Below are 59,617 nucleotides of genomic sequence, written 5' to 3'. Positions count from 1 at the left end.
CACAAGACTTATTTGGTTAACCGTGCGGTACTCATTTTTCTAAACTATTTAGTTCGTCAATTAGGTAGTGAAAAAAATATTAGACACGTATTTTTTATTGTGTCATATAAGATAACAACACTTAGATAAAAGGAATCAAAGTTTAGGAGTACATATGTCATTTCTACGTATAAAATGTACCTAGAAGTGACGTCACGTGATATTTCAAATGGATATATCTTCGAAAGTATTTGTTTCCGTAAGAAAATACAAAATACCTATCTAATATTTTAAAATAATCTACAAGACGGACATTAAAATAAAAATGTGTCATCTATCCTATTAACAAGGACTAAGATGATCATTATTTTCTCAGGCAAACTGTGTAAGGACGATGTGTTTTGTAAACGTAGACTTATTCTTTTTGTGTATATTTATATAATAATGCGGACTCAAGCTGTATAGAGCCGTGGATTTCTCTTCAATACATGCATTCAATCGAACAGTGGCAGGATTCGGGTAGCCATACGTTGGAAAAGTATATTCTGGACTGAGCTTTTTCGCGGTGATGATTTTTCAAGCAGTAACACATACAAGTAAACGTAGCACAGTGATTCATCCAGAACATGCTAGCTAGACAAAATTATTTATTGATGTTTTTTGTCTTATACGGCTTTCATTTGACGTTTTATTGCATAATTCGTGCAAAACACCCAAATAAAAGGGGATAGGTAGGTAACTAGGGGTAGGGGGTAGGGGTACGATTTTTAAAAATTAAAGATTACCAAATAAAGTGTGTAATTAGGACACGTAAATATAAATTCAATAGTTTAAAAGGGGTAACAACATATATTATGCTTCAATTACTAATATCATAGCTACTAATTGCACAATGGGGCCTCATTAGGTACCTAAGTTGTATCAAATTGCCTTAAAGTACTTACATTCTTAAAATTGTAATTAGTTAATAATAATTAAAGTACATTTTACATTTCACAGTCCTTTTCCTTATTCTACAGCGCTATATTGTTCTGAAGAAGAATCTTCAATATTATAGACAGAACTTACGTTCAGACTAGACTACACTACTACTCATATTTACTTATATCTATACAAAATATGTCTATATATAATATTTAATTATATCCCTAATAATTATAATTAATTCTAAAACTTAAATATTAGAAAAACATTTAAACCTAAAAAATATCTGAAGCTAGTTCAGGATACCCAAGAAAACGACTAGAAGTATTTCCATCATTAGTATTCCCGAATCCAAGTTTTGGTTTATCGACTATTAAACCCATTTCCGACCTTAACCTATCTTGGATTGGAGCTGAACGCTGTTTCACATTTGCTTTGTCATTTTCATCTCAAAGGTTTCATTTTTTAACTTCAAGCTTATGTGAAGTAATCACTCAGGTTATCAAAGGTTTTAGTAGGACAACCCGGAGTGGATGTTGAGGGTTTGGAGTGGTGGGCAGTCACTTTACACTTGAAATCTTCTGCCAAATAAGTAGAATGGTTGAACAAGAAGCGTTCATGATTGCCTCCAGAACTTTTCCATTTTTCAGCAAATTTTGAAGAATTTCTGCTGATATGGTTCCTTAACTCTTTCATAGAATCATCGCTGATACTCTATGGTCCGTGTCTGTTCCTTATATATTGATATAATGCACTGGTACGATATTATTTTGGGTGTTTACACCATTCTTACAAAAACTCAATGTTTGAACTTGTTACTTCGATGTCTAGAAAATCCAATAAAAAACATAGTTGTAATTTTTTGTGAATTTTATGACTACTAAAAATCAAAAGCTAATAGATATAGCTATGATATATAAAAAAATCAACCCGGGGGAAAAAGGGGAGAGATAGTTTCTGGTCCATTAAACTTTAAAAACGACGAAAAAATATCAAAATTTTGCAACATTGCACGTTTTGTAAATAGCGGAGAAAAACTATAGGTACTTTAAGTATCAAAATAAAAAGTACATACCTTCAGCTACAAAATCCATCAAAGTTTTTTTTCACAAGTATAAAATTCACTAAGATATGATGTTTCTCGTTAGAAGCGAAATTGCCACTAGCTAACACTTTACTTACACCTTGTTTGTATAACAGCCCTTATTAGCTCAATAGTGATTGAAATGTGTGCAAAACAATTCTTAGATCTGGGATAGTGGGGATATTGGCTACGTATTTCAATAGTTAGTTCTTGGAAATTTGGAAGTGACTTTTGTCTAGCTAGCATGTTCAGGATGAATCACTGTGCGTAGGTGTAAATATTAGGGTTGAGATTTGTAAATAAGTTGAGTATTTTTTTTTTTTACATTTAATGGGTCGACGTTTGACCGCTATCTCACCTGATGGTAAGTGATGATGCGGCCTACGGTGGAGCACGTCTGCCCATAAGCAACCTATTCACTCGGGCCTTGACGACACCCAGGTTATATAAAATAATTAAATAATAATATTGTATTCGTATAAATTAATCGTGTTTCAACAACATTTACAGCTTTTTTTAATGGGGGACATTCATCCAATGGCTTCTCTCGCATTGGGTAAGGCGAGAGGGAATATCAGACTCTTACTGACTAAAAACTAACCCGTTCCTACTCCTCCTTTCTAAGTCGGAGCCCCGGTAAGTCCGCAGCTCCGGAAACATTTAGAGCTTACCTTGAGACATTAGTTTAGTATAAGATTTCGTTATATACAATTTAAAAAAAACCAACGACATTTTACATCTGTTACAATTATATATAAGTACATGGGTCTACTAACACTAACCCTATCGCTTTTCGATTCACAAGTCGATTGAATGTCAATTAAACCGTGAGAACGTTCCGTGTACTTGTGGTATACATAGCCACCCTCAGTCTGTACCGTCTCAAGTTCAAGAATAAGTACACTGCGAGACAACAATGAATATAAGCAGGTAGTGATTTTTTTAGCGCAAGGGCCTTTCAGACCATCTGCTCATAATACGCCGGATAGCAGATGTGAGACGGGTCTTTTGTGCGTAAGTGTACTGTTTTTTTTTTTTCTGTTATACACTGCTCTGGATGTCGCTCGATGTTTAAGATAAAAACGATGCTCTCAGATGTACGGAGTATGAAGAATCGATTTGTGAATATTGCAAATAGTATCCGGTTCTGGTTTCCTGTTACCTTTTCGAGATCTTCCGCGACTATTGTTCGGGGGACCAAATAAATTGCGGATGTAATTTTTGTTGTACAATACTTTCAATTCTAGCTTATTCTTCTAGGGTTGAGGAAGCTAAGGATACGCTTTCACAATTATTGTAAACATTAAAGAAAAAAAAGTCTTAACAAAAAACTGTTATCATTATGTACAACTGTGGTATACAGACCAAGGACATTTAAATCTTATAAATTTAAAAAGCACGTGTCATTATTTCTAAGTCCAGGATATGTACCTCACAAGAGAACCTATAGGCATATCAACACCTAGATAGACTTCACAGAAATATAGTTATTCCTTACACAAAAATTTACTGGAGAAATACCTATAGCTCTTCATACAGATTTATTTTAGCAGAAAAACAAAATGCTTTTTGTGTGTCTATCCCCGAGTTGTTTTCTTTCACTATTATAATCTTTTAGTTGTTCACACAATACATAGACAATGGTTCAAGATGCAAGATGTAATCGGCAAGCCTTTCCTGAGCGGTTTCTTTCATACAATTGTTCACTTTTTTCGCTGTACTTACTTATTTTTTCGATCGGAACACATATTGTTGTGATTTATTTCTTTGGTGTACTTAATTTCGTACAATAATAAAGTTCCATCAAGCGAATGATTGCTGTTTATGGTACGCATCGGTTTTAAAATGATGTTTCCTAGAAGGTTTTTAATCCGGAGATTATCCATCTATTGATAAAATTTGATTTAATAAAGTACGTCTCAAAATATATCCATCAAAATTCAAATTAGTTTACCCCATAAACCGCGAATTGATTCATATAAAATTCAAATCAGCCTGTTATGCTATAAAATCAGATCTTGGGTGTACTAGAGTCGAGGGCTGGTTCCTTGACGAAGGGTCGCGACCCTCGATCAAGCCTTGCAGCAGCTGGCCCCGGTCAACGAACCTTCACTAATGTGTTCGGACGGAAAAATGAGCAAATTACCTACCCACCTACGTGTGGCGAACGTTGACTTACTAGGAGGACAGCATTCGGAAGATATCGACGTCTTGTGTGGGCGAAAGGTGATAATGACGATTAATAACAAATACTAGTATCATACATAAAAATGAATCATCGAATTCGTCAAAGTATAGGTCAAATGTTATCACTTAACTACAATTTATTCAAAGTAGGTATATTTACTTACTAATTATTATTGGAACTAAAAGTAATATAGAAGTTAACAACAAAACGCAATTAAGTAGTTTTACTCGTAGTTAAATAACGGTATTTCATTTGGAAGGGTGCTCCAATTCCCAAGCGAGTCGAGTGTAGGGTTAGTCACCAACGGATCGTTCTTAACCAGTTCTTAATCCCCTGCAAACAAAACGGTAACCCTTCCGAAATCATACGGTCCTCACAACGGTTGAGTCGGCCAGCCAAATATACATAATAGTTGAAGGACATGATCGCCTAGTAACTGAGGTTCCCAATAGATAAAGGTGACTTGTGAAATCGCAGTGGCTAGCAACTTATCTGGAAACTGTGTCATTTAAGGCGTCGACCATATTTTCTTAATATTTTTATGCTAGTCACTGTCCTTTTAATGTCGCATTAGACTATATTTCTATTGAATACAAATGTACAACGTGTGCATGAGATTTTTTTTAATTTCGTACTTAGGCTATAAATAATATCGATTCTCTGTCCACGCACATTAATCGTATTTAGCCGAAGTTTTATTGAAATTCCCCCACGTCTGTAAAATAGAGAGCTTTTCCCACCGACTCGTGCGTCGCCCTAATTTCTCGAGCTCTATAAGATTTCGTTTTGCGAAATTTCTTTCACATTGCCTTCTGCCGACCCCCAGTTAAGTATTGTAAGTAGCAAGGACCCTTTTCTCAGGCCCTTGGCTCACATCTGTCGGTGCACCGGCCCTTCTTGCAATTGCATACAATGCAAGACGCTTTTATTTCGGTTATTTTATTCAACGGTCGAATTTGAAACGAGATTGAGACCGTTGATGCATTGATTTGAGTTAAGAAAATGTTCGTTATTGTTTAAAAGGTTGGAGAGAGGAGAAAAACCCTTAATAATTAAAATCTGGAAGTAGGTAGATATGTAGATATAAATAAACTTAAGTACTAGTACTAAGAGTTTAAGATGTACATAGGAAATAATGCACGATTTAGTCCGTACATACATACATATCTACATATTATCACAGAATAATAAGTAAATATTATTAAGAAAAATAGTAAGTATATTAAAGATGATGTCGTACCTAAGAGTTTCTAAGTAAAATATTCACAAGAATACTCAATATTCGTATCTAACAAGTTGATGAATTTTATTTAAAACATTCTACGATTGTCGTCATTATAAAGATAGTTGTAGTACTTTAGTGTTTCTTTTCTATATTTTTGCAGAATCAACACAAGTATGGGAACAATAGGGGAAAACATAGAGATGTCGTAACGATAACGACATAAGTTTTACGTCAAATAGATTTTTATGCGGCGCTTATCTTCATAACATAATACACTTGTACTCCCATGTGTCTAGTTTGTCATTCACCAGTAGTCGACAGTAGTCATCACATCTTTTCACTTGTTTCGTATTAAAAACAAACCTTTATTTCCTTATTTATAGTAATGACTTTAACCCATTGTATGTCGGAACGAAGATCTACGCGAGACACAGTATGTTTTCTATTGTCTCATGTCGACAGGCAAGAGTTTAAAGAATGGTCATTGAAACATTTTTTTAAGGGGGGCAAATCATCCAAAGTCTTCTCCCGCCTTGGGCGAGGCGAGTAGGAGTATCAGACTCATACTAACAAATAACCACCTGTTCCTACTCCTGCTTTTCAGGCTGAAGCCCTGGCAAAACCGCTAGGTAGTCCTCGAAACATAAGGGCGATATTTCATTGGTACCTACACTATAATCGCTGGACCAGTTGTGTGAGTACTTACATAGGTACTTATCTATGGTGTCTACCGACAACAAAGAGCCAACAAATACTTACAAGCGTTCGTTTACTCGCCGAAAACCACTTGGTTGTGCAACTCAGTTCAGACTTAAGATCTTGGATACAACTGTATTTTTGTAGATATGTTCTAATTTTTATTTTAAATACCACGATATTTATGTATTTGTCAGTGGTCTCCAGATAATGATAGTCAAAATATCTCGAAAAATACAAAAACAATAAGAAAATTCTTATCTATTAGGTAAGTACCACGATGTAAGAAACTATTATAATAATATAGACGAAAAATGCAACGTGAAAGTCACTTTGAATGATGAAGACACATTATTATAAGGGTGTTACAGAATGGATTTTTTTTCAAAATAGCTTGCCATATCATTACCTGATGAATTACACAATGAAATATCTTCGTTCTTATCTTCCTATACAAAGAAAAGGTGCGAAAATAATGTGTTTTTGTTACAAGCTAGGTAGTTTATTACCGACATTGTCGTTACCTCCTATTCATTCATGTTACCCTAGTTCCATTGAAATCTAAAGAATGATTTTTCTAAGAGAGAATAAAAAAATACACCATGTTTCTTGATTTTGGCATTAGTAAAAATGTTTTGATCTTGAATAATACCTAGTAAATAGTTATGAATGAAGCAGCTGTGTTTTTTGTTTTTTTAGTAGGTAAGCTATTAGGACACCAGAGAACTTTTATTTAGCCCCACTGATGTGTACTTTACTTTATAATTAAACTAAAACTATGATCAAAAATTAACATTGCTTTAATAAAATTAATGCACACTCACGTAGCATCACACTAAAAATTTTTAGGAAAATTTCTAGCCAAACTTACACTGACGTTTAAAAATAATAGGTAGTTAACAATAATAATAATTTTACCAACCCTGTACAACACGATGTAAGTAGGTACATGTTAAATAATATTCACGTAGGTCCAGCCAGGTGGTACTTGCCTAGTTGCCTACCTGAGTGTATTACCTGCATAGAAAAAGTGCAACAAACAGAGTACCCTTCTGTTAATATTTATTGTTTAACAAGTGTAAGATAACATTTTTTACAGTGCTCATAATATTTTTTTACCCTAAAAGTTGTTCTACAAGTACCTAGGTTTTGTTTATAAACAACACATAATGACGAAGTAAATAGGTAGCTACTTAGCCCAATATACCTATGTCTTATTGTGTTTTAAAATTATTTTAATGCATTATGTAGTCAATAATATTTAGATAATATCAATCATTAAAAATCAAAGATTTTTTTTTAGGGTAATTTGGTACTTAAAATTAAAAATACAATGTATGAGGTTCTTGCTTTTTAACTTTTGAATATTTGAAAACGATGTCGTGATGATACTTTTAGTTCATTGATTCATGATAGTAATGCCCTCTAGTTAGCTTAACCGCAGTTTTATTACAGTACAAGTTCACTTGAAACTTGTAAACAATCGTATCATTTTGGCTGAACTCGTAAAAGTAACAATCGTGGCAATTAGCGTGAGTAACGCCATCTAGCGGTATTTATATGAAACAAAATAAGATAGACTTCTTGATTTTAACTAAGCACGTTAAATTTATCAGAGTTGCAACACTGAACTATACATTTCTTACACGTTTTTATTACTGACAACATTTTAGGCAACGTCAGTTAGTTGTCAAAATGGCACGTCAGCAACAAGATGTTGATGAGCTTTTCGATGTTAAAAATGCATTTTACGTTGGAAATTACCAACAAGCAATAAACGAGGCGCAGAGTGTATCGGTAAGCTATACTTTATGAAACCAAACATTTCATAAATATCTCTATTTGGTGAGAATTTGATCATGTTTTGGGCGGTGACGTTGTGCCGCTTCTGTTTTCCCCATTAACTCGAATTTATCAATGTTTTTAGTGATATTCCTCTATATTAAATACATTATAAAACTTTATAAATAGTAATAATTCAATATTACAGCCATCAACACCGCTGGTAGCCCTCCAACGTGATGCATTCCTGTATCGATCGTACATCGCCCAAGGCAACTATAGGATCGTGCTACAGGAGCTTAAGACTGCGGATCCTATGCTGCAGCCTTTGAAAACATTAGTGGAGTACCTGTCACCCGGTGCTAACAAACCGGCTATTGTTGCTGATATTGATGCTCGTGTAAGTAATCTATTGAGCCAGTACTATGTAATAGTAGGTACTTAGTGCAGAAATGATCATTGACTGTTTAGTTAAGTGCTGAATCTGTGATTCATATATCAACTATTATAAATAACTTATTGATCATGTGAGAAAAAATTAATTAAAATTCTTATTAGAATATAATGATGCAATAGTTATTTCTTTATGTGGGGCAGCATTGTTTTTTTAAAAGTCATGGCAAAAGGAAAAGTAATGATTAATCTTATAATGACATTATACTTGCAGGTGGCTAAAGGCATAGAGTTGTCCAATGAGATCTTCCTGATTGTAGCGGCCAGCATCTACTACCATGAGGACAATTATGAAGCAGCTCTTAAGTAAGTTTTGTTTACTTATTCAGAAAACTAAAAGTATTGTATAAACTTTCCATAACACTTAATTTATTGTATATTGTATTGCATTTGCTTCTGTAGCATGTTTATTTTGTTTAAGGCTTGTTTCCCAATGTCAAAGTTGTGTAGAATAGAATGTAATTGGAAGAATAATTTAGAGTTTTTGACAGATTTTCCATTAGTATAAAACTCTCATCATCTATGATTGAAGAATTGTCTGTTAGAAAAATAAATATTATAAATTACTATTCATCAACTCCGAAATATTTCATTTTAAAACATTTATGTAATGTGCATTACAGAATCCTCCACAATGCTGACTCCCTGGAGCTCCGTGCATTCACTCTGCAGTGTCTCCTGGCCATGAACAGGCCAGACCTGGCTCGCAAGCAGCTCAAACTGCTGCAGGATATTGAAGATGACAGCACCTTGACACAACTCGCACAAGCATGGCTGAACTTGTCACAGGTTTGTAGTATTGATGTTTAACGGTTATATGTTTATAGTTTGTATTACTGTTAGAAGTAACCAGTAATTTTCAAATAGTCAGAAACCAATTCTTGAATAGTTATAGACTTATACTCTTATGAAAATAAAAGCTACTAGCTAAATCCAAAGTTGCGGATAATACTTGTTATTGCTATACACTTCTCTCTAACTGCTATTGTGCCTATGCTATTTTTCAGTATTGAAAAATCAATAATCTCTTCTAATTTCGCTTTAAAATAACTAAACAATGTTAAACTGCATATAAAATATTGATAATGTTGTAATCTGTGATGTAGGGAGGACCAGGAGTGCAGGATGCTCATTATAGTATAATGGAGCTGTCGGAGCGACTGGGCGCGCTGGGGCCCGGCCCTGCCGCCGTCGGAGCTGCCGCTGCTGCCTCCAGAGGTTAGTAGGGTTAAAAAAATTGGTTAGTTTCCATAGTAAAAAAGGAATTATTTCGACTTTTCATTACAATAGAATATTAAAAAATAATCACAATATTTTCATTCCTGGATTTGATGATCTACTTAATTTTCGACGTTTTATAGCTAATTTTCTGAAAATAAGTTTGCTTTTTGACGTAAAGATCTTAGGACGTCATAAGTGTGTATTTCATACAAAATTAATAGAAAATATAGTTTTTGACGTTTCGATAAAAGTATTGAATTTGTCTCAATCAATCACAAATATAGAAGTGTATAATCCAATTTATGACATCATGGTTGAATTGTTACCGCAATATCCTTCAGGAAAGTTAGTTCACCTCTTGTGTTTTATAACGATGAAAAAATTTATATTGACTTAATTCTTGTTGTGTCTAGGTATGTGGGAGGAAGCGGAGCAGATGTTGTCGGAGGCGCAGGTCCGCGCCCCGCAGCAGCCGGACCTACTGCTGGGGCTCGCCGTCACTGCCGCACACAGCGGGAAGGCTCCTGAGGTATGTACGGGAATATTTCAGAAGTTACCGTCATCAAAAAATTCTACTTTGTGGAGATTTTTGTAGTAAAGCTTAATAATGTTATTCATAATAAGAATTGAGTTATGTATGCAGTAAAACACACGGTGGCAGGTCTCAATAAACACACTTTCTGACAGTCCTATAGACTTAGGATAAAAAAATGCGAATTGCATGATGACTAACATTAAAGTTATAATAATAGTGTTAGTGACCATGTCAGTTTAAAACTTATATAACAAACTAACTATTTACTCCAGGTATTCAACCGCTACATCGCCCAGCTTCTGGACAGCCACCCAGACCACCCATTCACTAAGGAGCACCACGCGAAGACCAACGAATTCAAGCGTCTAGCCGCCCAGTACCAACCGTCGGTGCCAAGTTAAACTATACTGCTATAGGAATAGAGTTGATTATCACTTGGATTTATGTAACGTATGTGTATTGAAAGAGTCTATATTATATTGTAATAATTAATTTGGAGTTTTATTTACTGTTGCTATTCATAGTTGAGTAGTTTAAATGTAGTTTTAGTATTATAGTAAACATTACCTTTGATTCTCAGTTGATAAAATACTTTACAACCGTGTCAATTAGCTAGCAGTACCTTATTGTATAGCTAGCTATGGTTTTTGCAGACGTCCAAGCGTCATTTGCATGTTCTGTAATATAACTGAGGGCTTATTACGAGTTTGTTTTTCGTTTAACGTAAAACCAACTCGTACTATGCATTCGTGAAAATAAAACACAAAGTTATACAAAATCTCCTTTATCATCATGTTATCCTAGTAGAAGCTGTAATCGTAGTCGTTGTCTGGTTCCTCGTCCTCGTCAGAAGTGGTCATGTTGGCCAGTATGTGGTAGTGGCGGAGTTTCTCTAAAGCAGCCATGTCGTCCATCAAGCCTAGCGGCAGGTCGGATGGATCACTGTCGCCTTTTACTAAGGACCAGTCCGTTGTTGATTCGTGGAGTATTTCGCCGTTTAAACCTGTGAGAGAGAAGGAAATATTTTACCCTGAGTCGAGGTTTTAGGTAATGTAAAAATTCATGGTAGTAAGACTAGATGGCGCTATGCGTCGTTTACATCGTGAACTAGCTAAACTATTTTATTTATGTGACATTGTTATGATTTTTTTTATTCCGAATTTACGATTAACGTTAGCTAATTACATTGAAAATAATACTATGTGTTTGTTTGGGTAGTAATGGAGTTTATACATACATACTTTAAATTTGGTCTGATCTACAAGTAAGTGCTATTATTTCCATAAACCATGTTTTAAGAGATTATTAGCTCTGCCGAAGCAAGCTTTCAAAAATATTAAATCTTTTCATTTCAGTATTTCACATATCCTGCACGGATTTATCACATTCGTGCGGTAACGAAACCGTAGCGCGATCTAATTCGATCCCAAGCCATCTAGGGAAGAGGAGGTCAAACTTTTTAATTTTGATTATTTATTTAACGTACTATTTCTTATCAATTTTAAATTAGAGTAGAAAACAAAACAATCATTAAATATTTGTAGAATTACACCTACATAAAAAAATGTCATTGAGTTAAGTCTTAAGGTATATTTTCGTTTGGATGAGGAATTATTCCGAGATCATCATTAAGTGTTTTTAAAAGTAAATAGTAACCGTTTGGAGAAATATCGACCGGTCCTTCAATGGGTGGCGCGGTGTAAGCTTCTAGTTCTTGCTCGGTTTTGCTTTCCCTTTCCAACTTGTCTCGTTTGCGCTGACGAAGCCAGGCTTTCTGAAGATTGAAACGTTCTGGCCTGTAACATGACGGTAAAGTATGAAATAACCCTCTTTCGCACTACATACTTGCCTTAGATTCCCTACTATAGGTAGTGAAGTTGAGTTACATAGGTGGACTTTTTAAAAGTGATGCCCATTTTTCGCCTCTTTTAATGCCGAGAAAAGACACTAAATACTTGTTTACCAAACGTGATTTTGCCCCGAATATCTAACAATCTTTATCAAAGGACCAGTTTAGATGAATCTTATCTCACTAAAAAGTAATGCTGTGTTGTGTACATTAGGCCGGTAATCTATTTCTGCCCGGAACACACAAACAAACATTGATATCACCCGATCTTATCTTGTAGTGAAATACATAATATTTATTCCGTCACTTAGCTTACTTTTGACCGAATAATTTTGGTAAGCTTTTTATTTTGGACGGTTGTATCAAATTCAATCATTCCTTTTTGTGGTGACTGTTATGTTACCCCTTGACTACATATTTTTTTAGGGTTCAAAATTATCGTATGCCTTCTTTCCCCACCTTTGGCGAGGCGAGAGGCAGTGTCAGACTCTTACTGAATAAAAACCATCCCGTTCCTACTCCTGCTCTTTGAGCCGGGGCCCCGATAAACCCGCTAGGTGGTTCACAGCTCCGGATAGCTGCTTAAATTGTCTAAAAATGAATTGGTCCAAGGTGCCATGACTATGAGCAAGACTAGCAGTTGCACTAAAACAGCGAATACGTTCTATTAATTTCAAACTCTTACCTCTCTTCATCTTTATACACGCGTGCTTCTATATTCTGGATGTCATGTTTCAAGTCTGCTATCATTAGCAGCATGAGGTCCAATGAACCTTTTGGTCCTCGTGGACCGCGTGGACCTCTCGGACCGGTGTCACCTTTTGGCCCTTCCATACCTGGGGGACCAGCAGGACCCTGTAATGTCATAACGTTTATTAAGTATGCTAGATTTTTTAGCATAGGAGCCCAGGACATACTTTTTAATGTTGTTTCTTACTAGTAGTTTCCACTATCTTCCTTTGTCGTTTCATTAAAAACAGACGAGAAACTACAATTTATGTATCCTGTTCGAATCAATATGGCGATACGTTACTCAATAGTCGGTGATGGGCCAATAATTACAGATATGTTATTAAAATTTGTAGTGTTTAATATCTGTTAACATATTTAACTTACCCTGGGACCTCTCTCACACCGACAGTATCCTCCTTCTAATTTTGCTGTTGAATCTAACACTCTGAAGGCATAGCTCCCTTCCGCGAATCTATCACCTTGAAAGAAATAGATTAAAGTTTAAAAAGTCCTCTAATAGTGTAACACTAAGTGCCATTAATGTCCCATTAGTTTTTGCGACACGAAAGTATGGGAATTGTGGAAATACAATATTTGAAGGAACATTTCGTTTTTACCATCTCTTAACGCTGGATTTTCCATAAGTTTCTTTAACGCAGTTTGAGTGGAGTGTAGCTGATCGTTTAGTTGTTTGACCTTCCTCGACAGCCAGCTGACAGTGTCGCAGGGCGCATAGCACCTGGAAGACGCTCGCACCAGCGGCAGCGGCTCCTGCAGATATGCGGTTATCTAGGCTGATTTACATGACATCTTTTACTCACGATTAAAATGTTTTCATTCCTACAAAGAGGAAATAATAGAATGGTAGATACGGAATCTACTAATATTTACTAATGTATGTAGAATAACCTTGGGACTCTAATTAGCAGATAAAGTAAAAATGTGATATTAGGCATCATTGTCATTGATAGCACATATTTCAATGTTTTTGTACCAGGAGTTCATTATGATGAGGCGAGAATTCCTTAGAATTAATTATTGAGCAGGCAGAGATAATGATTTCTAGTCTTGTTTCACTCTCTCCTAACAAAATTAAGTACTGCAACTTACTGGGACTGCTACTCTTGGTTCACATTTTTTGCCATCACTAGATAAGACCAATGGAGGCGCACATTCGCAGTGATAACCACCGGGGTCGTTCACACACCGTTGCTCGCAACCACCGTTGTTGGTAGAGCATTCATCCACATCTGTGTACCAGGCGTTCATGAATCAGTACAAGTGAGAGAGAGTAAGAAAGAAAAGTAGTAATATTTTGTTTTGTTTACCAACGCAGTAAGGTTGTGATTTTCTTCTGTAGTGATCTGCATCGAAGTGGAAACCTTGGTGACAGGTGCACCACACGCGGTCCTCGCGCACCTCACACGCTTGCTCACATAGCTGCAGGCTGCAAGGGTCCACTGTCTTTGGAATGCACCTGTTTAATAGAGATTTCAATGTTTTAGTTTATTTACTTGATAAATTATTTTTGTTTTATTCTACAATAAGTTATATGTAATTGAAAAAAATACGAATCTGGGATGGAAACTTGGGAGTCACACTAGTTTGATTCGAAAGTAAGAAAAGATTACCTACTCTGATTTGCTGTGATCCTAGTATCGTAAACTAGTAATACTAGCAATGGCGCCTAACATATCAAAACAAAATGACAAATTAATTTACAATTCTGCTTTACAAACAAGCTAGTGTTAGTTAATTACCATTATGCATTATGGTCATTGGTTATGCTGGCTACCTAGTTCCTGATTCCGATGCTTCGCATGTCAACTAGTCATGTCGCCCTGCCTCACGCGGTAGGAATATAAATCTAATCTCTTGACAAAGAATATCGGAGATATAAAAGGTCAGCTCCCTTTGTTACGAAATCCCTTGTCCTTGGTCCTTTGACTGAAACACATAACTCACATTTCTAATTGGAATCCGATGTTTGTGTTTGGATATCAGATTTGGAGTACCCCAGTCGTTGGGTATTTCATTGGACATAGAAATATGCGATTTTAATAACATCAAATTGTTATTATATGGCACATTCGGGCAGAGATCCGCTTAATTTATATGCCATTTTTAGTAACAACATTTTATATCAACTTTGCTCCAGCGATACAGGCCCTAACACATAAGAAACTAGGACAATTTATTTATCTTTTACGGCACTGAAATAACGATATAATAGCTCACATGAGGACAAAGCCATTTGTGTGAAAAAATATAATAAAACAATGTTTACGAGTAAATGAATATACATATAATGACTAATTTCTGGTAGATCAGCAGCCTTACAGGATTTTTTAATCTATCTCTGCGCCAAATTTCATTCACAGATCTATTCAGTAGTTACTTATTCCGTGAAAGAGTAACAAGAAACACAAACATCCTCTCACAGACCTGATTCCCTAGTATGCAGAGTTGATTACTGATGCCATGAATACCAACCTGCCCGCAATGAAGACGTGAGTGTCACAGCACTTGAGCTTTATGCACTGGATGTCGACGCCGTCCACCCGGCACATGTCCCGGGTGCGCAGGATACTGTCCGTCGGACATGGTGAGCTGCCGTCTAATCTGCAATCAGAACATATTACATACATATCGTCACGCCTTTAATCCCCGAAGGGGTAGGCAGAGGAGCACATTATGGCACGTAATGCCACTGTACAATGTACACCCACTTTTCACTATTTATGTTGTAAGTCCCACGTAATAGGTGGTGAGCCTATTGCCATATACCGGGCACATTTCCAGACTCCGTGCTACCACTGAGAATTTTCGAAAAACCGAAAAAAGCCCAGTAATACTTCGCCCGACCCGGGAATCGAACCCGAGACCCCTTGCCCGGCAGTCGCACTTGCAACCACTCGGCCAACGAGGCAGTCAAAGTCAGAACATATTCTATTGCAATATCAATTAACACATTGAACGCTGTGATGGTCACCGGTGACCGACGTTAGCGGAGGATTTGCCTTCAACAGTTTTCTATTGGCAGTCAAAAACTTAAAAGACTGGCATTTTCCTTATATCTGTCGTTGCACGTGCTAGCGGTGCTGATTGCTAACCAGTAGGTGATCCATCCATCCGTTGGTTTGCACTCTTACTGCCGTACTCATACTCATTTAATGTTACCTAAACTACTCGGACAGTAACGATTTTGTTCCGAAAAGAATTGCTATGGACTGAGTTAAGTACAAAATCATGAAATGACTCTGATGGTGAAATACTCAAACGTCACTTAATTTTAAGACGCTCTCAGAAATTGTTCTGTCACTACAAATTATTTATAAAAGATAGAAATAGAACGATATTTAAGAATTGAGCAGCCTTTCAGTATTCGGGCGTGAGTGCGACAGTTAAACATTAATGTGAATAACAATTATCTTTTTCCCCAATTCGGTTGCACCTGAGAAGATTTCTAGTTATGGAGCGACTATTAGTAAGTACTTTAAACCTTATCTCTAAAACTTAGTTTATAATAAATCGTATGAAAACCATTTTTGTATAGAAAAACCTTGTCTTTTTCGATCTCACATTGCTCTCACATGGACATAAGCTGGTATAAGCTTTCTTACTGACTTCTGCTAAAGAGACTAGGATTAAGATATTCTCGATGATGTAATGACAATGAATGACATCATTGAAGGCTTGATAAATGTCTGGCCATAATTCCTACAACTCCTACAAGGCTGCTTGATAAGGGTTCTGAGTATTAAACAGTGTAGGAATTCAGTACGGTATAATTAACTGGTATGCGATGGTAATTATGGATGAAAGATTATAATATCTACAGCTTCTTAGACTAGCCGTACTCGGAGTGCTTCAAACCGTCCACTGCATGATTAGCGGTACGTGTTCGTCGCTCAGCTGGTAACTACTCGAGCGGTCCATGTATGGCTGGTCTTATAGTGACAGTTTTTTAATGAGAAAGAGGGGCAAACAAATATATTTGCCTGATGGTAAGCTATCATCGCCGTCCATGGCGATGATCGCCTACCATCAGACAATTTGACACCCGCTGCGCCTAGTTACAGAAATACAGATTTTTTGTTACAGTTTTAGAAGGGTGAGCGCTCTCTTGAAAATTACTGTAAAAATGGCTATCATTTTATTAAATCTAAGGGAATAATTAGGCTAAAAGTCATAGATAATTTTTAAAAGCTTCTACAGGCTACTTTTTTAACGGGGTAAATAATCCATCCAATGACTTCTCTCGCCTTGGCCGAGGCGCGAGGGAGTGTCAGAGTCTTACTGACTAAAAAACAACCCGTTCCTACTCTTGCTTTTAGAGTCAGAGCCCCGGTAAACCCGGTAGTCCGGAGCACCGGATCAGGTTAGGCTATACCTGTACCATCTAGATAAGATTTGACTACTTATTAGTATTCTCTGGATAAGTTCATACAAGGGAACCGTTATTTTGGTACCTTTTCCTTGTAGATAGATATACATAGCCAATGATCTAATTACATACATCACATCACATTTATATAAACCATGTCATATCGTGCTTTGTGGAGTTATGACTTCTCATCTGTGGTTTTAGAATTAAAAATGTCTAAAAATATCTAACCAACAGCTTTACGTAGGTATAAATAAATCGTCAGTTTGACATCAACACTAATAAATAAAATTGGAGTGTATATTTGTAATATTGAAATACTGAACATACATACATACGATACATAGAGGAACCTAAATCATATATTTTTTTAAATTTTGGTTTGTCTGTTTGTTCTGGCTAATCTCTGAAAAGTCTTGCCTAATTTTGACGAGATTGTTTTTGGCAGGTAGCTGATGTACTAAGGAGTAACTTGTGCTACTTTAATTTTAGAAAAAAAAAGTAAAAATAATATCATAAATCAGACAGAATTAGATATCAGAAGTAATTATTCTACGCAGACGAAGTCGCGAGCAACAGCTAGTAATAAATATATAAACTTCGGCAAAACTAAGAAGCAAGTTATCTTATCAACAATGTTTTACAATGTCGTTTAAGATGATTAATTCATTCATATAATAGTGACCTAATTTATTATGTAAAGTATACAGTGCTTATCGTTGTGAGAACTTATAGATTGGTGCTCACAATATTTGTAGACCTACGTGGTTATTGCATTATTTTGATGGAAACCATCTCTCTGAAAAATCTTTTCTTCTCAATTCTTCTGCAATTGACAGTTTCCGACCTTTAAAGTTCTTTTCCACCAGAGATGTGCTATGTAGCTATGCTCCGAAGATGTAATATAGCTGCGTGCAGCGTTTCACCTGATACTAAGCTATGTAGGTAACTTTGCGAGTAAGATGTGCTACGAAGATGCGCCGCCGCAAAGTAGCAGTGCGAGGAAGATGCGCAGCTCGAGTATGCGAAGTATCGATAGTAGGGAAGCCATCCATAGGACGCATTTCATATAAAAACATAACTTAGCTGAGTCTCTTTCCACCAATGCTAAGCTATGTTTCCCAATGAATTTGATTGGTGGAAGCCAAACGCACCGACAACAACAAAGCACATATTATTGTTTGTATTTTCTGAGTAATATGGCATAAAGTGGGATATTCTTTTTCAATTTTAGGTGACTTGGAAGTAACCGAATTTTTAAACATTGATTTTGTTTTCAATTTCTTATAGAAAGAATCGTAGTTAACACAGCGTAGGTATGAGTTCTATTAAAATTAGAAATTAGGTTGTTGGTAATAAATAACTGGGCAAAACCCAAAGCTGAGTAATATTAAATTACCTACTCGTACACTGCGATTAATGATAGTTTTCAAAACAAATTCTTCATCGCTATTTTTAATTATGGACACTGGTGTAATACTTATTGCAAATTAGATCGCCGTATAGCTTTTTTATCCCCATAGGAGTAGGCAGACATGGACATTATGACACGTAATACCACTGTAGGATGCACACACACTTTTCACCATTTGTGTTATATGTCCTATGTAATAAGAGCCTATGTATACTATGACACAATTCCAGATTCCATGCTATTAGTGATTTTTTTTTTCGAAAAACCGTAGAAAGCCCAGAAGTACAAATTTTGCGCTGCCCAAAAGGGTCCATAGTTTGGGAATATTACTGTATTATAAAAAATTAAATTAAAAATTTAAAAAACCCCCGACATAAAATCTTTATTTCCCTTTAAAAAGTAAAAAATAATAAAAGAAACCTAATCTTAAAGTACCTAAGAATGTACTAATAATTCTAAAAAAAAAATACGTCGCGTTGGGGGACCGCTCCTAATTATTTCTTACTTTGGATTTTTTCATAAGTATCACGTGCTTGGTGTTAACATTAAAGTAAATTGATGTTTAAGTACTTAACTATAATGCAGAAAATAGAAATACAGCGGCACGGGCGGCGGTGTGCAGTCCGTATTCATGCGGTCCCCCAACGTGACGTATTTTTTTTTTTAGAATTATTAGTACATTCTTAGGTACTTTAAGATTAGGTTTCTTTTATTATTTTTTACTTTTTAAAGGGAAATAAAGATTTTATGTCGGGGGTTTTTTAAATTTTTAATTTAATTTTTTATTTCATACTTTTTATAGGTAGGTTAGGTTAAGTTAAGTTAGGCTTAGTATATTACATATGCTTACTATAATTTCAATTCTTGTTAAGTTAAAGATTACATTCAAGGTCAAGCTCGTTCGCTTTGATTTTTTTTTTTACTTATTAATTATTACTAGTTTTTGTTTCTATAAGTAGGCTAAAGATTACATTGGTGCAAGTTTTATATTTTTGTATTTTATAAAATATTTAATTTAATTTTTAATTTTTTTTTAATACGAAAAAATGATATCTTTCAATATTTTCTTTCAGTGCTGTTTCATTTGAGACCCCATCCTAGTATATTTGCAGACGTTCGGTTAATCTCCCGCTTACGTTACTTTCACCGCCCATAACTTTAAAACGGCTCAACCGATTTTCATCAAACATGTCTAAAAACACTCGCACATAAGTCCCCTTTAATACGAAAAAAACTAAATTGAAATAACTGCATCCGTTCGGGAGTTATGATGCCACAGACAGACAGACAGACAGACACGTCAAACTTATAACACCCCTCTTTTTGCGTCGGGGGTTAAAAACTTAAAACCCTGTACACTATGGATGTATTAGTGTGTATATAGTAACATAAATAAGAAATGGCTTTGCAAACTAAAGATTATACTGTTGTTTAACCAAATAGCTATCTGTCTACGTAGACAAGGTCGTAGTCTAACATCATTTTTAATTAAGACTAATCTAAACCCAGGCATTAATTGGACTACATAATGTAATGCCACGCCTCTTACCCACAAAGGTGGTTGGTAAAACATAGAAAAGCTATTCTTTTACTAAGCTTTCGAGACGTCAAAATATCACAGAACCTCAGTAGAAAGTGTTATAGTTTAGAGAAGTAACATTTTATTGCATAAGAACTCCTAAATAACATCAAAATGGGTGACTGGAACCCACACTAGGATACCTTGTGCCCGTAGGTTCTAGTTTCTTTCGACAGGTGCAGTAAACAAGTACAAACCAAAAATTTATAATTACGTTTACATTATAATTGATTGGGTTTGTTTTCAGACATCGTTCTATTACTGAAAATTAAGTAGTCTAATGATAAAAATCTTTGCAATAACTGTTTACCAAGCTTTTCACCAAGCAATTTGATTGACTGATTAATTTGTTAAATATCTATCTAGAATTCTGTGTCATCGGACTGTTGGCTATGATATCTATTATCTAATAATCTACATGTGACCTTAATTGCTAAGAATTTGTGCAAATATGACTAGGCTAACATAACACACAGGAGATAAACAGTGATCTTCCAAATGCAAAAAGACGGCAGCAAAATAATATCACACTTTTGCCATTATTTTAATTATTTTTTGTTGCAAGCTCGACTCTTGATTGCAGTAGTGATAAGAGTGCGTGGGGTGTAGTCTGGTGGTTCATGAGTGCACGTTTTACTTAGGGTCAGTCACTCAGCAGATGCATTCGCAGTCACAAATAATCCGCCCTGCGATTTCCAGGAACACTTCAATGGGTGCTTACAGTGACTATTTATACCACGTTCAATAACGCTGCTGTAATACTTGCTATATTATGATGGTGCAAGCAGTGCAACGTACTTCATTCACTAGCAGTCGTTGAACCCACGCACTTTGATTTTTAAACTACTCGATGCAACTGATTCATAAATTAATTGATGTAATAAACGAACATTCCTTCAACTATTAGGGCAACTGTCTTTATTGATTTGTTTAAATTTTTAATGGAACTGTTAAGGAGGGTAAATACATTACTCAATGTAGGCAGAGCTTTATTGCTCCAAAACGAAGCAATTTTTGTCCCACGTAGGCCGCGAGCAATGTGATAATTAACTTCGCGACTCGAATACTAATTAATTATTCGTTGTTTCACTAAGATGTCCAAATTAAAGTTACGACGAAACACGATACAGGGCTTAATGAGAGGCATTATCACCCGCAGAAATAAAATTATTTGGAGCCATTTTACGAGCATCACTTCCGCTAACCAACCGATACGTACGTATGACAGAAATAATTAAAAAATAAAAAATCACAAAGATCACTGGAGATGAGGATTATCACAGAAATACTGGCAGCACATAAATCACTCACACTTCTAACACATCGTCGTGATAAGCGTCCTCTGCTTGGTATCCTCTGTCGTCCTGATAGCAAAGTACCAGGGAGGCAGGCCAGAGCAGAAGTAATGCGGCACAGGCCGCGGGTGTGAGCGGCGCGCGCATCGCGACTGCGGGTGCGCGCGCGCTTCGGATATGCGTTTGAGCAGTGATAGCCAAAGTTATAGTTGTACAGTATGTTTGCATACGCAGCTTCCTATAAGTTTAACTATCATTATCAATGTAATTTTCTATTTTACTAAATAATTCAAAATTCAGCTGAATAATAATGGCTCTACATGGAAGCTATTACAATCTTTAAACACAAACACATTATTAAGCAGCTTAGTAATATGTCTTTAAAAAAAGTGAGTACTTATTAGAATTTACAAATAATTATAATTAGACCGATATCACCCGATATGTACTAAATGCTGAAGATTATATATAATCTAAGTGCGGGAGAGCCATGCTTCGGCACGAATGGGCCGGCTCGACCGGAATACCACGGTCTCACAGAAAACCGACGTGAAACAACGCTTGCGTTGTGTTTCGTTGTGTGAGTGAGGTTACCAGAGGCCCAATTCCCCCCTTCCCAATCTTCCCCATCCCCGATTCCCGAACAACAACCCTTAAATTCCATCTCCCAAAAAGCCGGGAACGCACTTGTAGCGCCTCTGGTGTTTCAAGTGTCCATGGGCGGCGGCGATTGCTTACCATCAGGTAATACGCCTGCTCGATTGCCGGCTTGTTCCATAAAAAAAAAAAAAAAGATTATATATGCCCCTGTAGTCAGTGATAAATTAAGTTAAAGTTATTTTAAGACAATCCCTTTAATATGTTTCTACACTCTTCATTTTAATTTATTCACTTGTGAAAAAATGTCAAGCTGAAAATAGATATTAACTATGCAAGTATAAACTGTTGTGACGTTGAAGCTAGTTTTAAAATAGCTGCCAGACGCTCTGATCTCCGGGGATTGCATTTTTTGCAACATCTATTTTGTTAATGCTTGCATTTTATTTTGGTCTGTTATAAGATGATTAAGATTGACTGAGAACATCGTATACAATAATAAACAGTTTTAAAGTACCTTATATTATGAGGATAAAAATGAGGATCATTTTGTAAGTAGTACATGGAAACTTTCCTCTTCCCTTCGCAGTAATTCTGCGAATTCTTAAGGTACAGGGAAGTGTTATTTTAATACAAAGTTTGAGCATCGATGTACTAGTAGTTGGTAATAGTCCCGAAATAGCCTCCAGTGCGTGTAGGGTGGATATAACGCGGATGTACCAAGTACGAGTATTTTGGCCGTCACGGACGATTCCTGAGTTATTGTTAGCATGCCCATCAGACACGGATTTAGAAGAAAATCTTTTACATATTTAGAACTATGTTTAGGTGTATGTGCGTAATTAAGGACAAATTCAAAGCATTTAAATATGAATTGGTTTTCTAGCCTAGAAGAGGCTTCAACTATTGTTTCAGGTTAGAAAGCCCTTTTGGTGTCCTTTGTTTAGTCTATAGACGGATTATTTCTGGATTAGGACTAAAATGGTGTATACAAAAGTTTGTTAGTATAATCCCTGTAAAGATAGTACATAGAAATCTAATTTTTACCAAAATATTCACGTAGAAATCGTGGTCACATCAGTTTATCTGAAAGCATTTGTTTACGGTAACGTGCGCGGCCGCAGACAGTCGACGCCTCACGGCCACGATCCATCGATCCACTGACACACTGCCGGTTGTGCAATAAACACATATCCATTTGTTTATAATACCCTGGTACTTCAAGCCTATTCGTATTGATTTTTCTAATTTGATTGATTGGCCGTTCTAATGGATTTAAAAGCTTAAAAGCGAGGAAGGATAAACATCCAATACTGTTTGTAAATGTATTTATTTATTAGTCTTCTTGTATCATTTAAGTACATTAGCTACCAAGGAACGAATTATATTAATAGTAAGTAAATCTTTAAATAGGCAATTTTAGACCTTCCTATCTAGACAAATGGCAAACTCTAGTGGAGGTTTAGTCCATACTAATCCCCCACTAGCGTTGGAAACCCTTAGCTAATATGGGGTAAACATAGGCTTTGATCTAATATTGTTTATTTATCTCTGCCTACACCATCGATGTAAAATGATGTGATTGATGATTGCTGAAAGTCAATGTATCATTGAACTACAATCCAGTTGATCGGCAAAGGTTCCAAAGGTTCGATTTCAGAGTCAGACGAAGAATTATTTTGTTTCAATCCTCATTTAGTACTGATAGTTTATTAAATGTTGAAGTATGTGTTTAATTTAGTTACTTATTTACATGATTGATCTTGTATCTGTCTATAATGCCCAATGACGTCACAATTGACACAGTAGCGTGGGACAAATGGTCCTCTCACTCCTCTCAAGTAATGACAAGGAATTAGTGTTTCACTGCCTATTACTCCCATAATAAAACACTTCATTTGCAACCTCGTTATGTCCATAATCGATGTCTTAGCGGTTGACGGCTATTTCTGTTACAAATTACTCGTATTTAGTTTAAATAAACCTTGTTTTTCAGTACTTATTTAATGGTATGAAGCCTTGAATCTATGTTCAGTATGCAAAATGTACGGAGCTGCGGATTGGCTACGGGTTACCGGGTTTCTGGCTCAAAAGCAGGAGTAGGAACGTGGTGGTTTTTAGTTAGTAAGAGTCTGAGACTTAATCTCGCCTCGCGCAAGGCGGGAGAAGTTATTGGATGATATTCCCCCCTCAAAAACAAGCATGTAAAACGTGTATTTGGGAGAAGTTGGATATTTAATTATGTGCACTTCTGTCTACCCCTGTTTTGTTAAGTAAGATCTTGTTTTACAATTTGTCTAATTTAGTAAAAATAACCAACTATGGTTAACGAATCAAATTACTAAGCTTTTTGTTGGAAAACATTGACTAACACGCTCAATACTCTGTTTAATTAAATAAATATTGGAGTTAGGAACAGTACAAATATCAGAATGCCAGTTATCTCTAATACTGTGTGTTTAGCGGCTACTGTAATAATATAATCACTGAAACGTGTATGCTCGACTGAAAATATAGGGAGATATAGAAAGCAATAAGTTTTGGTAAAAGTTTGTTGTCTTGTATTAAAAGTTATGCATTTAAGATAAAGAAAGTAATTAAGTAATTACACTTATTGAAAACCTAGATAATTATTAATTAGATATTTGATTTAATACAGATTTCTATATTTGTCTACTGTTCTTTTGGATTGAGTAGCCTACAGATTTTATGGACAATAGTCCAGATACAGGTAAAGCCATTTCTTATATCATACATTAAGTCATTTTGTTAATTTTAGTTTTACTTAAGATCATACTATCTTAACCATCTACTTGTATAATGGAATAAACGCCCTCTAATAGCCCTGCTATATCGTCAGTACTGTAGAAAAAAATATATAACGACAAAAGCGCGCGAAAGCACAGTCGGACACAACAGTCGAGTATACCGGCCGGTGGCGCGCCGCTTGGGAAAAATCACACTTTTCCTCTCTTGTTGTCTGCCGGCCTTTAGTACTTGTTTGGACACCGACCTCGCTCCAACTCCCAACACTAAATATTCACAAACATACCAAAATAACTTAAAATAAATGACGCTTTTAACTCTTCTAATCGCTAGTTTATTTACCTCAGTTTTGTCGTGGTACCATAATGAACCCAGTTTTTGGGTACCAGGGCAGTATGGGTACCAAGGAGTGCATAATGGCTTGGAGCATGCAAGGGAGTTTGTTAACGAGTGGACAGTTGAAGTGCAAAGTGGTGAAGAAGTAGCTCAGCTGGTGGCTCTGGAACTTGGATACGTTTTTGGAGGGAAGGTAAGTTAGTTAAGCTAGACTGTATTGTCTAATGAAATCATTTGTTAAAACCGAGATAGCTGTAATGTTGTTTATCTTTATTTTTTAACGGCTTTCCTATAATTTGATGAATGACATTCTCTAAGGAAAATTTTCAAAAATGTTTGTGTGTTCAGTTAGGTACCAACTTAAATTATTAAAATATCGTTTGATTCGTCTTACAATTTATAGTAAGTATAACAACCGTGGGTAGAGCTTAGTTAATTAACATTCAAAAGTAGTCCGTTAAGAAATGTCGACCTCATCTAGATTTTTTTATAATTATATTGACGTGTAAAAGTGCTCTTTTGTAGCCTATTTACAAAATAAATTTATTTTATTTTATTTCGTTTTAAAGTCAAAGTCAAAGTCAAAGCATTTATTTCAATTAATCCTAAATTAGGCACTTTTGAAACGTCAAATTGAATTGTCCGTCAGTCTGTCCGTCAGTGAAGCTAGGCGCTCGTTCCAAAATGTTGCTTCGAATGGAGAAGAACGAGCAAGAACCTCCATCGATACTCATTTAAAAAAAAACTCGATTTTAAATCTCGATAGTAATAAATTTTACAAGAGCCTCATATCTATCTGTTTGGTTTACTAACTAATGACTTACGATCAAAGATCTATCCTTCTCGTACAAAGAAAAAGATTTATGTAGTTATGTAGATCAACAAAGAACTATTGCTGTGTGGGTGGAAGGAGGTGTGCCTAAGCTTGTCTAAATAGATTGTAGTAAAAATAACTAGGTAACAAACTTAAAACTAGCTAGCCAATGTAAACTGCTCATAAGCATGTTTCTGTAAAGCATACTCAATAGAACGCTATTTTACGGAGGCCCAATAACCCCCCTTCCCAATCCCCGATTCCCCAACAGCCCTTAAATTCCTAAACTCCAAAAAGCCGGCAACGGACTTGTAAAGCCTCTGGTGTTTCAAGTGTCCTTGGGCGGCGGCGATTGCTTACCATCAGGTGATACGTCTACCATAAAAAAAGCATCTTACTGTACCTATAAATCAGATCGTTGCTTAATTAATAACATACTTACCTACATTATTCCTTTATTCCTAGTACCAGATTAATCGTGTTGCAAGAGTAGCGTCTACTAGGGCCTGCGGTTGATTGATACCGCCACTACTTATTCAGCACCCATACAACATTTTACTTAGTTACCTACCTACTACAATTTATCCAAATCCAATTTAATTTACTCTAATTTATTCTCTTGTATTGAGTAACGACCTCCATTCAAACAAAAGGTGTTAGGAAGCAATGGTTAAATACTCCCATACGAGTGCAGATAACATTTTATGGGAGCTCTTAGGAGAGATGTTCATTGGTGTTTAGTTAATTGGGGTAACGATAGATAACCAAAGAGAAGAAGTGAATTTGAATAAATTAAATATTTTTAGGTAGAATATTTTTTAATTTAAATCGCTTTTTAGGCCTCAACCTAGAAGGTTCAAAACTCGACTATCGATGCCAAACTGAACCAACCCAGCACATGCCTTTCTAGGTCATATGTCTTCTCTTTATAAAAAAAAAAACAATTGCTGTTCGTTAGTCTCGCTAAAAGTCGAGAAAGGCTGGACCGATTTGGCTAATTTTGATTATGGAATCCCCAATTCATCATCAGCAAGCGTGGTGATTATCTACTGTTTATTCCTTCTTTATACGAGGAGAGGTACTCAACAACGGGACAGTTACAAGGCTAATGATCAATGTAGAAAAGCACGTTTTTAATTATTCTGAGAACTGAATAATTTTATTTAATTTTAGAGTTTTTCAAACATTGTTTAACGAGGTAGCACCGTGGTAGCCACTGAATATAAAAAAATTGAAAAAAAAAATATGATAGGTAGGTTGGGAAGTTCAACATTCGGAACCCTTTCGTGAAAAACACACATTTTCACTGTGAAACAATTATAAAATTAATTTTGAAATAATCTCCTGTCGGAGGTCTGTTTGTTGATTTTAATTAAAGGGCTTTTGTAATTTTGATTTCGTTACTAAAAATGGGTTACCATCCAGTTGTATCGGGACCATTTACTTAGGGTTTGAAGTACTAGGTAGTATGATACCTAATACATACATACTATTTTTAGTCATTCTATTTGTGTATGTAGACAGACGGATATATTTTATGAGTCTTGCCTAGGGTACACGTTTGTATTATCTCTTATCAATGTAGGTATTATTATGTTTTTTTATGTAGTATGTAGATGACAAGCTTATTACTCGTGCCACAATTTAGGCATGTGTCTCGACCACTAGTTAAAACAATTCAAACCAATAATAGAAACAGAATCATTGAAGAACCCCGTCAAAATAATGAATAGTTCTTATACAGCATATCAGTCAAAGCGAATTTTTCATTCGTTATCTCTTTGGGGCTATTATTAACCGTCGAATGCACAAAGGTAGTCAATAAAAAATTGCACAATAATACCGCAATATGTCACTAAGTGAGTATTTCGCTCCCAAAAATCCACTTTAATAAAGTTTGTTGCGTATGTGCTCGAGATAAAGCTGAAATCAAAGCTATGACGCCCTGATAACTGAAGTGGCACTCACTGATACCAGCTCCAGTATATTGCATAGATTACACTTCATATATCATGAGTATCATGACTGACGTCACTCACAGTAATTAATCAACTGTATTAGGGTTGCATGAATTGTAAAAAGTGTGGGATTTGTTCTTTTTTATGTACGCGTAGGTGCTTTTCGATCGTTCTGTTTCCTCAACATGTTCAGCAATTTTAGATAACATATTACCTTCTTTGTTGTACTACTAACCTGGAAGATCCTTATTGATTGTCAATCTGTCTTGTTTATGTGATACGTCTGATTTAACAACAACCATTATGCCCATAGGATATGTTCCATTGTTTTCCATTCCATAATATTCCATCAACTAGAAGACTATAGTTAATATACATTTGCTGTCAAAAATAGGTACAATAAACAGGTTGGTAACTCATAAAATTCTATAAAAGAATCCCTATGTCCCTTGGCCACGGCATTACGCATGAACGGGTGGACTAATTGCGCTAATTCTTTTTATTTAAGTATATTTATTGTCTACTGAGAATCTTCTAAGAAAAGTATGGATCGAAGAAAGATGTTTATATAGGGAAAATGAGAAAATATGAAGATAATCATGGCAAATGAAGATAACCATGGTGGAACTATGTGCTACCGATTAAAAATCAATTTTCACAACAGCTTTTATTACTAAGGACACATAAACATACTAGGAGATCATGCATTAGATTTAGTTAAACTTTCCTTAATACTCGTAAAAGCTGAAAGTATATGGGCCTCTTCATAGTGTTGACGAAGTGACGGGACTTCTGTCCCATGGGAAATGCGGTCATCAACACGCTTGACAGACAGTTTGGAGATTGCACTACAATGTTATTAGTACGTAGATGGCTCGTGTAATATCTTCATATACAGGGAGATTATCTCAAAGATGTTTTGGAAGTTTCTAGACATTATATCAGAATTAAATACAAAAGTCTATCTAGAAGTCATTGGGGTAGGCCTATGTTCAGCAGTAGACGTCTTATGGCTGATATGATGATGATGAAATACAAAAAACTTGTTAGTCTCTCTTAATAATTCTTCAGAAATCGTTGAATAACTATTTTAACTTTAGTACTATAAATATAATTTGTTATTAAAGCAGGTCTAATCTTATTTGCTAATAGTGTCTATTAAAAATGTATGTTAGCTCATCCTGTACCTTCGCATATGTAAAAGCTTTTATGACACTGAATTACACTGTAACACGTGTGATGTAATTATGGAGTTCAAGAATACTACACATGCAGATCCATTAAGGAAGTGTAAGTAGCTTTGTTTAGGAAAACCTCAGTTTATTATGAAAAGACAAACAGACATGGGAGGTTGGTAGGAATAGAATTAATAAAACCAAAAAATATTAGGAAGTCTCCAAAGCTTAACAGATACAAGTCTATAAATTCCAAGAAGATCGGCTGTTATCCTGACTATTAACTGTATGATGATGGCAGTTAGGTCATCGAAGTTGCTGGCCGTAACCCGATGGTTGGTTACTTTTTTAAGACAAACCAGGAGGTCTACTCTAATTAACGAAAAACGTAGTTTCGTCCGAAACTTCGCAGATTTCATACTCAATTCCATTTATTGCGAATTTTCTTGAACAAAAATGAACGAATGAAATGAAGATAAATAAATAGGTTTTGAATTGAAATTAAAAATAAATCGTTATTTTAAGTAATTCTATTAGTAAATCAATAAAACCAGCGGCCGAAGATTTGCAAAAACGAAACTTCGCATTTGACAACCGGAGTAGACCTACAGGATTTTGTTATTTAGTTTGTGGTGTTTTAAAGATCCACCTACACTCTTGTCAATATCACTAATTTTGTGTCCCCATAAAACCCACGCCTCTAACATTAACTAGTGCTGATTTCCATAACTATCTACCTATCTAGTATCTACTGCAAAATTTGATTGTGACGTAGGTAAATGTTAATTTAAATGACGTGTTTACTGGTCAAGATATATAACTGGTTAAAAGTGGGTGTTTCACTACGTATATATTTCACTATTATCACTAAACTTTGACCGTTTTATTTTATAACTATATTCCTAGATAGTAAAGAATTGCTTTCGTATAACTATGTTCCGGTATATAATTATGTCCCTTTTTTGAGGGGGGAAAATCATCCAATGACTTCTCCCGCCTTGAGCGAGCCGAGAGGGAGTGTCAGACTCTTATTGACTAAAAATCACCCCGTTCCTACTCCTGCTTTTCGAGCCGGAGCGACGGTAAACCCGCTAGGTAGCCCGCAGCTCCGGATCAGGCATCAGCCCTACTGGGTCCCATCTGTGGTGGTCTGATGGCTCTGTGAGGCGCGTATAATTATAACCTAGGGTTATAAAACGAAGAATTATAACCTAGGGTTATAATTATTGGGCTCGCTGTCATTGCAGCGGTAAGTCCCCTCTTTGAGGAGTGGCTAGAGAGGCGCCATGGCGTCCTCACCTACCGCCTGACGCAGGTGCTTACCGGACATGGGAGTTTCGGTAGGTTCCTGTTTTTGATTGGGCGGGAGGAAACGCCCGGGTGTCATCACTGCGAAGACCGCCCGCAGGACACGGTGGAACACACGGTTGCGGTCTGCCCTGCGTGGGCTGAACACCGCCGTGCCCTCAGGGAAGTGGTCGGCGACGGCGACCTCTCGCGTCCGGCTTTGGTTCAGGCCATGGTGCGGAGCGAGGGGGACTGGGATGCCGTCTCCTCCTTCTGCGAAGCAGTCATGCTAGCTAAGGAGGAGGCGGGACGCGTGAGGGAACGAACTTCCTCACGCCCCAGCCGACGCGAAAGACACTTGATAATTAATAATTAAGATACGAGATTTATCTGCATTCGACTTTACTATATTTTTTTAGTCTTTGAATAACAGATAATGGTCAGAAATTAGGTCAATTTTAATATCTTTATGTTTATAAATTTCGTGAGACATACTAAATTAATTAGTATGTCTTTATCATACTCAAGTAATTATTTGACGAGGAACTCGACTAGTTTCAAGCCATGTTAGAGGCTCATATTATAGTTAGCATTCCGCGAGAGTCGCCTTTAGAAAAATAAATTTTATTATTTTAAAAAGCATATTAGTGTTCTATGTTGAATAAGGAACGAGATACTTTGTAGATTTAATGTTTTTGTTCATTTGTTGGTCCAGATGAACTGATGAGAGAGGCATCGGGTTCGATTCTAGGGTCACATTCGAAAAATAAAAACTTGAAGTTACGTTAATCATATCAAAGCTCAGGCCTCATAGAGTTCCTAGAATAGAATATGTATTTACTTTGTATTTACTTTTTCACAATGTCTTATGTCACCTTCAGACGACCTGGAACGTACCTACCAGACAGTTTTCTGATGGTCAGTACTTATACAATATCTTAACAATGGCTATTATTATCACAACTAGACATTATTTTCATTTATGTTTATTATGTATAAATAAACAATTGTATGTTTAAACAATTGTTTACAAATTTTGTACATAAAGTATGGAATATTATTCATACGTGACTTAATTTTAATAAAATGACCTTTAAAGCCCATTCAGTTAACAAAGTAGGCAAAACATTTTACGCATCTTGCAACACCAGTCGTAGATTCGCCAATCAGCTGTCCCATTCTGTCAGTCCGTGTCCACCTAATCGTGACTAATGTTCAGGAATTAGTTCACATCCATTTGTCTCAGTTTGTAGCGCTAATCATTTGTTTGTTTGTACCTCTTTATTTTTATGTGCGCCGTGTACAACAATCTACTGAAATGCTGAAAATAATTGAGATTATTTTGTTTACACGACTTTACGTGACGCGTTGAGTAACGTGTGAGGCAGTATTTATTGTCTTAACAAATGAAATTCGTTTTTGAAAAATATGTTATGGCAGCCACACACGATACAGTATACTTGTATTAGTAATGTAATAAAAAATTATTATTAATAATGTAATAAAAAATTAGCATACGTTAACGTAAAATTAGTAATGTAATTAAAAATACCATTAGTAATGTAATTAAAAATTAAACTACACATGCTCAAATTGCTTTTTAGAACCGCAAAATCAAGGCAATTGTAAAAAATGCACTTATATTATTTTTAAATAGATCTCGTTGTGTTAATAAGACTATGATAAAAAATGGTAAACTCGCTTGTCAAGGTCCAATTGGTCCAAGGATTGAACTTTTTTACAAATTATCTGGAACTCTTCAGCCGTTTTGACGTGAAGAGTAATATACAAACAATCAAACTTTCTATGTCATACAATATTCAATACTAGAATTTAAACCACAGAATATGTTTCAACTTCTGATCGCATCCAGAGATAACGCAATCGAAACAAGCAAATAAACATTTTAAATTACTTAATTTTATTGAATTATTCAATTAATTTAAATTGAATTACACTTAGTTCATTAAAGCCTAGTACTACGCAGGTACCACCCACACATAGGATAGATTGTGGCGTATTTTTCTAGCAGCTAACTAGATTTACGTCGGTTCGAGTGAGTTTCAGTGAAGCAGTGGAGCTAATTCAAGAGTGACCTAGATGTTCAGATAGCACTTTACAATTTGAACAGACAGTTTAAGGAAACGCCTACGAGGTACTGGGCAGTCACTTCTAATCTGAGAAAGGATTTTTCTGTATCAATCGAGTAGGAAGTCTTTGATCTTCTGTTTTCTGATTAATGTATCTCTCTATATGTACTAAATAGTAAGTTATTTACGTTAAACCTATTTACATTACACGGAAGTTTCGTGAGAAAAGTCCTATCGTATTTTACTTCGTCCTTTTGATTTCTATTTTTTTTTTTTTTGATTTTGATAAGTAGCAAATTCGCCTTTTATTAAAAAATACAATATTTATTTTCCTCAAACAAAGTTTAATTTGTTTATTTATCAGGAAAAAAAGGTAAAATTGCGATAGCTTTTTTAAAATTGGTCCGTGGCAGGCTGGCGGGAGCGCCTCGAGAGTCATCTTTGAACGTTTGAGAGAAAGTTTAGCTGTAGTAGAGGCGTTGCCAGCGTGCGCGGCGTCTGTAGTAGCAACAGTTGAATCGCTTCGGGATGGTGGTGTAAGAGCAACTTTTATCTTAACTCAATAGATGGCGCTGTAACAAAAAGCGTACATCTCGTACACGATTAGCATTTTTGAAAGCTGAAATTCTGCATAATACAGCCTACCCTCTATTGGCTAATAGCACAAACCTACTGAACAAGTACCGTTCAGTTTTTCAGGCGACGCTAACTGTGGAATTAGCGTCGCTCCTACCAGGCTCACAGAAACACGAAGAAAATCTTTTTCAGCGAGTTTCAGCGGCAATCTATTTCCGTAGTTTCAGGGGGCGGGACTTCTGTAAAGTAGGAGCGTTTCAGTGTGTGTGTGTTTAGCCAACACATGCTGCGAGCCAAGGTTACTTTCGTCACGGTTAGCGTTGTGTGGTTCTCCATTAATATTTGCTGAGAATAAATAAAACAATGCAATATGTTGAATTAAAATATTTATTCATGAAAAAAAAACCACTTTTTTAGTTATAATAATTTTTATAGTAATTATTTTGTTGCGCAACAAATCTCTCTTGTATGTTTCTTTGGTTTCTGCTTACGCCCGTGCCTTTCACAAATTCTCCACAGATAACAAAAAATGTTCATTTTTACTTAAAACGTAACAAAAATGTGAGAGGTATCAGGGTTTCATAAAACAGCTGTGCTATACCGTTGTCGAGTTTACATCGTTTCTTACAAAACCGAATTCTGTCGTTCAACTTACGAGACGGGTCAATAACCTTGCGTAGCACGCGCGGCTTTCAATAATGTGAATGAATTTTCATTTGTTACTAATTGTGTATTGATTACAGTTAATTATTTTTTTTAACTTTTCCCAGCATTATTTTATTTAAATAATGATACGTTATATGAATTTGTTATTGCGGACAATTTGACTTGTGTGTACTGTTTATGTATCTTTTATATTATATCAGTTGTAAAAATACAACTTACAGTTTCGTTAACCTGGTTTGGTTTGTAATGTTTTTTATGTATTTTACTAACCTATTAACATTTAACGTTATACGTGAACAATTTTATAAACTGTACTTTATCTTCCAAAGGAATATCTATCCATGAAAATAAATAATAGCAATTCACCCCTTCATGTTAGAGCAGACAAAATCGATATTTCACCATAAATAAAAGATAGAAACAGCAACTGTTGCCTAACGCGTCACACACATAGCACACCCTCGCTCACATCGCGACCTACCCCAACACAAAACACCCTACACGCATATCGTGCATATATGCGCCATATCTCCTAACCATTCCTGCTCTCCTAGTACACATGTGACTCCAAAAACTCACATGACTCCACGAGATGACACGTGCTGCACACGTGTGACGTGTCTACACAACCCCTCCCATGTATAAAGATGTATAAAGTATATGTATGTTTGTTTGTGTGTATAGACGAGAGAATTAGATCGTATGAGTACACGGTACACACTCTATGCGTGTGTCTACGTGATGATGTGTGCGATCGTGTTGGACATGTGTTGTTGTATGGTGAAGCTTTCCTTAGCAATAGCCATCTGGTGTCAATTAGATCTTTGGTGTCTTTGGCACCAATGCTGATTGTTACAGTCAACTGTTTGATAACTTGAGTTGAAATTAACTACTTATTGCAAAGATTATAAAGAATAATAAAAATGAAAGAGTACGCTCTGGAAATCAGTTTTTTCTGCTCTTAGATAATAAGTTAATTTTCAAAATAGTTTAATAAAACAAGTTTGTTTCAAAAATGTTTAAAAATTTTAAAATATATGATGTACGTCATTTATACGTAGAGGAAAATGTATATCATACGCAAAACATAATTATGTACATACATAATGTGTATCAGTGTATGTATTGCTTCAATAAAGTGAAATATTCAAATGAGTCTTATCATGTGCTACTACGTTATCGTATCGTAACATATCGCGTTATCAAAGCAAGTCACGCGTAGGCGGGGCGTATGTACACTCATTCCTCGCATGTTGATAAGGCACATGTGTTGGAAATTGTTATCGCCTTGCGTTTATGATACCCTAGTACATATGTGAGTTTGAGGCATCATATGCCATATTCTGACAAACTTGTCACAACCACCAAGTGACAAGTTGTCAGTCACTGTGTCGAGTTGACACTGACCTACGCTCGCTTGTTTCATTGTTGCTACATTTTTTATTAAATTCAGATTTACAAGTTAGTAATTTTATGTTTGCAACAATGTAAAAAGCTCTGTTTGATAGTAGATAATTGTGTGGAAATAAATTACAACAATATAGTAACTAAGCATTTATTTAGTAATCTTTGTTACACAATTGGTTGTTGATGCGAATAAGCGATCTTTTAACAAATCGTAGTATAAAGGATAATTAAAAAAAAACTATTTTTTAAATTATCCTTTTAACATAAATTATAATACAAAAAAGATGGATTAATTATGTGTATGAGAGGAGTGAAGGAAAGAGGAGGGAATATTGTGACGGCGTTTGACTGAGGAAAGCGAAATCAAAGACATTGGGTACCGAAAATAAACTTTAAACAGAAATATAATAAAATTATAGCCTGTAACGTAACTATGCTATGATTAAAATATTTTGTGGTTCTCGTAAACAATTTTTTTTAACGTTGCCCCAAACTAGGGTTTCCCCCGTGGCGTGCGTTTACTAACATACACATACACATAACGTTCACATACACATGACACTCAGACCCGAAACAACAAAGGGCCATTATACATTGCACTGCAGCCCAGCCACTGTGCTGTAAAAAAATTAATAAAACGTAAAGAGGAGATTGTTGTATATGATGCAGGGAAAATATAATATTATTTAAATAAAACCAAATAATATTTTCATCAAAACGTATTTTTAAACGTACTGCTAACACATCCATTTGGTTTGCGTAAAAGAGCGCCACGACGCTTTTTGTGAGGGTAAGAAATCCTCCCCGGGGAGGTAGAAACCGCCCAATTCGGTGTTAAATCTGTGCTAGGGCGCCGCCTACATCCCATTGTTTCAGACGATAAATACCAGGAACTGAGAAGTGTAGAGGAGTTACTCGGAACTCATTATATTAGGGGTGTATTTCACGAGGGGAATATCCTTAAACGAACTGTTTCCTATAACTATCTGATAACATTGTGTTCGTACTCGTAGAACGCAGGGACGGGTTGGCAGTTGTAATCTGTTATTGTGATTTGTTTATTGGTTTAAATAACTTGTATACCTTACTATTAAATCATGAATTTATTTTTGTATAATAATAATCATTCAATCAATTAATGTTGCGTTTGCGGTACCTAACTGATTTGCTGTCTGTCATCACTCATCAGTTAGTCAATAAATACTACAGACATCACTACTTGTTCGTATCGGAAAATTATATTAGAATTACCTATCAAACATCATCTTTATTACTTCTTATTTTATTTTCTTTGTATGTAAAGTGGTATTAGATAAAGATAACATTAATAGGTACCTGGCAAAAAAGTTGTTTAACGTAACGTTAAACAACTTTTATGTTTAACGTAACGTTAAACAACTTTTATAGTATCGCCATTGACATACAAAGTAGTGTCGACTGCCGCATTGCGAGTATCAATGAGCGTATGACGTCACAGACGGAGTCTACAGGGGTTGACAGTCCCTGAGGGTAACCCACAAGACTGCAACAGGGGCTACCTCTTGTAGTGTTTGAGCGCCTAGTAACTTTGAACTCTGTTTACACGTGGCCGTTTCATTTTGCTATCGACTTTCGAGCAGGTGCTTGCTGCATGTGTGCTGTGTGCTAGATTTCGTTAACTAGTTTATGCCGCGGTTCTGTTCTTCATTTATTATATATTTATCTTTATTTTTGACTCTTTTCACTTGACCAAAATATCATTTTTCAACTGTTGGCCAATGAGGATTCAAATCACTTTGATTAAAATAACAATATGCTGGTGGCTGAAAAAAGATAAAAGGTGTTGTTATTACAAACATAGATGTATAATATGAGATGATAAAGTCACTTTATTTAACTTATTAATGGACTAAGTTATTTGTCACTTAAGAAATAATTTGAACGTTTGTTGTATTTAGTCAAAATATTTCCCAGGTCAATTCTGAAATAACCTAGTTTTCAAAATAATTATTAATTTTGTATAGGTACCATGGAATACAGTGTATACTTTACACAAAGTATATTAAAACATATTAAAAAGTAGATTACAATCTAAAATAATAAAATAAAAAACTTTAACAGGTTCGCGGATTCCCGGACACGTACATATTTTTGAAATATGAACATGAGAAGCAGCGTCGCACCCCCAGTCATCACACGTCGGCACTTGTCAAGGACAGGAGGGTGAGTAAGATGACACCTTCTTTTATATATGGGCGCCTGGTAACTTTGAACTCGGTTTACACGTGGCTGTTTCAAAAGCCGCTATATTTAACGTACCATAAAGTGGGACAAGGTTTTCGCGTGCATGATGAGTAGTGCCATTGTGGGTTTTATTATCCTTGTTTATTTATGGGACAGTTATATGACAATAATGTATGGACTGTCGGTATGGACCAAATTATGAACAGGTAAAGTCAGTTAAAAATTGACAACCATCTTATCGAATTTGTAGTTTGCCAAGTTCATGAAACATTTTAACCGTATGTATGTTTTGAAATCGTCTGAAAAACAAAAGTAACCTAAACAATAAAATAAAAGTAATAGTCGTACTATTGTACCACCATGCAAACGAAAACAAACCAATCAAAAAGTGACCTTAGAAGAAATTCATACATAAATCATATTTTTATACATTATTCATAGAAGATTCAATAAGGCATATTTTAAAAATTACATTTCTCTACAGGTAAGGTGGGCTGAACAACTGTTTTCGAAGTCTCGGGTCAAACGCTACGCTATGCCAGACCCCGATGAGCCGTTGCAAAGGGTCAAGAGGCTTGAAGAAACCGATACTTTGAAAACAATAAATAAAGACCACCGAGGTAAAACCTGGTTTAATGATGAATTGTGGAGCCACGAGTGGTATTTGGTGAGTTTTATTATAAAAAAAATATAAGTACCTTCATGTATTTTTATTAAATATTTAGGGCGATGTTTTCAGTCTTCTGGGAACGTTTTCCAGTGTCAGTGATGCCGACGAGTACTTTGACGCCTAATGGAGGGAAACTTAACTTTATTTTTTTTAATTATTATTCCTTGTTTTAGTTTTAATTTTTTAGGTAGGTTGTACCTACAATGTACATATTTATTTATTACTCATTAAAGTTTTTTTTATTATAGTAGATTTATTTATTGTCACCATGTATATTAATTAATGTGATTACTAACTTAAATTCCTATAAATGATGTGCCACAGACGTGCTATGACAAATGTAACAGTGGTTTGATCTACTACCTATAATATGGCATGACAAACTTTAAAATAAACAAGTTTAACTAGATAATTCCCTACAATAAGAATCATTAAAAATGATACTAGTGCTATGTTCTAATTATAATGTTTATTGTTTTCAGCAAGACACGCGCACAGTACACAATTTACCCCGGCTCGATCTCAACGTGTTGCCGGTGTATGAAATGGGGTACAACGGCAACGGTGTGCGCGTCTCCGTACTCGATGACGGCATAGAACACAATCACACAGACTTGCGAGCCAACTACGTAAGTCTTATGCTCTCCTAGTACAGTTGAGGCAAACGGTGAAAATTTTCTGCACTAAAATGGAACATAAGTCCACTGATGTTTACTCACAGTTCTGATTAACAGATGGCGTTACTAGTATCAGAATTGTTTTTATTTTCAGCTGTGAATATTTTTTTAATTTAAGCAGTATTGAGTACTTTTCATGATACATTTAACATATAATGTTACTGTTACGTAGCCGAAGCATATTCTTCAACGTTCTCATGGAATTCAAACCAAAACGTAATAAAAAATATTATTCACCTAATTTGTATGTTTGTATGGCAAATTGGATGGGTTTTGAGGCGATAATTTCACTAATTCCGATAAAGTGGGTTGCCTGATTTTCGCATTACTATTTCTGTTACTTAATATTGTTCAAATGACACTCAAAACAAAATAAAACCGAAAATGTTCAATTCAGCGCCATCTATCGGGAAACGGGCCACGAACAGCCCGGAACATTCACCTTAAATAATAAACTACTAGTATAAAATAATTCATACAAACTAAATTACGATTTAATTATGATAGTAATTAAAAGCGATAAAACACAGTAAAATAATATAAAATTCCAATTTGGGTGCACTCAAACACATTAAAACACAACACGAAACACTCTTTCATCATTCTGATATCCTGGTACTAAGTAGAAGACATATCGAAATTTTCCGTGGTAAAAAGACACAACTGCGATGTGGAGAACGCTTGCTTGCTAGTTGACTAGCCGACCAAACCGAACCGTAGACAAAGTAACATCGCTTGGTGGCGAAACGATATCTAAATTCGTCATCGTCTCTGAAATAACGATAAACATTTCTTAGCCAATGTATCATCACGATCGTGTTCGTTGTGTCGCTGTTTTATAATCGGTTTGTAACGTTTTAGCATTCGTTTCGTTATCTTTATTGACGATCGAGGCTAAGACGACCACCAAAAGTGCTGCTTGTCTACGTATTTGTATGGAATAAACGCGATAACGATTCGTTACTTTGTATGGTTTCGTCATGAAATGTAACATAATGAATTTTAATACTCTCTGTTCAACCAATATTCTTATTTATTATCAAAGTATAAGAATATAGGAAGGAACCAGATGTTATTTATTATACGGTGTTGTATCGTGCTACTACTGTGCCGTGTGCTGCGGCAGTATCACAGTTTGTGACGTAGTAATTCTGTTTATAGCTCTCCGTTCGTTCTGTAGTCCTGGTACTAAGTTAAGTTTACTTTGAAATTTTCGTGCTAAAAGGGCACATCTCGGAATAAATATAAAAAAACATGCATGGTTTGAATTGAGTGTACCTAAATCAAGTTGTTAAAAAAATGCTAGGAAAATAATAGATTATGTATTTTTTATATTAGTTTATATATGAAAATGGCTTTGCATGAAATTCGGGTTGGTAAAATAAAATATAGTTTTTTTTTTTTTAATCTTTAAAATTAGATTATTTTTCCCCGCCACATTTTTTATAATTAAAATTCTGTCTATTCTGATTTCCATTTGAAAAAATATTATTTAATTTAATCTAAAACATACCAAATGAGAAAAATAAATAAATAATTGTAAATATCGATTATTACTTTATTTTTTATCGGTTGCTATGGTCGTCGTCGTCGATATTGACGTCACCTTTTACGTAGCGAATAACACCTCTCTTAGCTTATCGCGCCCTGGTAAGTTCGCGGCCGATATGACGCGACAGGCGCGTAATATGGCCCACCCGTGGACCCACCCAACTTCGGACGTTATTTCAATCAAACAAATTATTATTTGTTGGGGTTACTTTGCCAATTTTTACTAACATAAATAATGAAAACAGGACAAAGGCACTTAGATGAAAATGAATGTTTTGGAGATTCGTAGGTAAATCCTGTATCTAGGAACGACGCTAGGAAAATATGGATACTTACTTAATTGTGAGTTGACAGAATAACAAAATCCTAATAAATAAACCTCTACTACACTTAAACGTAGCATTGTTTGTATTTATGCGGCTAATGTAACATTATTTGTTTATAGGATCCAGAAATAAGTTGGGATAGCAACGACGACGATGCAGATCCTTCACCGAGGTATGAAGACATCAAGTTAAATTCACATGGCACTCGTTGTGCAGGAGAAGTAAGACATTCTAATTGTTGAATTTTTCGTGTTCATTTATATTTACCAAACATGAATTAGTGATTTTAAAAGAAATTGCTTTTGCCGCTTGTAAGATTGCCATGACCGCGAACAACTTGAAGTGTGGTGTGGGCGTGGCGTGGGGGGCGAAAGTGGGAGGAGTTAGAATGCTTGATGGACGAATTACAGACCGGATAGAGGGAGAAGCGATAGGTGAGTTAACTGTACATCTCCTAGAATTTATGAACACCTGGTACATTCGGTCGCCATGTTGAGGTAAAACGTCGTACGTAAGCTTTTTTTTCACGAGAGGGTGGTGGTTAGTAAGAATAAATTAAAAAATTACCTTTTGTAAAGGTAAAGGAGAAGGGGACTTCTCCATACATTTCTGGGCCCAGGTGTTAACTGAATCAAACTAGCCTTATTTGTAAGAGGATATAATAACAAGGCCTCACTGAAAATTTGGTGAAATTTGGCTATCCAGGAATCAAGTTATATGTACCTAATGTAGTAAAAGTGAGGTTATATTATAACATTGCAGTTTTTTTGTGTTTTTTACGAAATACTTTTGAATAGTTTTGGTTGTGTTATGGTTTTAAGCAAGGAGCGTGTGTGACGTGTCGAAAATCTGACACGTTTGGCTCTCCAGCGCCCTGAACAGTCGCTATAGTCGAAGACAAGTTTTTACATTCTGCACTTAGGGCCTATGCACACCAAGTTTTATAAACGGCCCGCGACGCGCTTTTTTTTAAACGCGCGTCGCCGGCCGTTTTTCTCCTACAGTGCAGTCTGTTGTCGTTTGTATCGATGCATACGCGCGGCACCAGCGCGTGTGTATCGATAACACGCGCGTTTGCATGGCTTCCGCATCGCTACACACGCGTGTCTGTATCGCTACACACGCGTGTCAGGTGTGCAAAGGTCTACAGACCGCGTCTAACTTGCGTTCGTATCGCGACTGTAGCGATACAGACGCGATACGCACGCAAGAATCGCGTCTGTATCGCTACAAACGGCGCGTTTAAAAACGTGGTGTGCATAGGCCCTTAGAAGCAATAATCAGAACGAAACACAACGAACGAGTGTCATCTGTCAATCGGTGACTGACTGATGTCAGACAGAAGTGTTTTAAGAAGTTTAAATCACAGAGTTCGTTATACATAAATGATTAAATAATCATTAATTTTTTATAACTTAATTTAAGTTTTCTCGCTTCCCAGATAGAAACTTGGTACCATATTTTGTGATTTCCTTTAAAAAAATATGACGGTTTTTTTAATATACATTTCAACTAGTTAACTGCTGGGCCCAAAAGTCCCCTTCTCCTTTATTAATACCTCGTGTATTTGCGTTACATTACCAGTTATTTAGCGATACAGAATAATAAGTTCGAAATGTTTGGAATAGCTTAATCAAAATAAAAAAAGTTGTACGTTATATATAGATGTACCTATGTAAGTATTTAAGTAAAATTATTTAATTACTTGTGAAGATACATTTACCTACAAAGTACCTAACAAATTAGCATGCCGATTGTTTAAACCTTGAGAGAGCCAGAACAAGGGAACGTGTTTTTTTTATTATTACACGCATTATTTATAATTAAATTCCCGACATTGTTATGTACTTCACAAAATGCTACGTGTATCTCTTTATATTTTATGGTGCCTTGGTTACATTGGTGTATTGTGACGTAACGTAATCGTCGTCCGTGCCTTTTCGTCGAATCAGTCAGTAATCGAATAAAAGACAAATGACACACAAAGCGTGTGATCGAGTGATTCCGATCTTAGCATTATTTTCTGTCCTGTTTGGTCTTTCAGTGAACGTTTAAAAATTTCTGTATAATACCTATAGAGAATTTGAATTAAGATCGGTAATAATTAATCTCGTAATGAAGAGAGATAATTATTAATTACTTATTATTTTAGGGAAATCTTAATAAAATTAGTCAAAATACTTTGTCTCGTGTGTGTGTAAGCTCAAATCTATCGATAGATGAATAATGACCGTCCGTCTCGTCTGTCCGTTCAAGCAAGCTGGGTTCAAGCTGCTTTCCTCGTGTTAAAAAAATACGGGCGATGCAATCGATGAATGATCCTTTTGTATTGAAAACAAGTGAAACGCGTTACTAAATTACTAGGAAACTATGCATTCTTAAGAGTCCTTTAATTTGTAAGGTAATAATATTATATTATTTACTTCACTGTAGATATAAAACATAAATATTTAATTTTATTTACTCACACTTAAATAGTAAATTAATCCGCCATGTTCATTACAAAACAGAAACGTGTTTGTATGTCAGTTAACTAACTACTAACCGACAGTTAGTGGCTATCCGTGTTTCAATATCGCATGTTAGGCGGCCACATGTTGGTGGTGACCGCGATTACCAGGGTACTATGAATGAAAAGAGATTACAAACTAAAAATACGCGCTAAGGAAAGAACATTTTTTACGCGACGCGTATGTCGTGAACCCAAAAATAATAGGTATTATTGAATATGTAAAACCATATTCATTAATATTATTTTTGTTAGATGTGGTTTGATTTCTGAGTACATCAGAGTAGAAACTAGTATGTACTAATTATTTCTTTATACCCAAGAAAATGTTTATACTAAAAAAACTATCTCTAATTATGAATTTCAGGATACGCTTTAGACAAAGTGGACATATACAGTGCTTCTTGGGGTCCTAATGACGATGGTCGAACCGTCGAGGGACCAGGGCGCCTAGCCAACGAGGCGTTTAAACGTGGTGTCACTGAGGTAAGTACTGTGCGAAATAAATATATGTAATATGTTTTATCTACTGTATTCTAATAATAAATTAATTTGTATTTAGGCAAAATATTTTCAGTAACTGGTATAAACTGATGATTAGGTAATTATTTGTTTAAAAGCTACAACTGTGAAATTAAATCATGTTTGCCAGGGTCGTAGTGGCAAAGGTGCCATCTATGTATGGGCAAATGGAAATGGCGGTGGTCACGGAGACAACTGTAATTGCGATGGGTAGGGTACTATTTACTACGAATAAATTTAATTCATCATCATTATGTATTATTTTAATTCAATATTCATTGAAACATTAAAATTTTCAGATACTCGTCTAGTATTTACACAATATCAATAGGAAGTGCTTCTCAGCATGGTCTGTTTCCTTGGTACGGAGAGATTTGTTCATCTACGCTTGCTGCCGCGTACTCCTCTGGTGCCTACAAAGATCAGAAAATAGTAAGTTCGCTAGTGCTGCCATACAATGACTCATTCAAATGACATAGTAGGTTCATTCATAACTAAACTCTTGTATTGCAGTCGTCAAGAGTAAAAAAGACATCAACTTATTCCTATCTCTTTCAGGCTACGACAGACACCGGTGATTCCTGTACGCTGGGACATACTGGAACGTCTGCCGCCGCCCCATTGGCTGCTGGCATCATCGCTCTCGCTCTAAGCGCAAAGTTAGTTGACCCTTCTTACGCGCCCGTACATGGCCTGTGTTGTTATGTGACTCTGGTACCTTGGTGGGTACGGTCTGTCACATTCGTAAAATGGACACAATAAAAATGAATCATCTGCAATCCATTTACATCATAGAACTGTGTTAAATCTGATATTTTTACACAAGAAATATAATGATTATATTGAACCGTAACTTTGGCATAAATAGAGACTTATTTATGGTAACAATTATTATGTATTTCGTTACGAAATTAAGGATGATTATTGGAAATATGAAACATCTTGTGCTCATATGAAACATACAAGAAGCTGTCTTTTATCGACTAGGTAAAGAAGTACCTATAAAATGACACCTTTTTGGGACCCCAGATGTCCTATTTAATTAACAATCCGAAATATAATATGATTTTAAGATATTTTGACGACAATGATTGATAAATTAGGTATCATTGATGAAAGCTAATATAATAAAATATTTGTGTGTCGCACATTCATATTAAATACTACATTGAGTGGGTGTGATAATGTTAATTACCGATTTTAATTATATATTTTCAGTCAAAATTTAACATGGCGGGATGTACAACATTTAATAGTTTGGACATCAGAATACGCTCCACTTTCAGCGAATCCTGGGTGGCAAATAAATGGGTAAATATTAAATACTGATGTAATTTTACGTATTTTTTTCGGTAGTGTGGTTAGTAGCGTAGATCTTATTATTTAATTTTGTATTGTTTTAGTGCAGGACTGTATTTCGACGTTCGATTTGGTTTTGGACTTTTGAATGCTGGTGCACTTGTGAAAACTGCACTAAACTGGACGACTGTGCCGAAAGATTATGTTTGCCGGGTGAATTCTGCGCCGTAAGTATGGTATTTTAATAACCTGAATAAACATTCTTATGTTAGCAAAATTTTTACTTACTAAATTATTATTTGTTTACAGAACTGAAGAAGGAAATACTCGTTTGTGGTCCAGGCATCACGTCGAAGTCCCGATAACAGTAGAAGACGATTGTGTAGTCAATTTTGTTGAACATGTCGAAGTATCAATAAATGTGAAATATTCTCGTCGGGGAGCATTGGAGATTTATTTAGTTTCACCCCAAGGTAAGACGTTTAGTGCTCATGTTAGCCTAGTATTTTAGTTTCTATTTTACTGTTACCTAACTTGACAAGAAATTATTTTTAATGGTTTTTAGGCACGCAAGTTCAGTTACTCAGCGCTCGTCACAAGGACACATCAACAACAGGTTTCGTGAACTGGCCCCTTATGTCGGTAGCCACGTGGGGAGAGAATCCTAAAGGGGTTTGGAAGGTCATAGTTACTGATAACGTAAGTGTGTACATAATATTGTTAAATATAATATTGAAATAAAATGTATTTAATTGACTACATTAACGACTTTCTTTATTGCAGACTTACGAAAAAAATACTGGAGACGTCGGTCCTGTGAGTTTAACGTTACACGGAACGAAAACAATACCAGCACACATGAAAAATGGGCCAAGGATTTACAACGATAATTACAACTATCAAGAGGCATTCGAATATTTCGATAGTGTAGACAAAGACGTCGCTGACGTCGTATCGAATACCGTTACAGACGACGAAGTTGTAGCCATGCTACCAGGCGAACATAAGTCGCAGGCGGTCGTTGACATACATGACATTGATTCTACAGTATTAGCTGAAGTCGAGAAGGAATTACAAAGGATTAATCATAGACGCGTGTATAGCGACATAGGATTGTAAAATGTCGTATTTAATCTGCTTTGTCATGTAAATAACAATACACAATATTTATATTATAATAATATACAATAACGTTATAATGAAAAATACACAGTCAATAATGAGTTTGTCGCGACATTAATTCATCTCACATCAATGATTTGTAAATCGGTTTTATAAGTTTTCTAATCATTACCCTGTAGTATTTATTTTTTTATCTATCTAGTTTATGATGCCCCAGTATTATTAATATTAATAATTGTATTCGTTTATTTATTTACCTAGTTTTAGTATATAGAGTATTTATGCAGTGATTCTATGTAACTAAATATTGATCTCATTATAAAGTTTAGATTACAAAATTAACACACACGCACCCGTGACTCTGCTGGTGTTGCGGGTGTCCATGGCCGGCGCTGATTGCTTACCATCAGGTAATGTTTACCATTAAACTACTAGTTTATAATAGTGTACATTATACCAAAAATATACCATTACAGAAAGAATGAATGAATATACGTTTTTTATTTTATAAGCCTCGTTAGGCTGCGGTTTCACAGAGGCGGAGTAAAGCGGTGCGGAGAAGAGCTGTGTCGCGATGCACCAATCACCTGGCTTGAAATCCACATCTCTTCTTTTCAAGCCATGTGATTGGTGAATCGCGGTACAGCTCTTCTCCGCTCCGCTTCAATGGAAGTGCACCCTTAACCGTGGATTTGATTTTTCTGAATATCCTGTCCTGGAAATCCGAAGATTACTATTTACGGAGAAAATAAAACAACAAACAAATATTTAAGTTATAATATATTTATTTAAATGCTGTGATTTCTTAGTCTCTTTACATTTTATATTAAATCCTATTTCTTTGAGCTCTTGAACTAGAAAATCATCTTTGTATTCATCTATTTTGGAGAGCCATTTTTCAGTGGATATGACGTGGCGACATCTGCCGCCTAACTCAGGAGGTAGGTACATGGGGTCTATGTGTTTGTGTAGGGAACTCAGATCGTTTCCATGAAAATGTATGCGATTCCAAACGGCTCTTGGCATAAACTGCTTGAATAAATAAAATATTGAATGAAGTATCCAATTGTATCTAATAATATGAAGATTGTGATTCGGCAGAGGAAATGATACCTGAAATGAACAATTAGAAAAACATAAAATAAAACAAAATAAATTATTATTTGTTGAGAATAGTGACATCTAGCGGGCTTTTTCCCCTAAGCTTTTACTCCCTTTCGGGTGGTGTACTGGTGTTGAATTGAATTGAAAATATTTTTTATAAGTAACAAGAGATGGCACTGGTTGCACGAACAATTTTTTTCGATGATATTTTTTGTAAGGGTTGTTTTTAAGGACACAAAATTCAGGTTATCAATAAAGGAATTTTAATTATTTTATTACCCCCATAAGAGCAACGATCTGTCCTGCTACGGTAGGGGTTAACTGAGCAACTTGTCTCAGATTAAGTCCGTCTAGGTCCACGACTATTGTAACTCCGAGTATCTGTAGCTTCGGTTGCATTGTGGCTATTTCATCCATTACTAGAGCATAGCGGACTACTTCTTCAATGGCTGCAGCGTCAACGTCCCACCGTCCTAGATGAGAAAATAATTAAGAAATTAATAAAACAATAAAATACATAATGAGTATAAGAATCGTAGCATCGTAGTAGTGGCGTAGCCGTGTAGCGTCACGCTACGCGCGTTCTACGACGCTACGAAGGCTACGATACGCTATACGTTAGAGTCGTATGCAGTTGCCATTCTGTACTCTTAGTACGATTCGTTCGTTGTTGATTTGATTGGCCGGAACAAATAAACCAACCAATCAGAGCGCCGAACGCGCTCTCGTTTCGATTTATTTAAACAAAAAGCAATAGTACTAGTTCAGTTGTTTTAGTAACAAAAACTGTTTTCTATGATAATTCTCTTTTTGTTATTATTTTATGTATCGAAATGAATGTAATAATGAACAATTAAATAGCTTGCATTTTTTCTCGTCTTGTTGAAACTAGCATCATGTGATCAGTAACCTCAGTCTATACACTTTGTATCTTACCAAACCTCATAAGAATGATTCGTCCATGGTCGGGGCTCTCTGGCAGGACGCCGGCGTACACGTCTCGTACCAGCACCAGGTTGAAGGGATCGCAGTCGTATAGATACGCGTTCTCACGACGAAACTGTTCGTAGCGCACCATCTGGTCAAACAAAAAAATGTACATTAATTAAAAAGTTATTCAAAAATAAGGCTTATATTTTTTTTTCTTAAAAATTCCTTATAGTCCATTTATCGAGGAGGTTAGGCTATAAAACATCACACTATGACCATTAGAACTCCAGCAATAGGTTAAAAATTATATGAATACGAAAGTAACTCACGTCTCTCTCTCTTCTTTATGCCTAAACTACTGTACCGATTTCAATGATTCTTTTTGTGTTGGACAGTGCAAGTTATCGAAGAAGCCTAGGCTAGGCTATAAAACATCATGCTAAGACCAATAGGAGCCCAGAAGAGCGTGGAAGTAGTTAGTTATTATACGTATAAAACTGAAGAGTTTGTTTTAGCTGAACCGAGCACAGCGGGTGAAACAGGAACTGGCCAGTACACTAACATAGAGTGGCACTTAAAGTAAAACAAGTTTAATTAGCAATTTCAATGTTTCAAAACATCAATCAGTAGGTAAATGTCTTGATGGAAATGGATTCTTTTTATACGTGTTACAAAACGCCAAATGGGAAGTTATAAATTAGACCAAGGCCTTTAGATTACCTTTTTAAGACTGTACCTAAATGTAAAAGATCTAGAATTTCTTGTGAAGTACTTAGGTACCTAGATATTGAATGAAAGCCTATTTTCTAGAATAGAAGATAGATGAGTGGTAATATTTCAGCCCTACCAATCGTAATTGGTAACTACTTTCAAGTCTTCTTTCTTTTGCAGCAATCATGATTCTTTATGATTGCCGAGTAGTAATATGGTTAGTAAATACTGCTAGTTTCTACGTGAATTTAGGCTACGCCGGAATTATTAACAGGAAAATATGTCTATTTTCCTGTTAATGATATTAAATGTGATTGTGATACGTTTACTACGTTTAAATAATGGGAGTGCCATACCTCAGCACGAATGGGACGGCTCAACCGGAGTGATACCACGGCCTCATAGAAAACCGACGTGAAACAACGCTTGCGTTGTGTTTCGTTGTGTGAGTGAGGTTACCGGAGGCCCAATTATCCCCCTTCCCAATCCCCGCTTTCCTAAGAACCCATAAATCCGTAACCCCCAAAAGGCCGGCAACGCACTTCTAACAATTTGTGTGGTAAATTCTTAACTTTCTCGGATTTCTAATTGCGTCTAACGACCAGTACGTGCTTACTGCATTAGTAAAGAAAAAGCTACATATTTATGAAAAGACCATTAGCGGTAATGACATTCCATTAGAATTAAAACTTTTCAAATTACCAGAAAAAAACTCAATCTTAAAAAATGAATAGAGACTCAGTGGATTTAAATAAACCATTTGTTGTTGTCTAGAGATTCAGCGTTTAATTGCTAAATCTGACAAAATAACAAGTAACTAAATATTCTAAACTCCATGTTATTATTACAAAGAACTAAAAAAATCCACGTAAGAATAGACGCGCCAAGTCTTGTTTGACCAGAATCACAAGGTACTGACTCTATTAAATAAACAGTCATAATGAAAAAAGCCGACAAAGTTAGCAAAAACTTTAATTAACCGAAGTTCACATCATAACGATTAGCTCTAATCAACGTTTAACGTAGGTATCTAAGTAATCTAGAACTCCACAAATACACATGTTAGTTAGATTACTCGTATCATTAAAGGTTTTTGAAAGGCGACATACGTTTTGATGTCAAGGAAGCACACACAGGTGACTGAATGGCGTATAGCGGCCTGAGTTTAGACATTCTGATGCCTTTTCCTAAGCTAGGAATAGCTAGATAGTCCTTGATTCTTTGATTGAGATTATGGGTAAAGTACAGCCGTGATAAAACGAAAATTACATTCATCTGTTGTTTGTAAGATTGATGTTATGTTAGTAAATAAGTCTTATTTTGTATCAGCTGCTAGCCCACGATTTTGTCCGCACAGAATAATGATAGCATTTGGCTGTTTGATATTTTCTAAAATAAAAGTAGCCTAAGTCTACTCCTTTGTACATCGGCTAACTGCCAATCGGTCTAACTATTTCAGGAATAAGCCAGATCAAACAGACAGATACATATGCAGAGACAGATAGACAAAAAATTATGTATATTCTTATGAATGTAGTAAAAAGCGGCTATTTCAATATTACAAACAGACACTCCAGTTTTATTTATTAGTGTAGATGTATATGTAAGCACTCAAAATATAGAAAAACGTGTGAAACGTTCAGATTCTTTTTAATTTGTGTTTTCATTGTTGTTTTAAATTAAAGTGCTAGCAACTATATGCCAGCTAATATATAATATTTTAAATAGGTACTCAGTAATAATAAATAGTCAGTTTTAATTGATATGGGTAATCTTTTTTGTAAATATCCGGCATTTTAATACCCGTTATTGGTATAAAAAGTTCAAGGCCATAGAGCCAGACTAACAAAAACTAACTCAAGCTCGTAATTTAAAGTCTTAAAATCAGATTTAATACATTCAATTTTAGGACTATACAATTTATTATACATATGTACAAAACATATAAATGAAATGTTTTATACATATAAATGATATATAAAATACCAAGACAACATGAATTAATGGTAGCCTACTGATTTGCTATTGAATGAAGTATGTGTTGACATTGTACTACCTATAATAACTAATTAAGATACATAGAAATAAAACTTTGCTAAAACTAATCTAAGGACTATTGTCGATCGATTCTCTGCTTGTTATCAAACTACGGCAGATAATAGCCGGCCTGTCAGATCAGCCGTTTCTCAACAGTGATGAGGGTAGTCCCATCAATGTATCACGATCTTCGACGACACCCGATTCACAGATATCGCGCCTATCTCCTGCTCCCCGGATAAATAAATGGCTTTATTTGATAACTTTTCGTTTCGATCTAACCATTAGTTAGAAACACGGATGCTTATAATAAGAAAAAATGACTACTTAGTTACAGTATTTTTGTTTTTGTTAATTTTAAAGAAAAACGTAAAGCGTTATTTTGTCTAGTCTCAGTTAGCGACTTTAATTGTGCAGTTGTAAAAATTGAGGTACTGATAAGCTTCATCAGTTAAATTAAATCTTAAAATAATAAACTATATTGCTCTACTAGGGTCATTGCTCTAATAAGGTACCTGTGTTTTCTGTGCGCCTAGTAGCTTACTTGTCGGATTGCCTACCTGACGGACCCATCATTGCCTAAGTGGCGGCAGTGCAGCTGCCACTTTGGTATTATAGGAATACAATTATACAGAATGCCTGGGCACAAATAACAATTTTACGCATTTCAGATTCAAAATACAATCCCGAGTCAACTACAACATTTATGGTTTCTCTCAACCCAATAAATAGATCAAGAATATTTTGTATAAGTTCTACTTACCAATTTATGCGCCAACGCAGGTATGGATCGTCTACATCGGAGGAACCGAAGTAAATAGGCGTCATCTGTTCTTCGGGGATTGCATTCGCCTCGTTCTGAAACAAACAGTTTTATTGCATAAACAGCAAACAGGATGATGAATGAGCTAGCCTTTCTTTGATACATTTTCGATTTGATTACAAGACAAAACTTAAGTTTCAACAGTGGACACTTATCAAGAAAGAGGTTTAACAGAGGTTTAGTTCATAAGAAATCGGGTTATTCTTTTTTTAATACTCAGCGGTTAAAATGTTAAAAGTACTAGAATCTCATTCATTTGGAAGAGGTCTATTTTAGTGTAACACTTACCGCGTATCAATCGCCGCAGCTCTTCGATTACTTTGCCCCTAGTATCTGGATCTTCATTACAATGCCTTTTTGCATACTCTTCGAATTCTGAATCTTCATATCGACTTATTTCGGCTTGGAAAGCGATCTCGATAAACGACATGACTCAGAAATCTCTGAAAATGAAACACAAAAAAATATTAAATATCGAATTAAATTAATTAACTGTCATGACGGATTTTTGACATAAACCAATTTAAATATGTCCTGGCTTGGTCCGGTATTTTTCCAATGCCTTGTTTTTCTGTTTTCAACTTTCTAAATTTCTAAGTTACTACCGTATAAGCATTTTACCAACTAAGTAGTTGCTTATGCGACTAGCGCCAGTCACTTGCTACATGTACCTCACTGATAGAGGTTCACCCAAATCAGTCAATCAAAACTAAGAGGTTTTCACTTTACTTTCTAGTTTTAGATGTAACGGCACGGCAGTCGATAGTATACCCTTTTTCAAAACGTTATTGGCCAGCCTTTTACACTTAAAATTATATAATAGAATTATATAATAAAATACTTAAAATTATTAAAAAAATAGGCTAAATATAATTATGTATGGGTATCTATGGAAATATGGACCCCATTGAACAGGGCAATATGTGGAGTAGGTCATGCCCTTACTTTTTGTTCTGGAAATGGGAGTCAGATTGTTCCGATTTTTAATAATAATTAATATCCTCAAAGAACGAATAACAAAAAAACCATTCTACTCAGTAAAAAATATGCAGTTAGTAAAAATACGACTCTATAGTTCATTGATCTCTCATCTCTCTATTCTCCCAATTACATATTATTATTAAGTAATAACCATCGTGTTAATGACCTTACTAGTATACAGATTAAATCACTATTTCCTTATATTAAATCTATCAAAGTCAAAAACCGGTTGTAATTTATTTGCTATTCCACTATTCTCGAATTTGCCGCAATAAACATTGTAGGTATGATATTACTAAGATTTTACAAGACATAGCAATTAGATAACAATACAGGTATCAATGTAATTATTTCTAAGAACATGATTGTGGTGTTACCCTGCACTTAAGCATTATTACAAAACTCAGTAAAAAATGTCGCTAAATCATAATTACATAGACACATAGTATGCACCTTGTATGTAACTGACACGAGTCGACTAGCTAGAGTCTAATGCATTAAAACTAGATTATAAAATCTTACTAGCAACCATTACTAATTACTATTATTTGCTAAACAAACCTAGTAGGTATCATTATTTAAAATTATTTTATTTAAGTATCTCTCACTCAACTCTTGACTGTGTCCGGTTGTTCCTTGGCCGTGGCCAATTACTGGTATAAAGTTTTATGATATTATTTAATAGTACCAAGGCTACATAAGTTCTGTGGGGTTCGCTTTACAAAACCACTTCCACCACAGTGGACACAGTCGGTTGATAGACTTCCTCTCGTGCAACTAACACGCAGCTATATTTATATCGTATGTTTCCTCGTTTGATATAGTGTCGTTATTGCTTTAAAGTTTTGTAATAGATTTGAAAACTACTAAGGAGACAGAATTTATAAGGAGAATAAACAATTCGTTTGTAAATGACAGTATTACATTACAACTATAATCTCAAATTATAGTTGCAATCTCAAGCTTGCCGATCCGATCATATTCATACGGGTACATGTAATGTAACCTTACGTATTGTTCGTATAGTAGAGCATAGATGTGGATGATGGATCCAACACAAGATAATACTTTACCATCTACATAATTATGACACCCACAACAAGCACGCCAGCTGGCGAGTTTGTTGTTGTCTGTCACAGTACGTACGAGTTGTGTCGTTGTTGCACAAAAGTTGAGAAGTTCTTTTTAATTATACTAGGACTTCAGAAATACTGAAGAAGTCGGAAAAGAAATAATGATTACCAACTACACAATTTACAATTTTATTAATGTTGCCCTGTGTTGATCACGCTGTTGTTAGTAAAATAGTAACGCAGTACGTGCCAATTTTCGAGTTGTGTCGTTGTTGCACAAAAGTTGAGAAGTTCTTTTTAATTATACTAGGACTTCAGAAATACTGAAGAAGTCGAAAAATAGATAATGTTGCCCTGTGTTCAATGTTGTGTTATCAGTCACGCAGTAGGTACGTGTCAATTTTCTTGTTGTGTCGTTGTTGCAGAAAAGTTGAGAAGTTCTTTTTAATTCTACTAGGACTTCAGAAATACTGAAGAAGTCGGAAAATAAATAATGTTGCCCTGTGTTCAATGTTGTGTGTTGCCAGTCACGCAGTACGTGCTCAATTTTTGAGTTGTGTCGTTGTTGCACAAATGTTGAGAAGTTCTTTTTAATTATATTAGGACTTCAGAAATACTGAAGAAGTCGGAAAAGAAATAATGATCGCCAACTATACAATTTAGTGTTGCCCTGTGTTGATCATGATGTTGTATTGTCAGACACGCAGTATGTGCTAATTTTCGAGTTGTGTCGTTATTATACAAAAGTTGAGAGTTCTTTTTAATTTTACTAAGGTTTAAGAAGTACCAAAGAAGTCGGAAAAGAAATAATGATCCCAAGTATAGTGTTGCCGTGTTGTTCATAATAGGTGGCGCGTCGTAGTCGTACGTATACATAATTATAATAAGTATAAAAATTAATATATAGCCGTAGATAATAAAATAATATAAAACTTTAGTTTTTGGTTTTACATCAAAGTAACGGATATTAATTGGGAAAAAATAATGAACAATTCAATGGTTGAATAATGTTCATTACAGTTTATATAAATAAACCCACAATAAACAGACTCATATCATTTTACATTACATACATGATACAATACGTCTAAACTCAGTATGGCGCGATGACGTCATGCGAATGCGAGGACACCGGTGTCCGCTCGGGTTCATTAATACTAGGAGTACATAACACGCGCGGAGTTACCCTTACACCTACTTATCAGGAGCATTAAATGACGTTGTGGTTGTTGATGGCAATGAGTGGTGATGAGATTCCTTGCATGAAGCTGAAGGCAGCGCGTAAATGTCAATGTCAAAGAATTATAATTCAGTCAAGCTGCGTTATTAATACATTTTATATAATATTGGAGCGAATACAAATACTGCTTGATTCATCCATAATTACTGTTATGTGTTTTAGTACCATGAAGGTAAAAACCATTTTCAACAAACAAAATTACTTTTTAATTTACTACTTCGTTATTTCGACAGCTGTTGTCACAAATGAGGTATTTTTCCACTTACCTTGCGAAAATTAGGCCATGGGTATGACATGAAGGATGTTATGAAACATGTAAGTTTAGTGGTGTTGCATCGTTTTTTCTACGTGACTACCTAGCTTGATGTTAGGAGGATTAGATAAGTATAATTGCAGAAAAACTAAAATTAAGTACCTAGGCATTAGGAAACTATGCTCACGTTGCATACAAGAATTTTGAGTTGTGTCGTTATTCCACAAAAGTTTTGCAATTCTCTACAAAAATACCAGGGCGACAGATTTTTATAGGAGCATTAAAATCAAAGGCACCAAGATGATTCATGTCTCACACGATTGGTTTATAAGAGCAGGGGCAGCACGCACGTTCTCAGTCATATCATTTACCACGGTATCTCGATATTATAATAATATGGTAGATATCCCACCCACTCGCACGAAGCGCTTCGCTTCAAGCTTCCTTGTGCGAACTGCTAGGGAGTGGAACTCCTTGCCGGAGTCTGTGTTTCCTGATGAGTATAACTTGGGTGTCTTCAAGGCCCGAGTGAATAGGTTGCTTATGGGCAGACGTGCTCCACCGTAGGCCGTATCATCACTTACCATCAGGTGAGATAGCGGCCAAACGTCGACCCATTAAATGTAAAAAAAAAAAAAAAAATATTATTTATTTCAAACCGGTTTTTGCTAACGGATTATACCTAGTAGACTAGTATCGTTTTAGCCGGTGAAGGATCATTTTGATAATATTGTAGTAGAAGTCAAAATAAATCATAATATTTTCGATGTATGTGATGTTAATTTCTCAAGAAGAAATTCCTTAACGTAGGAGTGTACTAAGGACGATTTTAGGTTTAATTTAATTGATAGCGTAGATAGTGAACCAACCATATAACTAAATACATATTTCGTAGGTCTACTTATTTCTCGATATTTAAGTGGTCATAATCAGTACCTAGTAGCATTTCTAAATACCTAACTGGTTCGAGTTATAAGTACCGAGTACCCACTACTAAATTCTTAGCTTTAAAAGACCTATTTGGGCGTGAAGAAATCATACATAATTAGAAATAGGTAATTAAAAAGATAACGACTGTTTTGCTAATCTTCGCATATGTAGGTCAAGTCGTTACAAATTCTGTTATAACTGGAGGTACATCTTGTCATACATAAAGCTTGATAAAATAAATCGCACAAAACTTATGACGATGAGCCCCGATTTAACTTGAAAGTAGTCGGGCATCCTCGAAAAGTTTTCGTAAGTAAGCCATGAAAAAAATAGATTTAGACAGAGATCCCTTTACACGGTACTCGTGTCTGTCCATGGTGACCACCGAGGCAGTAGGTATACTATATACTATGTACTTAAGTAGGTATTATTAGGTAAATATATTATAGAATCGAGAACGGCAAGTAAATCTAGCCTTGGTTTATGAAAGGGATTTGAACTTTCTGCTCTAAGTAACATTATGTACCTATCTATGTGTTCTTATCTACATTCGCTTAGTTTCAATTATATAAGTTAGCTAGATGTTCTTGTTTTTTTTAATTGTATAAGCAGGTAAACGAGCTTTCGGATCACCTGATCACCTGATGGTAAGTAATCGCCGCCCATGGTCACCCGAAACACCAAAGGAGTTACAACTGCGTTGCCAGTCTTTTGAAGGTAAGGAATTTAAGGGTTGTTGGAGAATCGAACACACACAGAACGAAACACAACACAAGCGTTGTTTCACGTCGGTTTTTTGTAAGGCTGTGGTATCAATCCGGTCGAGCCGGCCCATTCGTGGCGAAGCATGGCGCTACCACACAACATAAATATTTAAAAAGATTTACATAAAACATTTAGCTGCAACTATACAACAAAGCTTTGTAACAAATATTACTTATGTACACCAATACACCTACCTAATATTCATAAACATGTTAATAAGTAAATACTTACATAGCTAATAATATATTTATTCAAATTAGCTAGCTAGAGATCAGGTCAGGGTAGTCAGGGTCAATGTGTAGAAGAATATGTCAAAATCCCCAGTAAGTATTGTTATTTTTAAACGGTCTGGGGATTAATTATTGCGAGAGTTCTGTATTCTAAGAAATTAATAATTAATTAATATGATAGTATTTGGTTAATATTATTGCTCAATGTTCTTATTTACGGAAAGTATATTATGAGTTAGGTAATGCGTAGGTCATTTACTTAACATTTTAATCGTGATTATACTTTCATGTGGCTTGAGATCTCTCATATAAATAAATAGCCTGATACTATTGGCCTTTAGTAATTAACTGTTTTTCTACATTTGAAGTAATTCAATCTATTAACACCTCATTATCTATCATTATCAACAGGCGAAAGACGTCTGCTGCTGGACAAAGGCCTCCCCATTAGTTCTGCATGCCAAACGACAGCTCGAAACCTGCATCTACTGGCGCCTCCGACTCTGATGATGTCAGCAGCCCACGGTTCGTCTTCCTATCTGAGATCTCTACTCGATCAATTTCCTGGCCACCAGTCTTTCGAGCAATGTGGCCTATCCATTGCCACTTCAGCTTGCAAAGCGAGCTATGTCGGTAACTCTAGTTCTTTACCGTATTTCGGATTTTGTCGCACAAAGAAACCGTCGTAAACCGCGAGCATAGCGACTTTAAGATTCTCTAGGAGACCAGAAGTTAGGGACCAAGTTTCGGTACCATAAACCTATTAACACACACCTATTTCATATTTATTTAATCGCAAACATAAAGCTAGTTTTACGTATAGAACATCTTTTTCTCTTAAGTGCAATGTAATTAGTTTTTATAATGCAGACAAAAATAGTTAATTATATACCTCACGGTGTAGTGCCGTATAGAATTTAAATTGCAATTTGCTATGAAGTGGACTTTACTCTTTTTTTTATTTACTAACATTATGTAAGATCGTTTGTATCTCGTCTCGTTAGTGCTTCCGCGTTTTCTATTTGTTTGTTTATTTGCTTATCTTATAGATTATGGACATCCTAATATTATAGAGTAAGTGAATGTGTTTCTTCGGCATTCTATCACATCGCAATGGAGCCATTTTTGTGTCTGAACATAGGAGACTAGAATATACCGATTTCTATTTTTTTTTAGATCATAATGTTTTGTGTTAAACGTATGTTCATAATTAGCTGGTTTATGTCATGCAGTCTTAGTGTCTTTGTCTGTGCCTATTCCAAAGAAGTGGAAGCATGGAGATATAAGTTTTAAAACTAACATGGTCACTAAAATTATCATTAGAACTTGAGACATAAATAAACATGGTAAATATTCCGTGTTTAGTTCTAATGAAAGAGATTGGAGTTATACCTAACTATGTACATATTGTGTGCAATTTTACCTATGTGATGCTGTTCAAAATTATAAAAATGTTTTGCGTACTATTTCTCTCATGTCCATTTATTTTTGCGAAACTATATATTTGCTATGTCCATTATCCCATTTATAAAGTTGCTTAACTGCATCATAATTTGCTCATTAGATGATGAAAGCACAACAAAGTAAGGCGATTTTATAGCATCACTTAGAAATCAGATAATGCGTAGTTTTTAGTTAATAAAATACTAGATTTCTATCAAGGTGTTCAAGTTTTTTTGGTTCAACCTTGCATTCCAATACCTCTATAAAAATGTACCACACACATAATTAATAACTCAAAAAAATATGCTTACCAACAACTTAAAAGTCAATCCAATGATTAATTAAAAACAAATCACAGCATAATTAACTAATTAAATAACACCAAGTCAATAAAAAATTCAACTAACAAATCACCAAAACAACTTATTAAAAAAAACGAAACTAATATAAAATAAAAATAAAAAACAAATTTTCTATAAACACGTCCGATGTGCAGCAAAGTCTATCGTGTTATGGCACCCAGTGATCTCATAAACAATCGTAGTTGCGCCGGCACATCGTGCGTGCCTGAGAATAGAATCCGTCAGCGTAGAGTGCAGTGATTGCCGGAACATGGTCTAAATGTAGGATAGCGACCTTTTATGTAACTAGGAGTCACTTGGAGCGGTTATTAAAGCTTTCTTCGATGTTATGAGACCCTAATCATCTATGGTCGGTTTTGCGGAAATGTGTAGTTAGATAGTTTTTATTAAATAAGGTATTATTTGGATTTAATTATAAAAAAGAGAATGTTTCTTGGTATAGAGAGCACGATGGTGAATGTAGAGCATTGGGTGTCGGATTCGACATTAGGTTTGGTAAAGGGTGTTGGAGAATTGTAATCCGGAGTGGTAGTACATCTCCCAGCTTCCATTGAAATGGAAATTAGTTCACCAGTATTTTAATGAAAGTTATTTCGAAAATAATTATTGATTTCTATGTCATTTCAATAAGTGAAAATATTGTTTTGAACTTAAGACGTCAGTAGAAGACGTCATTTTTTTATTAGAAAAGTGCTTGTTTCTGGAAATACAAGTATGATTTGCATAAGTTTGCATAAATAATATTACTAGTGGTCGCCTAGTGGCCGAAATTCGACCATATATGATTTAATTTACAATACCACTTAACGTACGTTGAATGA

The 59,617-nt window shown here is 35.5% G+C and overlaps 4 protein-coding genes across 5 annotated transcripts; 2 read left to right on the top strand and 2 right to left on the bottom strand.

Moving 5' to 3' along the window:
* The first annotated feature begins 7,728 nt into the window (after window positions 1–7,728).
* LOC118273993 (coatomer subunit epsilon) lies at window positions 7,729–10,579 on the top strand. Its single transcript, XM_050706206.1, has 7 exons — window positions 7,729–7,893; window positions 8,087–8,278; window positions 8,546–8,637; window positions 8,955–9,120; window positions 9,438–9,549; window positions 9,966–10,081; window positions 10,360–10,579. The coding sequence occupies exons 1-7, from the start codon at window positions 7,792–7,794 to the stop codon at window positions 10,486–10,488; spliced, it is 909 nt and encodes a 302-aa protein (XP_050562163.1). The 5' UTR covers window positions 7,729–7,791; the 3' UTR covers window positions 10,489–10,579.
* Window positions 10,580–10,855: 276 nt separating this feature from the next.
* On the bottom strand, window positions 10,856–21,527 carry LOC118274274 (collagen and calcium-binding EGF domain-containing protein 1). Of its 2 annotated transcripts, none has more exons than XM_035591721.2 (9): window positions 21,360–21,527; window positions 15,162–15,290; window positions 13,997–14,145; window positions 13,779–13,918; window positions 13,286–13,457; window positions 13,053–13,147; window positions 12,622–12,791; window positions 11,744–11,883; window positions 10,856–11,090 (listed from the first exon to the last, which is right to left on the bottom strand). In XM_035591721.2, the coding sequence occupies exons 1-9, from the start codon at window positions 21,488–21,490 to the stop codon at window positions 10,888–10,890; spliced, it is 1,329 nt and encodes a 442-aa protein (XP_035447614.2). In that variant the 5' UTR covers window positions 21,491–21,527; the 3' UTR covers window positions 10,856–10,887. The 2 variants fall into 2 exon arrangements, with proteins under 2 accessions (XP_035447614.2, XP_035447615.2); XM_035591722.2 differs by having other exon boundaries at window positions 13,286–13,439.
* Window positions 21,528–24,859: 3,332 nt separating this feature from the next.
* On the top strand, window positions 24,860–46,404 carry LOC118274307 (neuroendocrine convertase 1). Its single transcript, XM_035591770.2, has 15 exons — window positions 24,860–25,235; window positions 37,116–37,217; window positions 37,723–37,905; window positions 38,391–38,537; window positions 40,582–40,683; window positions 40,779–40,896; window positions 43,339–43,457; window positions 43,624–43,703; window positions 43,793–43,925; window positions 44,052–44,152; window positions 44,712–44,804; window positions 44,897–45,019; window positions 45,102–45,265; window positions 45,358–45,491; window positions 45,576–46,404. Exons 1-15 carry the CDS (start codon window positions 25,011–25,013, stop codon window positions 45,909–45,911), a joined length of 2,160 nt encoding a protein of 719 aa, XP_035447663.2. The 5' UTR covers window positions 24,860–25,010; the 3' UTR covers window positions 45,912–46,404.
* A 273-nt stretch (window positions 46,405–46,677) lies between these two features.
* On the bottom strand, window positions 46,678–58,952 carry LOC118274117 (clavesin-1). The gene is made up of 6 exons (XM_035591496.2): window positions 58,746–58,952; window positions 51,808–51,962; window positions 51,460–51,554; window positions 47,955–48,096; window positions 47,298–47,491; window positions 46,678–47,027 (listed from the first exon to the last, which is right to left on the bottom strand). The coding sequence occupies exons 2-6, from the start codon at window positions 51,947–51,949 to the stop codon at window positions 46,683–46,685; spliced, it is 918 nt and encodes a 305-aa protein (XP_035447389.1). The 5' UTR covers window positions 51,950–51,962; window positions 58,746–58,952; the 3' UTR covers window positions 46,678–46,682.
* Window positions 58,953–59,617: the final 665 nt, after the last annotated feature.

The sequence above is a fragment of the Spodoptera frugiperda genome, chromosome 3 (genome assembly GCF_023101765.2).
Source record: "Spodoptera frugiperda isolate SF20-4 chromosome 3, AGI-APGP_CSIRO_Sfru_2.0, whole genome shotgun sequence".
Taxonomy (NCBI): Eukaryota; Metazoa; Arthropoda; class Insecta; order Lepidoptera; family Noctuidae; genus Spodoptera; species Spodoptera frugiperda.
The sequence above is the reverse complement of the archived record's forward strand: the minus strand, read 5'-3'. Positions and strand labels throughout refer to the sequence as shown.

What these genes read in the sequence shown, in the direction of transcription:
- LOC118274307 (XM_035591770.2), top strand. Translation starts at nt 25,011, where the DNA reads ATGACGCTTTTAACTCTTCTAATCGCTAGTTTATTTACCTCAGTTTTG. An exon ending in TGCCGGGTGAATTCTGCGCC is followed by an intron (nt 45,020 to 45,101) that starts GTAAGTATGGTA and finishes ATTTGTTTACAG; the next exon opens with AACTGAAGAAGGAAATACTC. An exon ending in AGGTCATAGTTACTGATAAC is followed by an intron (nt 45,492 to 45,575) that starts GTAAGTGTGTAC and finishes TCTTTATTGCAG; the next exon opens with ACTTACGAAAAAAATACTGG.
- LOC118274117 (XM_035591496.2), bottom strand. Translation starts at nt 51,949, where the DNA reads ATGTCGTTTATCGAGATCGCTTTCCAAGCCGAAATAAGTCGATATGAA. An exon ending in GCTGCGGCGATTGATACGCG is followed by an intron (nt 51,555 to 51,807) that starts GTAAGTGTTACA and finishes TGTTTGTTTCAG; the next exon opens with AACGAGGCGAATGCAATCCC. An exon ending in AATCATTCTTATGAGGTTTG is followed by an intron (nt 47,492 to 47,954) that starts GTAAGATACAAA and finishes TTTCTCATCTAG; the next exon opens with GACGGTGGGACGTTGACGCT.
- LOC118274274 (XM_035591721.2), bottom strand. Translation starts at nt 21,490, where the DNA reads ATGCGCGCGCCGCTCACACCCGCGGCCTGTGCCGCATTACTTCTGCTC. An exon ending in AACCAAGAGTAGCAGTCCCA is followed by an intron (nt 13,458 to 13,778) that starts GTAAGTTGCAGT and finishes AAATCAGCCTAG; the next exon opens with ATAACCGCATATCTGCAGGA. An exon ending in AAATCCAGCGTTAAGAGATG is followed by an intron (nt 13,148 to 13,285) that starts GTAAAAACGAAA and finishes ATTTCTTTCAAG; the next exon opens with GTGATAGATTCGCGGAAGGG.
- LOC118273993 (XM_050706206.1), top strand. Translation starts at nt 7,792, where the DNA reads ATGGCACGTCAGCAACAAGATGTTGATGAGCTTTTCGATGTTAAAAAT. An exon ending in CATGGCTGAACTTGTCACAG is followed by an intron (nt 9,121 to 9,437) that starts GTTTGTAGTATT and finishes TCTGTGATGTAG; the next exon opens with GGAGGACCAGGAGTGCAGGA. An exon ending in TGCCGCTGCTGCCTCCAGAG is followed by an intron (nt 9,550 to 9,965) that starts GTTAGTAGGGTT and finishes TGTTGTGTCTAG; the next exon opens with GTATGTGGGAGGAAGCGGAG.